The following is a 72089-nucleotide window of genomic DNA, read 5'->3' as shown; positions in this document are numbered from 1 at the left end:
TATCAGTGAAGACACTTGCTAGTTGGTCAGCGCATGCTCGCAGTATACGTCCTGGTAATCCGTCTGGCCCTGTGGTCTTGTGAATGTTGACCTATCTAAAGGTCTTACCCACATTGGCTGCAGAGAATGTGATCACACAGTCTTCCGGTACAGCTGGTGCTCTCGTGCATGTTTCAGTGTTATTTGCCTTGAAGCGAGCATAGAAGTAGTTTAGCTCGTCCGGTAGGCTTGTGTCACTGGGCAGCTCTCGGCTGTGCTTCCCATTGTAGTCTGTAATGGTTTGCAGGCCCTGCCACATCCGACGAGCATCAGAGCCGGTGTAGAACATCTCGATCTTAGTCCTGTATTGAGACATTGCCTGTTTGATGGTTCGTCGGAGGGCATAGCAGGATTTCTTATAAGCTTCCGGGTTAGAGTCCCGCTCCTTGAAAGCGGCGGCTCCAGCTTTTAGCTTAGTGAGGATGTAGCCTGTAATCTATGGCTTCTGGTTGGGGTATGTACGTACGGTCACTGTGGGGACGACGTCATCGAGGCACTTATTGATGAAGCCAATGACAGATGTGGTGTACTCCTCAATGCCATTGGAGGAATCCCGGAACATATTCCAGTCTGTGCTAGCAAAACAGTCCTGTAGCTTAGCATCCGCTTCATCTGACCACTTTTTTATTGATCTAGTCACTGGTGCTTCCCGCTTTAATTTTTGCTTGAAAAGAGGAGGATAGAATTATGATCAGATTTGCCAAATGGAGGGCGAGGTGGTGCTTTGTATGCATTTCTGTGTGTGGAGTAAAGGTGATCCAGAGTTCTTTTCCCTCTGGTTGCACATTTAACATGTTGATATAAATTAGGTAAAACTGATTCAAGTTTCCCTGCATTATAGTCCCTGGCTACTAGGAGCGCCGCCTCTGGGTGAGCGTTTTCTTCTTTGCTTATGGCGGAAAACAGCTCATTCAATGCTATCGCAGCTTATCATGAGAAACTCAACCTCAGGCGAGCAATAGCTCGAGACTTCCTTAGATATTGTGCACCAGCTGTTATTTACAAAAATACATAGACCGCCGCCCCTTGTCTTACCAGACGCCGCTGTTCTATCCTGCCGGTACACCGTATAACCAGCTATGTTGATAGTGTCGTCGTTCAGCCACGACTCCGTGAAGCATGAGATGTTACAGTTTTTAATGTCCTGTTGGTAGTTTAATCTTCCAAATAACTTGTCAATTTTATTGTCCAAATATTGCATGTTTGCGAGCAGAATTGAGGAGAGTGGGGGTCCATTCGATCGCCTCCTACTCCTCAGAAGGCAGCCCGCCCTCCGGCCTCTCTTTCTCCGCCTCCTCTTCACGCATATCACTGGGGTTGGGGCCTGTTCCCGAGGGAGCCGTATATCCTCCGCCTCGGGCGTGTCAGAGTCGTGGATGAAGAAAAAAGATTCTGCTAGTCCGTGGTGAGTAATCGAAGTCCTGATGTCTAGAAGTTATTTTCGGTCATAAGAGACGGTAGCGGCAACATTATGTACAAAAATAATAAAAAAATAAGTTACAAACAACGCAGATAAACAAACAAAAAACAATCGGTTGGGGCACGTAAATCGTCTGCCTTCTGCTCCAGTGCCATTTTATGAATCCTCAGTTAGCAGGCTCAGGCAAGCTAAAACCCACATGGTAGCAAAAACTAACTAGCAGAAATTGTTAACAAGTTAGAAATTATTTAAGCACACTTTTCTGTAGGCTACTATTTATTAGTTAACAAAAAATAATGTATGTCATATTAAATATATTCACCCCATCCAGTGTTGTAATCAAAACTTGGCTCAGACAGTGTAGTAGTGTGGGCTCAATAGCATCTCATTAGTGTGCAAGATCTTGAGAATCAGCTGTACATGTGATGGAAGAATGCACTGTGCATGCAGAGGGTTGCAATTCCATTGAATTGGGGATAGTTCAACCAAAATATGCCACAAGACCTATAATTACCTTCTGTGTATCCCACAAAAAAAACTAACTTATTTTGATGAATTTAAGCAAAATTACCCAAATTCCCAGGAACATTTCAGAAAAAATGCTGGAAGTTTACAGGAAAGTTTCCGAGCCTTTGCAACCCTTGTCATGTCCAACTGGATCATCAGGAGGGATTAGCCAATTGTGAAGAAAAAAATGGTCTACTTCAAAATGGAGATTGCCTCAGTGGCACCGCCCATGCTGTCACATACGCTTATAATGGCACAGATACAAAGATGAGTCCTCTATCTATCTCTATGAGTCACACATATGTGACTCACCACCTGCATTCAATCTTATGTAGCAAAATGTGAAATGGTGTTTTTTACATTGGATAAAAGTAGAGACTCAGAGCTACAAAATGGGAAAGTAATTCTGCTTTGAAAGTTGATGAACTTGTAAACTCACTTTTGAGAAAATCGCCTTGGAATGTTAAGGTATCTAGTGAAGAGTTCTTCTTTGTCTACACCCATTCAGCATCGTTCACACCCTCTTAAGCTTTAGCCCCTCCCATTTAATTTTGCTCTCGGAGCCACACTTGATACTCTGACCGATGATTTGTTTATCTCTGGATAACATGAAAACAGCCTAGCGAGCTCTGGTGGCAACAATTTCATTACGCTTTTTTGCAGACGTTTACTGACACCGGCCATATTCAACGGGTGTTGTACACACGTCACGTAACCTAACGAGCCAGCCATTTAACGTTAGCTAGTTAAACAATGAACAAAGTGCCAACAATGCCTAACATTGGCTTTAACTAGAAAAGCAAACAGCTCTGGGAAACAAATAAAAACGTCCGCTAGGGAGCCGCAAGATAACGTTAGCTAGCTAGTTAACAGTACACTTTAGCTTAAGACATATAGCTAGCTAGCTACAGTGAGGGGGAAAAAGTATTTGATCCCCTGCTGATTTTGTACGGTTGCCCACTGACAAAGAAATGATCAGTCTATAATTTTAATGGTAGGTTTATTTGAACAGTGAGAGACAGAATAACAACAACAAAAATCCAGAAAAACGCATGTCAAAAATGTTATAAATTGATTTGCATTTTCATAAAGTTAATTTACGAAAATCGCTATTTAGCAAGTTATCTGACTATCTAACATTAGCCAGCTAGCTAGTGTTAGGAGAATGAATTTGTAATTCATGTTTAATGTTTTAGCGACTCCTGAGAAAACCAGCAAACCAGGCTGTCGTCTTGTGAAACAGTGGATGTAAAGAATCTAGCTAGCTAAAGCATTTACTGCAAATTGAATGTACAATTGTGTAAGCTTGTCTTGCAATGCAGCTGAAGTAACATGAATGCACAAAGTAGATGTCCTAACGGACTTGCAAAAACTATAGTTTCTTAACAAGAAATTTGTGGAGTGGTTGAAAAACAAGTTTTAATGACTCCAACCTAAGTGTATGTAAACTTCCAACTTCAACTGTATATTTTCTCAATATAAAAAAAGTAAAATAAAAAGTAACACAATAAAATAACAATAATGAGGCTATGTACAGGGGGTACAGGATAGTCAAGGTAATTTGTACATGTAGGTAGGGGTAAAGTGACAATGCATGGATAATAAACAGCGAGTAGCAGCAATGTAAAAACAAAGGGGGGTAGGGTGTCAATGCAAATAGTCCAGGAGACCATTTGATAAATTGTTCAGCAGTCTTTTGACTCTGGGGTAGAAGCTGTTAAGGAGCCTTTTGGACCTAGATTTGGCGCTCCGGTACCGCTTGCCGTGCGGTAGCGGCGAGAACTGTCTATGATTGGGGTGATGGAGTCTTTTACAATTTTTTGGGGCCTTCCTCTGACACTGCCTAGTATATAGGTCCTGGATTGCAGATAGCTTGGCCCCAGTGATGTAATGGGCCGTACGCACTACCCTCTGTAACGCCTTACTGTCAAATGCCAAGCAGTTGCCATACCATGTAGTGATGCAACCGGTCAGGATGCTCTTGATGGTGCAGCTGTAGAATTTGTTGAGGATCTGGGGACCCATGCCAAATCTTTTCAGTCTCCTGAGTGGATAAGGCGCTGTCGTGCCCTCTTGTTGGTGATGTGGAGACAAAGGAACTTGAAAAACTTTTGACCCACTCCACTACAGCCCCTTCGATGTGAATGGGGGCATGTTCGGCCCTCCTTTTCCTGTAGTCCATGATCAGCTCCTTTGTCTTGCTCACGTTGAGGCACCACACTTCCAGGTCTCTGACCTCTTCCCTATAGGCTGTCTCATCATTGTCGGTAATCAGGCCTACCACTGTTGACTCACCAGCAAACTTAATGATGATGTTGGAGTCGTGCTTGGCCACACAGTGGGTGAACAGGGAGTACAGGAGTGGACTAAGCATGCACCCCTGACCCGTCAGGAAGTCCAGGATCCAGTTGCAGAGGGAGGTGTTTAGTCCCAGGGTCCTTAGCTTAGTGATGAGCTTTGTGGGCACAATGGTGTTGAACGCTGAGCTGTAGTCAATGAACAGCATTCTCACATAGGTGTTCTTTTTGTCCAGGTGGGAAAGAGCAGTGTGGAGTGTGATTGAGATTGTGTAATCTTTGGATCTGTTGGGGCGGTATGCGAATTGGATTCAGTCTAGGGTTTCCGGGATGATGGTGTTGATGTGAGCCATGACCAGCCTTTCAAAGCACTTCATGGCTACCGACGTGAGTGCTACAGGCGATAGTCATTTAGGCCGTTTACAGTACCTTCACTTACTTGGGCACAGGGACTATGGTGGTCTGTTTGAAGCATGTAGGTATTACACCGTCATCCCAGACACCCTGGATCCACTCCAATTCGCATAGTGCCTTGCAAAAAATATTCATCCCCCTTGGCATTTTTCCTATTTTGTTGCATTACAACCTGTAATTTAAATAGATTTTTATTTGAATTTCATGTAATGGACATACACAAAATAGTCCAATTTGGTGAAGTAAAATGAAAAACATGAATTGTTTCAAAAAAATCTAACAAATAAAAAATTGAAAAGTGGTGCGTGCATATGTATTCACCCCCTTTACTATGAAGCCCCTAAATAAGATCTGGTGCAACCAATTACCTTCAGAAGTCACATAATTAGTTAAATAAAATCCACCTGTGTGCAACCTAAGTGTCACATGATCTCAGTATATATATATATATATATATATATATATATATACACACCTGTTCTGAAAGGCCCCAGAATCTGCAACACCACTAAACAAGGGACACCACCAAGCAAGCAGCACCATGAAGACCAAGGAGCTCTCCAAACAGGTCAGGGACAAAGTTATGGAGAAATACAGATCAGGGTTGGATTAGGAGGGCATTAATCAGAGAGGCAACAAAGAGACCAAAGATAACCCTGAAGGAGCTGCGAAGCTCCACAGCGGAGATTGGAGTATCTGTCCATAGGACCACTTTAAGCCATGCACTCCACCAAGCTGGGCTTTAAGGAAGAGTGGCCAGAAAAAAGCCATTGCTTAAAGAAAAAAATAAGTAAACACGTTTGGTGTTCGCCAAAAGGCATGTGGGAGACTCCCCAAATATATGGAAGAAGGTACTCTGGTCAGATGAGACTAAAATTGAGCTTTTGGCCATCAAGGAAAACACTATGACTGGCGCAAACCCAACACCTCTCATCCCCCCGAGAACACCATCCCCACAATGAAGCATGGTGGTGGCAGCATTATGCTCTAGGGATGTTTTTCATCAGCAGGGACTGGGAAACTGGTCAGAATTGAAGGAATGATAGATGGCGCTAAATACAGGGAAATTCTTGAGGGAAACCTGTTTGTCTTCCAGAGATTTGAGACTGGGACGGAGGTTCACCTTCCAGCACAACAATGACCCTGAGCATACTGCTAAAGCAACACTCGAGTGGTTTAAGGGTAAACATTTAAATGTCTTGGAATAGCCTTGTCAAATCCCAGACCTCAATCCAATTGAGAATCTGTGGTGTAACTTAAAGATTGCTGTACACCAGCAGAACCTATCCAACTTGAAGGAGCTGGAGCAGTTTTGCCTTGAAGAATGAGCAAAAATCCCAGTGGCTAGATATGCTAAGCTTATAGAGACATACCCCAAGAGACTTGCAACTGTAATTGCTGAAAAAGGTGGCTCTACAAAGTATTGACTTTGGGGGGTGAATAGTTATGCACGTTTTTGTCTTATTTCTTGTTTGTTTCACAATAAAAAATATGTTGCATCTTCAAAGTGGTAGGTATGTTATGTAAATCAAATGATACAAACCCCCCCAAAAAAACAAATTTTTTTTATATTTTAATTTGAGGTTGTAAGGCAACAAAATAGGAAAAATGCCAAGGGGGGTGAATACTTTCGCAACCACTGTACCATCCCAACAGATCAACAGATTACGCAATCTCTATTGTCTTCCACACTGGGGTATTGCATGTCAAAATACATTTTCAATTTGTCAAGAAGTTATATGGTACTTTTTTGTTTTTACACTTACTGAGAATTTCAAAAATAATATTTCAATTATATCTTAAACAATGTGAAAAGTGGTTTGTTCTCTGCCCAATTGTTACGTGCCTCCTAAGAGAGGTAGGTGCAAGAGTCAGGAGTAGGAGAGCAAGGATTTCCAGAAGCATAAATGTTTATTAGAACGTCCCAAACACGACAACAACAGGTGGGGAAACACACTCAACGAAGTCGCCACACACAGGGAAATAAACGTAACACACGGAGGAGAAACCTCTACTCCTAAATACACTACAAACGGTACAACGCGACCGTGAGGAAAAAAAAACCCTGTGGCGCAAACACGCACCCCTATCGTAGCAACAACAGCAAAATAATCCCGCACAAAGAATAGCAGGCAGCAGGGGTTAATAAACCCTCCGAAATTAACTAATAGGACACAGGTGTAAAACAAAACAGACAGACACAAACGAAAAGGAAAAATGGATCGGTGGCAGCTAGTAGGCCGCGACGACGACCGCCGAGCACCGCCCGAACAGGGAGAGGAGCCACCTTCGGTGGAAGTCGTGACATCAATTCATTTTATGGATAAAGAATCTTCCATTAAAAATAAACAAAGCTAAATCAGGGTCCATATCATTTGGATCAAAATCAAACATAATATCCTTCAAATTAACATTATTAGTAGTTTATTTCAAAATAAAATCTTCTAACACACTCCAAAATCTTCTGACATAAGAACAGTCCCAAAATAAATTGTCAAGAGTCTCTGGGTTACAACCAAAAAAATACACATTTGTTATCAATAGCTATTTTGAATCTTTGTACAATAAAGGACTTTACAAGGTAAATTCTATGAAAGAGTTCGTATGATACTTTCACCTTATTATATATACAATATTTGCCAGACAAGACTTTGTTCCAGTTCACTTGTCCTAGGGCTGCATTACAGTATATTCTAGCAGAGGGAATAGTAACATTTTGACATAGTTTTCTTATATACATGCTATTACATTTATAGTTTAAAATGTCAATTCCTTCTAGCTGTATTGAGGCTACAAAATCCTCAACAGTTGCACTTGGAGTACTGTTATTTTCTCCTAAAAGAAGAATAGCACCTTCAGGGACAGCTCAAACAATTATTTGAAACTCCTCAGGAGTGACTGTAACATTGTGGGTTCTCATGAATTCTGAATAGTCATATCGTTGTCCATCATTACTCAATAATTGTTTAAATTAGGGATTATATTCCAAATGCAATCCTTATTTCTTAAATAGTTTTGTATCCATTTGATCTTAAAGATGGTATTAGAGGTTTTAAAATCCAGAGCATTCAACCCTCCCTCGCTTTGGGTGCTACATATTACTGCTTTTCTTAAATAAAGAGGTTTATTCCTCATATGAAGTTCAATAATTTAGTATCAACCATTTTAGTTACTGACAGAGGAACATTTAAGGCAATGGAGGTATAAACTAATCTGGACAGACCTTCAGATTTTGACAAACGTACACGTCCCGATAAAGAAAGAGCTCATAATAACCAGGAGTTAAATCTCTGTCCAATTTTCTCTACAAAAGGAGAACATATGTAATTGGCCCTTTCTTTCTGATCTTTGCAAACTTTAATAACAAGATATGTGATCACATCTTTTACACGGATATTACATATTACGTTTAAGTCACATATTTTCAATGCAAATGATTCACATTTCCTAATATTCAGAGATAAACCTGATACATGTGAGAAGGCATTAATACACTCAATAGCTTTCCTGACTTCATTATGATCTTTTTAAAAAATGGTGTTGTCATCAGCCAGTTGTGAACATTTTCTCTCTTTATCTAGTATCTGAACACCCCTAAAACTATCCTTATTGATATGAAGTGCTATAACTTGTGTGACCAATAAAAATAAGAAAGGAGAAATTGGGCATCCGTGTTTAATTCCGTGTCTAATATTGAATATTTGTGAAGTTCTATGGGATAACTTAACAGAGCTGTTTTTATTATTGTAGTGTCTTAATTACAGTTTGAAAATATTGATCAAAACCCAAAAATCGAAGTCTCGACAATGTTCAAGTATATCAAAAGCCTTGTAAAAGTTCACAAATAAAATGAAGCTATCTTCCATAATGTGCTCATTGTAGTCTATCAAGTCCAATACCAGTTGAATATTATTACATGTATGTCTGCCCTTCATAAAACCAGACTGGGTATCATCAATGATTTGGTCAATAACTTTTTAAAGTCTTTCTGCAAAGATGGGTGCAAGTAGCTTTCAATCATTGTTCATTCATGTGATTGGTCTCCAATTTTCTAAGTTCATAGGATTTTATTTTACCAGGTAAGTTGACTGAGAACACATTCTCATTTACAGCAACAACCTGGGGAATAGTTTCAGGGGATGAATGAGCCAATTGTAAGCTGGGGATGATTAGGTGGCCATGATGGTCAGATTGGGAATTTAGCCAGAACACCAGGGTTAAGTGCAATAGGATCTTTAATGACCTCAGAGAGTCAGGACACCCATTTAACATCCCATCCAAAATACACCCATTTAACACCCCAATCACAGCCCTGGGGAATTGGGATAGCTTTTTTTTTACCAGAGGAAAGAGTGCCTCCTACTTGCCCTGCAACACCACTTCCAGCAGCATCTGGTCTCCCATCCAGGGACTGACTAGGACCAACCCTACTTAGCTTCAGAAGCAAGCCAGCAGTGGGATGCAGGGTGGTAGGATCTTTGTTCAGTTTGGGGATTACAGAAATGAGGCCTTGTCTCATAGAAACAGGCAGCACCCCTAAATCAATTGCCTCCAGAAATGTTCCTCCTGAAAATATTTAGAGAATTCACAAATTATACCATCATTCCGTGGAGATTGTTCTCTTTTAACTTGTTGATAAAAAATGTTATTTCATCGATTAAAATAAATGAATCACAAGACTTTTGGAAGTCTTCATCTATGAATTTTGCATAGTCTTTGACAGAGTCTAGAAAGGCAGACATGTCACTAATAGGACAGGCATTACTGGTGTAAAGATTTCCCATCTATATTAAGCTCATGAATAGCAGTAAATTCTTTTTTTTTCTCTCAATTGTAAAAGTATTTTGTGTTTTTTTACCTTCCTCCAACCATCTCCTTCTTGATCTTACAAATGCCCCTTTTGCTCTCTCTTCATACATTCGGTCCATTTCCAGTTGTAAAGAAAATAACTGACCCTTTCCTTCTTCATCAAGGTCCTCCATAGAGATTAAAGAAAGTATTTTCTTAACAAGATTCTCTTCCCTCAATCTTTTAAATTCAGCAATTTCTTTACCTATCTTCATGGCTGTTGGTCTCATTGCTTATTGCATAACGTGATTTGATGGCATTTTATCTGTGGCCATGACCTTGAGCCTTCTTGGATGAGCATTTCTAATGTAAATCTATGGCAGTACCCAAGGGGGTTTGAACTGCCTAGCTCTCCCTGTAGATTCTGTGGTGATGTAGTGTCCCCATGAGTGACAGAACACTGAGCCAATCACGGCACAACTAGAGAAGATTACCAATGCCTACACTGTATTTTCCACTGGCTGCCCCTCCACCACAGAAGGCACAGAGCTAGGCTGAAACAGCATTTTGGAGCTGCCTTACTCAAAAAAGCAAAAAAGAGCCCATGTTTGTTCAATAACTCACTCTTCTTCTTTTTTTTACATTGTTTGCAAACAGGTGGGGCTCAAAACAGGTGGGGCATATCATACTAATTTGAGGGTCCCGTTTTTACGTTTACTATGTTATGTCTAGCCTATGAGACCAGGCTGCAAGAAGGGTTGAGATCGTAGGTACAGTAGGGTGGGGGGGAAGTATAGAGAAAAGGGCGAAAAAATTAGGGGGATTGGAAATTATGTGGACATTTAAATTGATAGAACCCACAATCTATCTGCAAAATTAAAGTTGATCTACAAGTACTGTGATTGTATTTATTTATTTTTTGTAGCCTGGCCTACAATGTTTCAGAATTTGCTGGGGGAAAAGTTGATGAATTCAAACGTGCTGCTGACAGATCCACGACAAATTGTCATTGTTTTATTTTCCAGAAACTGACACAGTCCTTTTCCAGATACAGCAAAAATCACTTCTAAAGATTAAAACATTCTGCCAACACAGTAAATAGGCTGGTAGTTTATGTAAAATATTTGACAGTAGGGGTAGGCTACAGTATTGCTGTGCGATAGGACCGCAATATAATTGCAAATTTAATCTCAGAGCCTATACCAAGGTAGCACATATATACTCAATAATCTATTTATAAACTAAATATTTAACAACAATTTGTATTATGCATGCCGTGGCCTAATGCCAATAGTTCTACATTATACCTCAAATAAAGGGCATTACTGTCACCATAAAAGGTAAATGGAAGGCGTTTTCCAGCCTGAGTTCTGATTTATAACGGGAAACGTGTATGTATGATGTGCGCTAAGTTTATAAATCTCTATATTTTTGTATTTGCGCAGACTATTCAGAAATGTGACAAGCAGAAATTTTGCGGGAAATTTACGCAAAGGTTATAAATGACGCCTATGGTCTGGCAAACACAACTGTACCTCCACCTCCTTTCACCGCAGTTGCGAACGGCAGACATCGGCGGATGTGGTAGATTGAGACCTAACCCATGCAAAAAACGCAGTCCCTGACGACAATTTTATTTATCATGGAACTTAGATCAACCTCGGGGGGTTGTATCAAGGAAATCAAAATAATTTGACATTTACAGTGGTCAATGCTAGAAAAGAAGGACATAGAGAGCTGTAGCAGCCTTTCCCAAAGAAGACTTTCCAAAATTACAAACAGTATCAGACCCACTCCACATAACAGCAGGAGATGAACAGATCTTATCAGTATGAGCTGAACTTTCTGAACTCTCCGTTAAGAAATATAATGGAATTTATGAGTGCATGTTCAAAACAGCACCTCACAGTTACAGGATGTGGCATTTCCTCTTTCCATACCTCTCGCTCTATTCAAGACCAAACACATCCTGTATCAGTTTGACACCCACACTCCAGCCTCCCACTCTTTTGCATGGCTGTCTCTCAACATCTGTATCTTATGTACAGTTGAAGTCGGAAGTTTACATACACCTTAGCCAAATACATTTAAACTCAGTTGTTCACAATTCCTGACATTTAATCCTAGTTAAAAATCACTGTCTTATGTTAGTTAGGATCACCACTTTATTTTAAGAATGTGAAATGTCAGAATAATAGTAGAGAGAGAGTGATTTATATCAGCTTTTATTTCTTTCATCACATTCCCAGTGGGTCAGAAGTTTACATACACTCAATTAGTATTTGGTAGCATTGCCTTTAAATTGTTTAACTTGGGTCAAACGTTTTGGGTAGCCTTCCTCAAGCTTCCCACAATAAGTTGGGTGAATTTTGTCCCATTCCTCCTAACAGAGCTGGTGTGACTTTATTATATTTTTTTATTTCACCTTTGACAAGTTCTCATTTACAACTGCGACTTGGCCAAGATAAAGCAAAGCAGTTAGTCACATACAACAACATAGAGTTACACATGGAATAAACAAACATACAGTCAATAATACAGTAGAAAAAGTCTATATACAGTGTGTGCAAATGAGGAAGGGTAAGGGACGTAAGGCGATAAATAGGCCATGGTGGCGAAGTAATTACAATATACCAATAAAACACTGGAGTAATAGATGTGCAGGAGATGAATGTGCTATGCGTGCTCTTCACCAAATGTAATGTTTCACCATTTCAAATGTTTCACCACTTCTTAACAGACATTGATGGGGGATTAAATTCATTTGGATGTTTTGGATGTTAATTCCACTTTGAAATCAATCTCTGAGCACACAGTTAATCACTCAGTAATCACTGCTTAATGGGTATGTGTGATGTCTCTGAGCTCCATGGTTGTGAGGTTTTAAACATCTCTATGCTTCTCTCTAAGACTACCTCTCTAAGACGACCACTTCCTCTTTTGTCCGTCCTCCTCAGCCTAAACAGTGGTATGGTTCCTGGTTAGCTAGCTGTGGCAGTGATCACTAACTCTAAAGTTCCACTCCACTCTGTCCGTCTCTTTCTGTCAGTCACGTCCAGGGTCTTCATGGCGACTCTCCTGTCCTGGGATTTGGTTTCTGTGGTCATCATGCTGTTCCTTGTCTACACAGGTAAACTACAGTACTATGTGTGTGTTTGTGAGTGTGTGTGTGTTTGTGAGTGTGTGTGTGTTTGTGAGTGTGTGTGTGTGTTTGTTTTGATGCGTTGATCGAAAATAGCCTGTATCGCACAGTAGCTGTCATGTATATTATGAACACCCTGGCCTAACCAAAATAAAGAACAAAAACCCCTCTCCATGGCCAGGGCGTTACACAGTAATAATGAATTCAGACCTTCTTGTTTAATATCTGATCACCTTGTTGTCTATCTGCCTACCTGCCTGTCTGTCTGTAAACATTGTCTTTGTTCTTTTCTCTCCCATAGAGTCAGTAACAAAAATTAAAACAAATAAATCAGCTTCTTTGGGAGAAGATGTTTATTTGGTGTGCAATGAATCCATGACGAACACAACTAATCAAGTCATCTGGAGAAAGGACACGGTTCTTATTCTCTCTCATTCCAAGGGGAAAAGAACTCACAGAAACTTCACCTCAGGCAGGATGAGTGCTGACTCTCTTACTCCTACAGAGCTTATTATATCTATTGTAGAGCTAACTGACACCGGGACCTACAACTGTACTGTCACAGATCGAAGGGGTGTTAAGACAATGGAGTGGAATTTGACTATCACAGATAACCTCATAGGTAATGATTGTGATTTTCTGTTGATACTGTAACATGTGGAGAAGAAACCGTATTCTGTAAGACTAGATATAAAGTAAAGTAGAATTGTGACATGACCAAAACTGCACAGGAATTGTGACATGAGCAAAACTGCCCAGGAAAATCATCATTGTTCATATCCTGGTGTTAGCAGTTTTGGTGTTGATATGGTTTTGGTGTTACTTTCTGTTACTCTGAATGGACTGAACACCAGCTGGTGTTGCTTTTTATGCTGGTGTAAAAACATATCAGGGTGTCAAATTGGCCAGTATTACCTAATGTAGATTTTTCTGTGTAATATTTGTCGTTTTGATTCAGGTGTTAAATTAACTCTGTAAGTCTTAAATTAACACTCATTGGTGTAAAAGAACCCCAGTGTTGGTGTTAATAACCGGTGTTAACCTCTATGGGCTAGTGGGACGCAAGCGTCCCACCCCTGGTACACCCTATCAACAGCAGGTGAAATACCAAATTTGAAAACAATTAAATGTCATAATTCAAATTTCTCCAACATACAACTATCTTACACCCTTTGAAAGATAAACATCTCCTTAATCTAACCACGTTGTCCCATTTCAAAAAGGCTTTACGGCGAAAGCATAAAGTTAGATTATGTTAGGACAGTACATTGAAAATAGCTGTGTGTAATGTTTTGTCAATGCAAAGACCGGCGTCACCAAAAGCAGAAAACCAGCTAAAATTATGCACTAACCTTTGACAATCTTCATCAGATGACACTCCTAGGACATTATGTTAGACAATACATGCATTTTTTGTTCTATCAAGTTAATATTTATATCCAAAAACAGCGTTTTACTATGGTGTTGATGTTGAGGAAATATTTTCTCTCCAATACCGCCAGTCAATCAGCACAACAAATTAAATAATTACTATTCGAAAACATTGGTAAAATATTATATTATCATTCAAAGAATTATAGATTAATATCTCGTGAACGCAACCACATTGCCAGATTTAAAAATAACTTTACTGGGAAATCACACTTTGCAATAATCTGAGTACTGCGCCCAGAAAAATAGGCTTTGCGATACAGACTAGGCGCCATCTTGGAGTCATCTAAAATCAAAAATACTATGTAAATAATCCCTTACCTTTGAATCCCAGGTCCATAACAAATGTAGTTTTGTTCGAAAAAGCTCATAATTTATGTCCAAAAAGCTCCGTGTTGTTAGCGCGTCCTGTAGGCTACTCAAAAACGTGAACGACGCCCGCCGGACTTGTCTTCATCAAAGAGGGAAAAAAAAATATTTACGTTTGTTCAAACATGTCAAACGTTGTATAGCATAAATCATTAGGGCCTTTTTCAATCAGAACTTTAATAATATTCAAGGCGGACGATTGCATTCTCTTTTAAAACGTATTGGAACGAGAGTACCCAAACATGCACTCGCGCGCCAGAGCAGTATCGGCCATCCGCTTATGACCAACGTTCCAAGTCTCTTGTCCGGTCAGTTTTCACAGTAGAAGTGTCACGCCCTGACCAGGTGAACTCTGCTATTTTGGTCAGGGTGTGGCATTTCTATGGTTTATTTTCTATGTTTTGGTTATAGCCTTTCTTTGTGTTTTATTTCTATGTTGGGCTCGGGGGTGATTTCCCAATCAGACAGCTGTCGCTTGTGAAGTCTGATTGGGAATCACATTTAAGTTCCTTTTCCCCCACGATGTTTGTGGGTTGTTGTCTCTTTGTTTTGAGCACGTTTTCTTGATTTTGTGTACATGTTTAATTCCAGTGTGTTCAATAAACATGTGTTCGCTCCCAGCTGCGTTTTGGTCCGCTTCTTCGTCAGCAGGCGACGATCGTTACAAGAAGACTCAAACCACTTTGTAAAGACTGGTGACATCTAGTGGATGGCGTAGGAAGTGCTCAATGATTAATACGTCCCTGTGTGTTTCAATGGCATAGGCTTCAACACATCAGATACACACTTCCTGTTAGAAATTGTCTCAGGGTTTTGACTGCCATATGATTTCTGTTATACTTACAGACACCATTCAAACAGTTTTAGAAAATTCAGAGTGTTTTCTATCCAAATCTGTTAATAATATGAAACACTTCTGAGTTAGTGTAGGAGGCAGTTAAAAATGGGCACATATTTTTTTCTAAATTCTCAATACTGCCCCCTATCCCCAACAGGTTTAAACCAAATGCACGAACATCATTATCATATTTTCCAGCATGCTCTATTGCAGTAAGATTTTTTTTCGAATCGTTTGTTTCCCTATCTATGTTTTTGCATGTATATTGATTGATTAATCTTATGCTTATATAAATAAGATACATTTTTCTAAGATAATCCAATCTGTTATATGGATTTATTGCTCCCCTTTACTGAAATGGTTGTTCCAGTTTAGATCCTGAAGGTAGTCTCATATCTTAGTCTTTTAAACCGAGCAGTCATTCTGAATGCAGGTTGCGGGTGAATACAATTCCAACGGTAGGCTATTTTTTAAAATGTAACCTTTATTTAACATGGCAAGCCAGTTAAGATCTCATTCTTAATTACAATGACAGCCTATGATGGCTATCCCCACTCCGGCTGGATTCCAATAGGAATTACACATCACTTTGCAAACCAGCATAATGTGACTTGCAGGTCTTTGTATTAGGGTAAAACTAGGCCCTCATAATAAGGTCTCATGAAGTACCTGTGGTATTGTGTTAAACAATTAGATTGTAATGATAACATTCACTTAGGATCTCACTTACTGAAGGCCACAGGACTGAAAATGGACGAATGCAACAACCATGTCTTGTCACTAACAAATACAGTCATGGGTGGTAACTCTACATTTCACATTGAAAGGCACTCTGGGAAATATGCAAATAAGGCTTTACACTAAGCAGTGTGTTAATTTAACACTGAAAAGTGTGGACTCTTATAGACACAGGACCAGTGTTAATTTAACACTGGAGAATTTGCTGTGAAGGTATCAGTGAACACCATAACAGTGTACCTTTAACACTGACCTTTAACACTGACCTCTAAAGTGTTAAATACAAGGTAGTAGGGAACACCATAACAGTGTACCTTTAACAAAGAGTTAGTGTAAAATTTACGTTGCAAAGTGTAAATTCAACACTTTCTGGTGGTTCTCATATAAACACTTCAAAAGTGTTAAATTGAACAGCCACAGTGTTCAATTTACCAATCAGATGTTTTTGTGTGGACATTATTGTGATAATTATTGCAAACAATTAATATTGAATGTTATTCCCCCAATTTAATATATTGTTGTAAAGCAAAGGAATATGACACTCATTTTAGATCTTTGAGACTTTTCTGATAATCCCAATTTTGTTTTGTCTGTTTGATTTAACACAGATAATGCTGAAAATGGCCTACAGATGTTGTTGGTCTTCACAATTCTGTCTGCTATTGGAGGAGTGGCTCTGTTCATTGGTATCTGCTGTATGGTCTGGCTGTGTAGGTGAGTAACTCAAAGAAGTGTATCTAAGGGCTCAATCTGATCATTGGTCGATCCACGTTACAGCACGTTTGACATTTAAAAGGTAATTTCCGATTGAGCCGACATATGCAGCATTTACTGTGATAGTGGGCTCCACTAATACTGAAAGAGTGCCTTTAAAAGGTGCAACGCCTACACAGCACGATTGGATTGAATCCCAGCCCTAATACATGTTATCTTGTTTCTGCAGGAAAATAAAAAAAGAACAGACAAGTCATTGTGAAAGGCGAGGAGAGGTCAGTAGCTGAAAGCACTTGATCATTTTTCTAAACGGAATGGCTGCTCAACCTGTGTTCATCCTGCCCCCAGGACACCATTTCACATCTTCTCAAACTCCTGTTTTTCATGTTTTCCTTACACACTTAAACCTTTACACATCCTACTTATGTTTATGTTGTTTTAAAAAAAGTCAAGTACGTAAGGAGTTTTAGAAAATGGGAAATGTCATCCTGGGGGCTGGATGAACACAAGTTTGCACAGCCTCTGCCTAAAACCAGGGATGTTGTCTTCTCTTAATCAGCTTATACATTCATTATTATTAAACATGTCCTTACCTGGGATGGGAACTCACAACCTCGTGGTTCATGGAATCCCAATCTTCCTGCTACACCACCATGTCTGTGTCAATAACTGATTTCACTTGTAGTCCTACACTTTGGACATCAAAGTAAATCTCAGCTTTGTTAAAAATACACTCAAGAAAAACAATTGTATTTATCATAGTGATTCATGAGTAACATTAAAACAGAATAATAGGAACCACCAACATTAGACAACTATACAGAAAACTTTAATATTGCAGAAATAAGTCAAAGAAATCAATGATGAGAGAATAGTCAGAATAACGGATAACTAAGGTCTCCATTCAATCTGTTATTGCTGAAACGTAACAGATTCTGCGATAGAAATCTAAAAGTAATATCCGATTGAGCTGACATATGCAGCATTTACCGTGAATGGAGTCTCCAGGAACACAGAAACATTGCCTTTAAAAGCTGCAATGCCTATGACCTTGATCGGATTAAATTCTGGCCTAAAATAGCAGTGCAGATGGCACTCTTTTGCTAAGTGCAGAGATGTATTATAGGTAATTAATGTGTAGAAGAATGCTACAGTCTTTGTGGTGCAGCAGAAAGATCAGTGTACTTCACATTCAGAGGTTATGAGTTCAAATCAAAGGTGGAGTCATATTTTAGCTGAACAGGAATAACTCATGAAATTACACATGAAAACATGTCATCACATGTGGAATGTCACGTGAAGTGTTCCAAAAACATGTTTTCACATTATTTCGCATGAAATGTCAAATATGAAGTGTTACAAAAACACATTTTCACATGTGAAATTTCACATTAACGTTCACGATAACATGAAACTACACAGTTGGCCATTGCTGTTAATTTTGAGATATTTTTTTCATTTTACAGTAAATTTCTACAGTAATAGGATACTGCATTAGTGTTTTAGCTGAACAGCAATAACACATGAAATTACACATGAAAACATGATCAAGTGTTTGAAAAACACGTTTTCATGTGAAATGTTGCGTGAAGTGTTCATAAAACAAATGTTTTCACATGATTTCACATCTGAAATGTCACGAAGTTTTCCAGAAACACGTTTTCACATGTGAAGTGTTACAAAAACACATGAAACATGAAATTTCACTTGAAATAATGTGATTTCTCACTTGTGAAATCATGTGATTTAATATGTAATAACATGAAACTACACAGTTAGTCATTGCTGTTAATTTTGTGATTTTTGTCATTTTACAGTACATTTACGGTAATAGGATACTATATTAGTTTTGCTATATATTTACTGTCAATTGCAATGCACTTGAGTAGGCTACTTTTTGGCCTGCAAATTATCTTGGCATGCCTCACTTGCATTTGCATTTAAACTTATATGATACTTTAGATGCGCTTATTATGTTATAGTAGGTTACCAGCTACTGAGTTAAAGTGAAAATAGTGGAAATAACCTTTTATGTATTTATACAGCTGAACTGCATTTTGTCAGTAAATATAGAAAAACAAATTATATTCAGGGAGTACACAGAAATTCTAATTCTAATTACAATTCATTTCAATAGCTGAAAGTTAGGAGTTAGAATTCGGTTTACTTTCTGAGTTGAATGAAACTTAAATGGAATTGACCTCAACATTGGTTAGCACACTTGGGACGCAACCGCACCTGGGATTTGAATCACAACCTTTGAGATATAAGCAACCAGAATTTCCAGCTTCACCACCAGGTCTGTGGCCAAAACAGAAATCGGCCACAGATTTATTGGCAAGAACACATTTCTGCACTTTGCTAAAAGCTGCCCGAAATCAAGTCAATAATTGTGTGATTATCTGACAAAACCAAACGAAAAAGTAGCAGTGCTCAGGGACACTTGACATTAAGGCCTAGATTCAATCAGGTGTAACTGCATTAGAGCTGTCAAATCGGTGAGCAGCTGCTCCTGTGGTCATTGTCACGAAGCCACACCCATCCTTTCACGCGTTAGAAGGTCAGGGGGCTGGAACATAATAATAAGTTATTTGTAGACTACAAATTGACTGCAAGAAGCCCAAACAGATATATTTTACTAAAACATAATAATTTTAAACCATGCTTACATGTGCATATAACCACATACAAGGCCTCAGAAAGTATTCACACCCCTTCACTTTTTCCACATTTTGTTGTGTTACAAAGTATCAAATCAAATCAAATTTTATTTGTCACATACACATGGTTAGCAGATGTTAATGCGAGTGTAGCTGTCACGTCTGATTTGGACTGGCGGATAGGCGGAATCAAATGCAGGAGACAGAGGTGCTGGAGGTGAGTGTCTTTTAATAAAAGGGACACACACAAACGCCGAAAAGCACAGGGCGCTATACAAAGTTCGCCTGGGAGAAACACTTTCCCATAAAACACAAAATATAATACAAAGGCAAGGAGCGCAGCCCGGTAAATCCTTCCCGTATAATTGTCGCTAACACAACGTGGACAATAAACAATCCCGCACAAAATCCCAACTGAAAACATACATTAAATAAGTCCCCACTAATGACATACACAAAACAGGTGCGGAACAGACAGACAAAACTAAACGACACAGAAACAACGATCGGTGGCAGCTAATAGGCCGGCGACGACGACCGCCGCCCGACCGAGGAGGGGCGCCACTCTCGTTGGATCCTGTGACAGTAGCGAAATGCTTGTGCTTCTAGTTCTGACCATGCAGTAATATCTAACAAGTAATCTAACCTAACAATTTCACAACAACTACCATATAAACACAAGTGTAAAGGAATGAATAAGAATATGTACATAAAAATATATGAATGAGCGATGGCTGAATGGCATAGGCAAGATGCAGTAGATGGTATAGAGTACAGTATATACATATGAGATGAGTAATGTAGGGTATGTAAACATTATATAAAGTGGCATTGTTTAAAGTGGCTAGTGATACATATATTGCATCAATTTGTCATTATTAAAGTGGCTAGAAATGAGTCAGTATGTTGGCAGCAGCCACTCAATGTTAGTGATGGCTGTTTAACAGTCTGATGGCCTTGAGATAGAAGCTGTTTTTCAGTCTCTCGGTCCCCGCTTTGATGCACCTGTACTGACCTCGCCTTCTGGATGATAGCGGAGTGAACAGTGGCTTGGGTGGTTGTTGTCTTTGATGATCTTTTTGGACTTCCTGTGACATCGGGTGGTGTAGGTGTCCTGGAGGGCAGGTAGTTTGCCCCCAGTGATGCGTTGTGCAGACCTCACTACCCTCTGGAGAACCTTACGGTTGTGGGCGGAGCAGTTGCCGTGTCAGGTGGCCCGACAGGATGCTCTCGATTGTGCATCTGTAAAAGTTTGTGCGTGTTTTTGGTGACAAGCCAAATTTCTTCAGCCTCCTGAGGTTGAAGAGGTGCTGTTGCGCTTTCTTCACCACGCTGTCTGTGTGTGGACCATTTGTCCGTGAGGTGTACGGCGAGGAACTTAAAACTTTCCATCTTCTCCACTACTGTCCCATCGATGTGGATAGGGGGCTGCTCCCTCTGCTGTTTCCTGAAGTCCACGATCATCTCCTTTGTTTTGTTGACATTGAGTGTGAGGTTATTTTCCTGACACCACACTCCGAGGGTCCTCACCTCCTCCCTGTAGGCCGTCTCGTCGTTGGTGGTAATCAAGCCTACCTCTGTAGTGTCGTCTGCAAACTTGATGATTGAGTTGGAGGCGTGCATGGCCATGCAGTCATGGGTGAACAGGGAGTACAGGAGAGGGCTGAGAACGCACCCTTGTGGGGCCCCAGTGTTGAGGATCAGCGGGGTGGAGATGTTGTTACCTACCCTCACCACCTGGGGCGGCCCGTCAGGAAGTCCAGAAGCCAGTTGCACAGGGCGGGGTCAAGACCCAGGGTCTCGAGCTTAATGATGAGTTTGGATGGTAATATGGTGTTAAATGCTGAGCTGTAGTCGATGAACAGCATTCTTACATAGGTATTCCTCTTGTCCAGATGGGTTAGGGCAGTGTGCAGTGTGATTGCGATTGCGTCGTCTGTGGACCTATTGGGGCGGTAAGCAAATTGGAGTGGGTCTAGGGTGTCAGGGAGGGTGGAGGTGATATGGTTGATGACGGAAGTGAGTGCTATGGGGCGATAGCCATTTAGCTCAGTTACCTTCGCTTTCTTAGGAACAGGAACAATGGTGGCCCTCTTGAAGCATGTGGGAACAGCAGACTGGGATAAGGATTGATTGAATATGTCCGTAAACACACCAGCCAGCTGGTCTGCGCATGCTCTGAGGATGCGGCTGGGGATGCCATCTGGGCCAGCAGCCTTGCGAGGGTTAACACGTTTAAATGTTTTACTCACATTGGCTGCAGTGAAGGAGAGCCCGCAGGTTTTGGTAGCGGGCCGTGTCAGTGGCACTGTGTTGTCCTCAAAGCGAGCAAAGAAGTTGTTTAGTTTGTCTGGGAGCAAGACATCGTGGTCTGTGACGGAGCTGGTTTTCCTTTTGTAGTCCGTGATTGTCTCTGAACCGTTGAATTGCAACTCTACTTTGTCTCTATACTTTATGCTTAGCTTGTTTAATTGCCTTGCGGAGGGAATAACTACACCGTTTGTATTCGGTCATGTTTCCAGTCACCTTGCCCTGATTAAAAGCAGTGGTTCACGCTTTCAGTTTTGCGCGAATGCTGCCATCAATCCACGGTTTCTGGTTGGGGAATGTTTTAATAGACGCTGTGGGTACAACATCACCGATGCACTTGCTAATAAATTCGCTCACTGAATCAGTGTATTCATCAATGTTATTGTCCAACGCTATGCGGAACATATCCCAGTCCACGATCTCGAAGCAATCTTGAAGCGTGGAATCCGATTGGTTGGGCCAGCGTTGAACAGACCTGAGCACGGGTGCTTCCTGTTTTAGTTTCTGTCTATAGGCTGGGAGCAACAAAATGGAGTCGTGGTCATATTTTCCGAAGGGAGGGCGTGGGAGGGCTTTATATGCATCGCGGAAGTTAGAATAACAATGGTCCAGGGTTTTGCCAGCCCGGGTCGCGCATTCGATATGCTGATAAAATTTAGGGAGCCTTGTTTTCAGATTAGCCTTGTTAAAATCCCCAGCTACAATAAATGTAGCCTCAGGATATGTGGTTTCCAGTTTACATAGTGTCAAATGAAGTTCTTTCAGGGCCCTCGATGTGTCTGATTGGGGCGGGATATACACAACTGTGATTATGATCGAAGAGAATTCTCTTGGTAGATAATGCGGTCGGCATTTGATTGTAAGGAATTCTAGGTCAGGTGAACAAAAGGACTTGAGTTCCTGTATGTTGTTATGATCACACCACGTCTCGTTAATCATAAGGCATGCACCCCCGCCATTCTTCTTACCAGAGAGATGTTTGTTTCTGTCTGCGTGATGCGTGAAGAAGCCAGGTGGCTGTACCGACTCTGATGATGTATCCCGAGTGAGCCATGTTTCCGTGAAACAAAGAACGTTACAATCTCTGATGTCTCTCTGGAAGGCAACCCTTGCTCGGATTTCATCTACCTTGTTGTCAAGAGACTGGACATTGGCGAGTAGTATGCTTGGGAGCGGTGCTTGATGTGCCCGTTTACGGAGCCTGACCAGAAGACCGCTCCGTCTGCCGGTTCTGCGGCGCCGTTGTTTTGGGTCGCCGGCTGGGATCCGATCCATTGTCCTGGGTGGTGGACTAAACAGAGGATCCGATTCGGGAAAGTCGTATTCCTGGTCGTAGTGTTGGTGAGTTGACGTTGCTCTTATATCCAATAGTTCCTCCAGACTGTATGTAATAAAACCTAATATTTCCTGGGGTAACAATGTAAGAAATAACACAGAAAAAAAAAAATACTGTATAGTTTCCTAGGAACGCGAAGTGAGGCGGCCATCTCTGTCAGCGCTGGGAGTTTATATGTAATTGTATTTTTCTCAACAATCTACACAAAATACACTAATGTCAAGGTGGAAGAAAAAATCTAACATTTCAACATAAAAATGTTTTATATACAGTACCAGTCAAATGTTTGGACACACCTACTCATTGCAGGGTTTTTCTTTATTTTTACTATTTTCTAAATTGTAGAATAATAGTGAAGACATCAAAACTATGAAATAGCACATATGGAATCATGTAGTTACCAAAAAGTGTTAAACAAATCATTTATTTTATATTTGAGATTCTTCAAAGTAGCCACCCTTTGCCTTGATGACAGCTTTGCACACTCCTGGCATTCTCTCAACCAGCTTCATGAGGTAGTCACCTGGAATGCATTTCAATTAACAGGTATACCTTGTTAAAAGTTAATTTGTGGAATTTATTTCCTTCTTAAAGCGTTTGAGCCAGTCAGTTGTGTTGTGACAAGGTAGGGGTGGTATACAGAAGATAGCTCTATTTGGTAAAAGACCAAGTCCATATTATGGCAAGAACAGCTCAAATAAGAAAAGAGAAACGACAGTCCATCATTACTTGAAGACATGAAGGTGAGTCAAACCGTAAAACATTTACAGTTTCTTCAAGTGCAGTCGCAAAAACCTTCAAGCGCTATGATGAAACTGGCTCTCATGAGGACCGCCACAGGAAAGGAAGACCCAGAGTTACCACTGCTGCAGGGGATAAGTTCATTAGATTTACCAGCCTCAGAAATTGCAGCCCAACTAAATGCTTCACAGAGTTCAAGTAACAGACACATATCAACATCCAACTGTTCAGAGAAGACTGTGTGAATCAGGCCTTCATGGTCGAATTGCTGCAAAGAAACCACTACTAAAGGACACCAATAATAAGAAGAGACTTGCTTGGGCCAAGAAACACAAGGAGCAGCATGGAGGAGGAGGTGTGATTGTGTGGAGGTAAATACATCATAAAGCTGGTTGAGAGAATGCCAAGAGTGTGCAAAGCTGTCATCAAGACAAAGGATAGCCACTTTGAAGAATCTCAAATATAAAATATTTGGGGATTTGTTTAACACTTTTTTGGTTATTACATGATTCCAGATGTGTTTTTTCATAGTTTTGATGTCTTCACTATTATTCTACAATGTAGAAAATAGTAAAAATAAAGAAAAACCCTTGTATGAGTAGATGTGTCAAAACTTTTGACTGGTACTGAATATCTTCAACCTCAATTCATGTTAGAATCAATTTGAGCAGCGATTACAGCTGTTAGTCTTTCTTGGTAAGTCTTTAAGAGCTTGCCCATTCTTCTTAAAAAAATGATTCAAGCTCTGTCAAATTGGTTGTTGATCATTGCCAGACAACCGCTTTCAGGTCTTGCCATAGATTTAAGTCAAAACTGTAACTTGGCCGCTCAGGAACATTCACTGTCTTCTTGGTTAGCAGTGTAGATTTGGCCTTGTATTGTAGGTTATTGTCCTTCTGAAATGTGTATTTCTCTGCAGTCACTGGACAGACACACTTCCTCTAGGATTTTGCATGTGCTTAGCTCTATGAGGACGGTGCCTTACTGGATGGCCGCTGTTTTGCGAGCTCAGACCCAAATTTGCTATATTTTGTTGTTTTGGTGTTTATCTTTATTTTCACTAAATGTATCTAATATCAATTCCTAGTAGTGGCGAAATTAAGACCAAGGTTAAACTGGCCACCTCTTCCCTCCATTCTATTGGCATAATAAGATGGATGACCTCTGATCGTGGATTTCCTACCAACAGGACTCTTGTAAATATTCTCAGCTTTTCTGCAACATGGCTATTGGACCAGATACACCCCATGGCTCTCCAACACCATGGATTCTCTATTCACCGAGCAGACAGGACAGTGGAGTCAGATAAATCGAGGGGGTGAGGGTTTTGCCTCTTAATTAACAACAAATGGTGTGCTGATTTGAGCACAGTGGAAGTCTTGACCCATTGTTCACATGTCTTGGAACACCTGGTGGTCAAATGCCGCAAAAACCAAGCAATGAGGTCGTAGGAATTGTCCATAGAGCTTTGAGACATGATCGTGTCGAGGCACAGATTTGGGAAAGGGTACCAAAACATTTTTGCAGTTTCAAAGGTCCCAAAGAACACAGTGGCCTCCATATAGAACAAGTTTGGAACCACAAAGACTCTTCCTAGAGCTGTCCGCTCGGTCAAACTTTGCAATCGGGGAGAAGGGCCTTGGTCAGGAAGGTGACCAAGAACCCAATGGTCACTCTGACAGAGCTCCAGAGTTCCTCTGTGGAGATGGGAGAACCTTCCAGAAGGACAACCATCTGAGCAGCACTCCACCAGGACAGGTCTCTGAATGTCTTTGAGTGGCCCAGCCAGAGCCTGGACTTGAACCTAATCAAACATCTCTTGAGAGACCTGAAAATAGCTCTGCAGCAATGCTCCCCATCCAACCTGCCAGGGCTTGAGAGGATCTGTAGAGAAGAATGGGAGAAACTCCCCAAATACAGGTGAGTAAAGCTCATAGCGTCATTCCCAAGAAGACTCGAGGCTGGAATTGGTGCCAAAGGTGCTTCAACAAAGTACTGAGTAAAGGGTCTGAATACTTATGTAAATATGTTATTTCAGTTTTTACTTTAAAATCTGTTTTTGCTTTGTCATTAGGAGGATATTGTGTGTAGATTGATGAGGGATTATTTATTTTTAATCCAATTTATAATAAGGCTGTAATGTACCAAATGTGGAAAAAGACAAGGGGTCTGAATACTTTCTGAATGCACTGTACATTCCATCTCAGGACAAGAAAAAGAGCAAGCTGGCACTCAACGAACTGTACGAGGCTATAAACAAGGAGGATAACTTACATCCAGAGGATGCTTTTCTTGTGGTTGCCGATTTAAATTCAGTGTCATTAATAAAACCCTATACTGAAGTGGGATAAATCAAGGTCACACAGACAAATCTACTTTGAAATCTACTTTGAAACAAAAGTATATACCTCAGACACATGGTTATGGGCCTAAAAAAGAAGACACCTGTACCATGTCAGATATAGAGATGAAATGTATAACATTTTAAGTATGCATCCCAATATTACACTTTATATACAGTACCAGACAAAGGTTTGGACACACCTACTCATACAATGTAGAATAATAATAAAGACATCAAAACGATTAAATAGCACATGAAATCATGTAGTAACCAAAAAAGTGTTAAACAAATCAAAATATATATTATATTTGAGATTCTTCAAAGTAGCCAACCTTTGCCTTCATGACAGCTTTGCACACGCTTTGCATTCTCTCAACAAGTTTCCCCGTGAATGCATTTCAAACAGTCATGAAGGAGAGATCCTCTGAACGCAGCTCACTCTCCAGATCCCAATCATGTGAATTCTAATCACCTGTTCACACACCTGTATGTCATTATCACACACTATTTAGTTCAGTTCTTTTCACCCCATCACTGTGAGGTATTGTTTGTTTTGTGACACACGTCTTTCAGAGTGCTGGTTTTCCCGTGATGTACTCCTTCAGTGTATGATAGTTTTTGCCTGCCTCACTAACGAGGCCTCTAGCCTTTACCCTGCCTGTACTGTTGCCCTTTTGGACCCCCTGTGTATGACCTTCTGCCTGCCCCTGGATCAAGCTACCTGCCTCCGCCTGTGGTCCTTTGCAATAAACCTGCTGCGCCCTGCGTTTGAAACCTCACCAAAAAAACAACAGATGGATTCAGCTGAGCTGCAGCTACGTCTGGCCCGACAAAAGGAACGAATCGATGCACTCTGCGACCTCCTTCGCCAGTCCATTCCTGCTTCCCCCATATCAGGTGCCACAGCCTCCTCTCGTTCATCTCCCCCCATATCCAGGCCTAATATGTCAAGGATTTCTCATGCAGTGTAACCTGTACATAGACCATCACCCCGCTGACTTCACCTCTGACAAAGACAGGGTGGACTTCATCATCTCCCTACATTTACATTTAAGTCATTTAGCAGACGCTCTTATCCAGAGCGACTTACTCACAGGCAAAGCTCTGGATTGGGTCACAGCCCTGTGGCCCGCTCAAAGTTCTGATCTGTCCTCTGAATCACGTTTCCACGCCCTCTTCAAGGAGGTGTTCGACCATTCAGTTTCAGGTCGTCACAACGGGGACCTGTTATGTGATTTGACGTCCGGATGAAAAGCGTGCCCAAAGTAAACTGCCTGCTACTCAGGCTCAGAAGCTAGGATATGCATATAATTGGTAGATTTGGATAGAAAACACTCTAAAGCTTCTAGAACTGTTAAAATAATGTCTGTGAGTATAGCAGAACTGAAATGGCAGCCAAAACCCCAAGGACAAACCATCCCCCCCCCCCAAAAAAAAATAATCCTACCACTGATTTCAATGGCTGTCACTTTTATAATAGGGCAAAATCGTGCCCGATTGCAGTTCCTAGGGCTTCCACTAGAAATAGTTTCAGGCTGGTTTTTGAAAAAAATTGCCAGAAATTGTAGTTTTTCTAGGTGGCTCCCATTTTGGCTGTAGTGTTTCCAAGAGTGTGAATGAGAGCGCGTTATTTTGTATTTTTCTCCAGTAAAGACAACAACGATTCTCCGTCTTAAATGTTATCGTTTATTTGCGTATTAGGGTACCTAAGGTTTGATTATAAACGTTGATTGACTTGTTTTGGGTAAGTTTATTGGTAACGTTTGCGATTCATTTTGTATGCATTTTGAAGGAGGGAAACCGAGTGGATTATTGACTGAAGCGCGCCAGCTAAACTGTGTTTTTATGGATATAAAGAAGGACTTTATCGAACAAAAGGACCATTTGTAATGTAACTGGGACCTTTTGGAGTGCCAACAGAAGAAGATCTTCAAAGATAAGGCATATATTATGTCGTTATTTCTGACTTTCGTGTCGCAACTCCCTGGTTGAAAATGATTTGTTATGCATTTGTGTGCTGGGCACTGTCCTCAGAAAATTGCATGGTTTGCTTTCGCCGTAAAGCCTTTTTGAAATCTGACATGGCGGCTAGATTAACAACAAGTTTAGCTTTATTTTGATGTATTGCACTTGTGATTTCTGAAAGTTTAATATTTATAGTCATTTATTTTGAATTTGGCGCTCTGCAATTTCGCTAGCGTCCCACTGATCCGCAAGAAGTTAACAGACCTAAACTAATACATCCGGATGTCCATATCCATTGGCAACCTGCTGGTGGACCGCAGACCTATACAGTCATCCATGGCCTGCAAGTCTTCCAAACCCTTCTCTCGTCCAACAAGGTCCAATAGCCCCGAACCCATGCAACTCGGTCACGCCCCTCTCATGCCTGCCAAGAGACACCGGAGGTTACGTGAATCTGTGCCTCTATTGTGGAGAGAGTAACCACCTACTCAATAGCTGTCTGATTCGCCCCCACGAAGGGGTGACCACAACCCCTCCACTTCCGCCCAGGTAAGCACCTCTACGTTTTTGAACATTACCAAAAGGCAGTTTGGGATCCCGGCTCTTCTTACTGCTAATGGGGTCACTCAGTTTGTGGAGGGACTTGGGAGCTGCAGGAAATTTCATTGACGAACAATTGGCACAACAGTTATGAGTCAAGCTAATCCCTGTTAATCCTTCCTTTAGGATTAATGCACTGGACGGACAACCTCTCGGAATTGGTCTTGTGACTTGCATGACTGAAAGTTTCACCCTTCAGATTGGCCTCCTTCACTCCGAGGTCAATCAGTTAATGGTGTTGTCTTCACCTAAAGAACCCCTCGTCCTCGGTCACCCCTGGCTAAGCCGTCACGACCCTGCCATCTCCTGGCGGCAAGGGGAACTGCTGTCATGGTCTCCCGCCTGTTTTAACCTGTTGGGGATAGGGGGCAGTATTTGCACGGCCGGATAAAAAACGTACCCAATTTAATCTGGTTATTACTACTGCCCAGAAACTAGAATATGCATATAATTATTGGCTTTGGATAGAAAACACCCTAAAGTTTCTAAAACAGTTTGAATGGTTTCTGTGAGTATAACAGAACTCATATGGCAGGCAAAAACCTGAGAAGATTCCTTACAGCAAGTGCCGTCTCTGACCATTTCTTGGGCTTCTACACTCTCTTTATTGAAAACTGAGGATCTCTGCTGTAACGTGACACTTCCTACGGCTCCCATAGGCTCTCAGAAGGCGGCAAACCGGTGAATGATGTCTTTGGAGCCCCTGGCTGAAAAACATTAGCGCATTTGGATAGTGGTCGATCAGAGGACAATGAGACTGAGGCGCGTGCACGAGGCGACACCATGTTTTTATTTTCTCTGTCTTTGAACGTAAACAGGGTTTCCCGGTCGGAATATTAACGCTTTTTTACAAGAAAAATCGCATAAAAATTGATTTTAAGCAGCGGTTGACATGCTTCGAAGTACGGTAATGGAATATTTAGACATTTTTGTCACGAAACGCGTCGGGCGCGTCACCCTTCGTCACCCTTCGGATAGTGTCTTGAACGCACGAACAAAACAGAGGATATTTGAACATAACTATGGATTATTTTGAACCAAACCAACATTTGTTATTGAAGTAGAAGTCCTGGGAGTGCATTCTGACGAAGAACAGCAAAGGTAATCAAATTTTTCTAATTGTAAATCGGAGTTTGGTGAGGGCCAAACTTGGCGGGGTTCAAAATAGCTAGCCATGATGGCCGGGCTATCTACTCAGAATATTGCAAAATGTGCTTTTGCCGAAAAGCTATTTTAAATTCGGACATAGCGATTGCATAAAGGAGTTCTGTATCTATAATTCTTAAAATAATTGTTATGTTTTTTGTGAACGTTTATCATGAGTAATTTAGTAAATTCACCGGAAGTGTTCGGTGGGAATGCTAGTTCTGAACGTCACATGCTAATGTAAAAAGCTGGTTTTTGATATAAATATGAACTTGATTGAACAAAACATGCATGTATTGTATAACATAATGTCCTAGGGGTGTCATCTGATGAAGATCATCAAAGGTTAGTGCTGCATTTAGCTGTGGTTTGGGTTTATGTGACATTATATGCTAGCTTGAAAAATGGGTGTCTGATTATTTCTGGCTGGGTACTCTACTGACATAATCTAATGTTTTGCTTTCGTTGTAAAGACTTTTTGAAATCGGACAGTGTGGTTAGATTAACGAGAGTCTTGTCTTTAAAATGGTGTAAAATAGTCATATGTTTAAGAAATTGAAGTAATAGCATTTCTAAGGTATTTGAATAACGCGCCACGGGATTCCACTGGCTGTTGAGTAGGTGGGACGATTTCGTCCCACATACCCTAGAGAGGTTAAAAACTGCTCCAGTTCATCCTGCCTCTGTCTTGTGTCATGGGACCCACACAGTGGGAAATCCAAGCAGACGCCCAGACGCCTATGCCATGACCCAGCACCTCCCGACACCCCTGCAGGCAAGACCTATGTCCCTGCGTCCGTCAGACCCCTACAGACAAGCAAGTTCTGGTGGTCATCCCTAACAGCCGACGTCCGAGATTACGTTTTTTCCTGTCCTGTCTGTGCTTGGGCAAAGAGCCCTCGCCAACTACCTACCGGTAAGCTCGAACCTTTACCTACACCACATAGACCATGGTCCCACATCGCCATGGATTTCCTCACAGATCTGCCAGGCTTCACGACTACTCTTCAGGCTTCACGACTTTTTCAGTTGTAGTGGACCGGTGCTCCAAGATGTGCCAACTAATCCCCCTTCTGCATCTACCCAATGCCATGGAAATGGCCAAGTGCATGTTCCAACAGGTGTTTCGTCCTTATGGGATCCCAGAAGACATTGTTTTGGATTAGGGACCCCAGTTCGTCTCCAGGGTGTGGCGAGCCTTCTGCAACCAACTGGGGGTCTCCATCAGCTTATCCTATGGATACCATCCCCAAACCAACGGGCAGACGGAACGCCTGAATCAGAAAATAGGGAAGTGCCTTTGCCAACACTGCACCCACCAACTACATGAGTGGAGTCGCTATCTAGTCTGGGCCGAATACGCACAGAACTCCATGCTGTATTCCTCACTCCATCTCACTCCTTTTCAGTGCGTCCTCGGATAACAACCCCCTGTGTTCCCATGGGAGACAGAGCCCGGAACTGTGCCTGCCGTCGACGAGTGGGTACGACGGAGCGAGCAGGTTTGGGAGACCGCACATCGGCACCTCCATCAAGCTTCCCTCTCCCTGGAAAAGGTTTGCTGACCAGCGTCGCTGACCTACTCTACTCTTCCACCCTGGGCAATGTGTGTGGCTCTCTACCCTGGGCATCCGGCTTCATGACCCCTGCAAAAAGTTCAGTGCTCGGTTCATTGGTCCCTTCAAAATAACACACCGCATCAATCCTGTCACCTACCGTCTCCAGTTGCCTCGCCATTACTGGATCTCCTCATCCTTCTATGTGTCTCTTCTCAAGCCTGTGAGGTACAGCCCTCTCCATCCTCCTGTGGCGCACCCCCTCCATTTTACGTCTGCAGTGCACCGGCTTATTCCGTCCGAGCCCTCCTTGACTCCAAGCACCTGGCTGGTTGCATCCACTATCTGGTGGATTGGGAGGTGTACGGACCGAAAGAACGGCCCTGGGTCCCCACCCAGGATGTCCTCGACCCAGCCATGATCCTGGCTTTCCACCGTAACCGTCCTGACCACCCAGCTCCACGCCCCGGGTGAAGGACCCCTGCTCAGCTTCCTAGGCCGTCAAGAGCCGCCCGTGGAGGGGAGGGGGGGTACTGTAATATCTGCTTCCAATTCACACCCTCAAACAGCTAGATCCCCTGAATGCATCTCACTCTCCAGATCCCAATCACCTGAATTCTAATCACCTGTTCACACACTTGTATGTCATTATCACACACTATTTAGTCCAGTTCTTTGCACCCCATCACTGTGAGGTATTGTTTGTGTTGTGACACACGTCTTTCAGAGCTCTGTTTATCCCGTGATTTTTCAATAGCTGGTTTAAAAAACAATGATTGATAGGCAGCTTAAACTTCTTGAATTCAACTATTATTGGGTTCAAATACACATTTAGATTTGTGAACAGTCATCCACAACCACCAAAATCCGTAAGGTGCAAATAGCTAAATGAGAGAGCAGTGTGATTCACATCAATGGACTACGTAGATATCAATAATAAGTGAGTAGGTGTGTAGATGATAAAGCAAGCATACAAGGCCCTCCCCAGTGATGGAAAAAGTACTCAATTGTCATACTTGAGTAAAAGTAAAGATTCCTTAATAGAAAATTACTCAAGTGAAAGTCACCCAGTAAAATACTACTCGAGTAAAAGTCTAAATGTATTTGCTTTTAAATATACTTAAGTACGGGACGGCAGTTAGTCTAGTGGTTAGAGCGTTGGACTAGTAAGTGAAAAATTGCAAGATCGAATCCCCGAGCTGACAAGGTAAAAATATGTTGTTCTGCCCCTGAACATGGCAGTTAACCCACTGTTCCTAGGCCATCATTGAAAATAAGAATTTGTTCTTTACTGACTTGCCTAGTAAAATCAAAAGTATCAAAAGTGAAAATCATTTCAAATTGCTTATATTAAGCGAACCAGATGTTTTTGCTATTTACCGATAGCCAGGGGCACACTCCAATACGCAGACATACAGTGGGGAGAACAAGTATTTGATACACTGCCGATTTTGCAGGTTTTCCTTCTTACAAAGCATGTAGAGGTCTGTAATTTATATCATAGGTACACTTCAACTGTGAGAGACGGAATCTAAAACAAAAATACAGAAAATCACATTGTATGATTTTTAAGTAATTAATTTGCATTTTATTGCATGAAATAAGTATTTGATCACCTTCCAACCAGTAAGAATTCCGGCTCTCACAGACCTGGGAGCCACTTAGAAAAACTACAATTTCTAGCTCATTTTTCCAAAAACAAGCCTGAAACTCTTTCTAAAGACTGTTGACCACTAGTGGAAGCCATAGGAACTGCAATATGGTATTTATTTTATATTTCCATAGAAAGGCATTGTAATCAGTGGTGAGCTAAAAAATTCTGGATGGATTGTCCTCAGGTGTTCGCCTGCCATATCAGTTCTGTTATACTCACAGACATTATTTTAACAGATTTAGAAACTTTAGTGTTTTCTATCCAATACTACCAATTATATGCATATCCTAGCTTCTGGGCCTGAGTAACAGGCAGTTTACTTTGGGCACCTCATTCATCCAAACTTCGGAATACTGCCCCCTACCCCGAAGAAGTTAAGAATATTTTTATTCTGTGTATTTGCATTCATCCTATAAGTTATTCTTGTGGAGTCACTACAATGTTGTTGTTCCATCCTCAGTTTTCTCCAATCATAGACAATGACAATGTCTGCTATCAGTATAATGCCAGGAGCTGCTTGTTGATTTGACAGCTCTAACGCAGTTCCACCTCCGACACCGCCAAAACAACTGCTATGCTAAGTCCGCACTCAATGAGCTGTATATAGCCATAAGCAAACAGAAAAACGCTCATCCAGAGGCGGCGCTCATAGTGGCTGGGGACTTTAATGCAGAGAAACTTAAATCCATTTGACCTCATTTCTACCAGCATGTTAAATGTGCAACCAGAGGAAAAAACTCTAGGCCACCTTTACTCCACACACAGAGATGTGTACAAAGCTCTCCCTTGCCCTCCATTTGGCAAATCTGGCAATAATTCTATCCTCCTGACTCCTGCTTACAAGCAAAAACTAAAGCAGGAAGCACCAGTGACTCGGTCAATAAAGAAGTGTGCAGATGACGCAGATGCTAACTGTTTTGCTAGCACATACTGGAATATGTTCTGGGATTATTCCAGAAGCATTGAGGAGTACACCACATCATTCACTGGCTTAATAAGTGCATCGATGATGTTGTCTCCACAGTAAGCGTACGTACATACCACAACCAGAAGCCATGGATTACAGGCAACATCCGCACTGAGCTAAAGGATAGAGAAGCCACTTTCAAGGAGCGGGACTCTAACCCGGATGTTTATAAGAAATCCAACTATGCCCTCAGATGAACCATCAAACAGGCAACGCGTCAATACAGGACTAAGATTGAATCGTACTACACTGGCTCCTACACTCGTCGGATGTGGCACGGCTTGCAAACTATTACAGACTTCAAAGGGAAGCACAGCCGTGAGTTGCCCAGTGACACAAGCCTACCAGACGAGCTAAATTAGTTCTTTGCTTGCTTTGAGGCAAGCAAAACTGAAGCATGCATGAGAGCATCAGCTTTTCCAGACGACTGTGTGATCATGCTCTCCGTAGCCGATGTGAGAAAGAGCTTAAAACAGGTCAACATTAACAAGGCCGCAGGGCCAGACGGATAACCAGGACGTGTACTCCGAGCATGCACTGACCAACTGGCAAGTGTCTTCACTGACATTTTCAACCTGTCCCTGACTGAGTCTGTAATACCAACATGTTTCAAGAAGACCACCATAGTCCCTGTGCCCAAGAACACTAAGGTAACCTTCCTAAATTACTACAGACCCGCAGCACTCATGTCTGCAGCCATGAAGTGCTTTGAAAAGCTGGTCATGGCTCACATCAACACCATTATCCCAGAAATTCTAGACCCACTCCAATTTGCATACCACCCAAAAGATCCACAGATGAGGCAATCTTTATTGCACTCCACACTGCCCTTTCCCACCTGGACAAAAGGAACACCTATGTGAGAATGCTATTTATTGACTACAGCTCAGCGTTAAACACCATAGTGCCCTCAAAGCTCATCACTAAGCTAAGGACCTGGGACTAAACACCTCCCTCTTCAACTGGATCCTGGACTTCCTGACAGGCAGCCCCCAGGTGATAAGGGTAGGTAACAACACATCTGCCAAGCTGATCCTCAACACAGGGTCCCCTCAGGGGTGCGTGCTCAGTCCCCTCCTGTACTCCCTGTTCACCCATGACTGCATGGCCAGGCATGACTCCAACACCATCATTAAGTTTGCAGACGACACAACAGTGGTAGGCCTGATCACCAACAACGATGAGACAGCGTATAGGGAGAAGGTCAGAGACATGGCTGTGTGGTGCCAGGGCAACAACCTATCCCTCAATGTGATCAAGACTAAGGAGATGATTGTGGACTATAGGAAAAGGAGGACAGAGCACGCCCCCATTCTCATCGACGGGGCTGTAGTGGAGCAGGTTGAGAGCTTCAAGTTCCTTGGCGTCCACATCACCAACAAACTAACATGGTCCAAACACACCAAGACAGTTGTGAAGAGGGCATTACAAAACCTATTCCCCCTCAGGAGACTGAAAAGATTTGGCATGGGTCCTCAGATCCTCAAAAGATTCTACAGCTGCACTGGTTGCATCACTGCCTGGTATGGAAACTGCTCGGCCTCCAATCGCAAGGCACTACAGAGGGTAGTGTGTGCGGCTCAGTACATCACCAGGGCCAAGATTCCTGCCATCCAGGACCTCTATACCAGGCAGTGTCAGAGGAAGGCCCTAAAAATTATCAAAGACTCCAGACACCTAGTCATAGACTGTTCTCTCTGCTACCGAACGCCAAGCGGTACCAGAGCACCAAGTCTAGGTCCAAAAGGCTTCTGAACACTTCTACCCCCAAGCCATAAGACTCCTGAACAGTTAATCAAATGGCTACCCAGACTTTCCATTGCCCCTCTCCCCCACCCCCTCTTTTACGCTGCTGCTACTCTCTGGTTATTATCCATGCATAGTCAGTTTACCTCTACCTACATGTACATATTACCTCAATTACCTCGACTAACCTGTGCCCCCGCGCATTGTCTCTGTACCGGTACCCCCTGTATATAGCCTCGCTACTTTTATTTTACTGCTGCTCTTTAACTATTTGTATTTTTTATTATACATTTTTATTTAACACTTTTTTTTTTTTAAACTGCATTTTTGGTTAAGGGCTTGTAAGTAAGTATTTCCGTGTAAGTTCTACCTGCACCTGTTGTATTCGGCGCACGTGACAAATACAATTTGATTTGTCCGCTAAAATCTAGCCCTAAGTGTGCATAAATGCTGTCGGGATTTGAACTTGCAACCTTTTGGCCTGGAGTGTATTAATGTTTCAGCAGTGCCTTCAGATGGTTACTTTCATAGCAGCCACATAACAACAGCAGTCTTTGGATTTTATATGGCGGTTGGCAACCAACTTTAAGGTGCATTACCACCACCAACTGGACTTGAGTATGGACCTCAGTTCATCTTTCAATCACTCACATGGGTATATGCTCCTAAATACCAGTGAGGAGATGGGAGAGGCGGGACTTGCAGTGCGTCAAGCGTCACAAATAAAACCAAGTTCTATTTTAGTGCCTGGCTACGCAGACGCTCGCGATCAGCATGGGTGCAATGACTGAATAACATTTATGTGTAAATGTATTTTGCAACGCTCGCGCACCTGGTGCTCGAGCACGCGACAGACGCGGTGTGGTCAGTATGTTAGTAAACCCGCTTCAATCATGCAGTACAGTGTACAGGCAGAAAGCAGTTACACTGGCGGGTCCCGGTGGCAATAAATTAATAAAACCAAAAGCTTACATTGACTTGGAAGAGTTCCAGTGCTGGATAGCCATAGCCAGCTAGCTAACATAGCATCCCTGTCTGTTTGAGCCGGGGTGTTTGATAAGGCTAAGCTAGCAAGCTGCATTCGCTAGCTAAGTAACTGAAAGTGAAAGTGAAAAAATACATCAAAACATAGCTAGCTCTCTCTCTCTCTCAATTTTGCTCTTGCTTCTCCTTCATTTTTTAAGAAATGTATTTGTTCATAACTGTTCAACTATAGTCTTTCTATCCCTTTGAGTCAACTACTCACCACATTTTATGCACTGCAGTGTTAGCTAGTACTAGATTCATTCTCTAATCCTTTGACAACATGTGGACAACATGTCAGTTCATGCTGCAAGAGCTCTGATAGGTTGGAGGACGTCCTTCGGAAGTTGTCATAATTACTGTGCAAGTCTAAGGGGATGAGAACCATGAGCCTCCTAGGTTTTGTATTCAAGTCAATGTAACCAGAGTTAGATGGAAACTAGCCTTCCTCCGGCTACACAATGATGCTACCCCGAAGAGTGCTGTTAAGGCTACTGTGGACCTTCATTGCAAAACAATGTTTTAATCAACTGTTTGGTGACATGTGAATATACACTATATGACCAATAGTATGTGGACACCTGCTCATCGAACATCTCATTCCAAAATCCTGGGTATTAATGTCAAGTTGGTCCCCCCTTTGCTGCTATAACAGCCTCCACTCATCTGGGAAGGCTTTCCACTAGATGTTGGGACATTGTTGCAGGGACTTGCTTCCATTCAGGCACAAGAGCATTAATAAGGTCGTGCAATGATGTTGTGCGATTAGGCCTGGCTTGCAGTCGCCGTTTCAATTCATCCCAAAGATGTTCGATGGGGTTGAGGTCAGGGCTTTGTGCAGGCCAGTCAAGTTCTTCCACGTCGATCTCGACAAACCATTTCTGTATGCACCTCGCTTTGTGCACAGGGGCATTGTCATGCTGACACAGGAAAGGGCCTTCCCCAAACTGTTGCCACAAAGCTGGAAGCACTGAATCGTCTAGAATATCATTGTATGCTGTAGCTTTAAGAGTTCCCTTCACTGGAACTAAGGGGCCTAGCCCGAACCATGAAAAACATTCCCATACCATTTTTCCTCCTCCACCAAACTGTACATTTTGCACTATGCATTAGGGCAGGTATCGTTCTCCTAGCATCCGCCAAACCCAGATAAGTCCGTTGGACTGCTAGATGGTGAAGAGTGATTTATCACTCCAGAGAACACGTTTCCACTGCTCCAAAGTCCAAAAGCGGCAAGCTTTACAGCACTCCAGCCGACGCTTGGCATTGCACATGGTAATCTAAGGCTTGTGTGCGGCTATTCCCATCTCACAAAGTTCATGTGCTGACGTTACTTCCAGAGGCAGTTAGATGTTTCCAATAAGTCTATGGCCCTTATCTCTTTTACTTTCACAGATCTGGTGGTGGAGCTGCACAGTAGCAGGACATTATAGATTGCTATTGACCAAGAAGTTAAATCCTAATTGTCATCACAGTACAAGATTTTATAGTAATTTAAATCAGAATACAGTAGCATACTGTTAATTTAAAGAAATAACACCTTCATGTTTTTGTATATATTTACTTTATTTTTACTGGAATTTTAGGCAAAGCGTAGAAATGTATTGTTGCCAATAAATATATACTCTATCACCATTATGTCCACAGACCTGGTGGCACAGCTGGAACTTCAGGTAGTTAGCAACCAAGAAGTTGTTAGTTCAAATCCTGGTTGAGTCCCAAGTAAACATTATACAGCAGCATACTGTCCTTCAGTATTAACACCTTAGTTTAGCTGTAAAAATAGTATCTAACTCATGGGATCATATGTTGAAATTTGGCCTCCTGTTTTGTCATGTTGTTTATTTCACATGAGATCATGTTCTCACATGTGCTAAGATGTTGTCATGTGTAGTTTTGTTATCACATGTTGCTTCACATGTCGTCACGTTTCTTCACGTTGTAACATTAACTTCTGTTTTTGTCTTACATCTTTTAACTCCCTCCTTTCATCCCCTCTTTTCACCTCTCATTGATCTCTTATCTTCATTTTTCTCTCCTTCACTCCTCTCTTCTGCTCACCTCTCTTCTCACCAGGAGAGCAATGCCCCATCTCAAGGTCACGCTGCCCGAAGAGCACAACGCCAGCGGAGTCAGTACTTCGAAAGATTCAACTCAGTCTACGGACATTACTGAACACATCAGAAGCAATCAGAAGTTGAATCAATAACAAATCACTCCCCACCCGTTTTGGTAAAAATCTGAGGGATTGGGCTGGAGAAATGTAACCACTCTCAAATTCCTGGACAGAGCTATGGATGCAAGGACTGATTATATAACAATTATAGTTTTCACCATGTTTTGAGGTACCATGTTTGTTTACATTTAGTTTGTTTGCAAACATTGGAGTAAAATATTCTTATATATCGAGTTCTGATAGGGTAAAACAGCTGAACTAATAAGTTCATGAGGCATTTATAAGTTATATTCTTCAAGAATTAATGGGTATATATCACAAATGTATAAATTGACAAAGCTACTGCAGATTTCCCCTTTAAAGTGAATTCACCTATACCTCATAAAGACCTTATTTATGTAAATAAATTAGGAATGTGTGTAAACCTACTCTCTCCTCTGGCTATGGAATTACACTCAAATGTACAGTAAGAGAAAAACAATTAAACTAAAAACATTGCCTTCTTATTAGGTAATATACTTTCATACATTAAAGGAGCAATATGCAGAAATCACTGCCATTTCCTGGTTGCAAAAATTCTAATTGTTTGCCTAATTTCAGTTTATGTGACAAAACGTGCAGTAATTGTATAGAAAATCATTGCACCATCTAAACCGCTGTGAAATATACTTTCTACAAACAAAATTGTATTGTATTTTCAGCTGTTTGAAGCTGGTGTACAAAACCAAAAGTAAAATATGCAAAAACGAAACTTAAGAACGGGAAGCATAGAAATAGCACACACAACAGATATACTGCTTCTTAGACTTGCTTTCAATGAGAATGACAGATCTATACTAACACAATATGTAACTGAAACATGCAACAATTTCTAAGATTTTACTGAGATACAGTTCATATAAGGAAATCAGTCAATTCAATAGGCCCTAATCTATGGATTTCACATGACTGGAAATACAGATATGCATCTGTTGGTCACAACTACCTTAAAGATACCCCAAACATGCTCAATGGGTGACAAGCCTGGTGAGTATGAAGGCCATGGAAGAACTGGGACATTTTCAGCATCCAGGAATTGTGTACATACAGATCCTTGCGACATGGGGCTGTGCTTTATCATGCAGAAACATGAGGTGATGGCAGCAGATGAATCGCACTACAATGGGCCTCATGATCTCGTCACGGTATCTCTGTGCATGCAAATTGCCATCGATTAAATGTGATTGTGTTCATTGTCCGTAGCTTATGCCTGCCCATACCATAACCCCACCGCCACCATGGGACACTGTTCACAATGTTGACATCTGCACACTGCTTGCCCACATGACGACGTACATGCGGTCTTCCATCTACCCGGTAGAGTTGAAACCGGGTTTCATCCGTGAAGAGCACACTTCTCCAGCTGCCCGGTAGAGTTGAAACCGTATTCATCCGTGAAGAGCACACTTCTCCAGTGTGCCAGTGTCCATCAAAGGTTAGCATTTGCCCACTGAAATTGGTTACGACACTGAACTGCAGTCAGGTCAAGACCCCGGTGAGGACAACAAACACGCAGATGAGCTTCCCTGAGACGTTTTCTGACAGTTTGTGCAGAAATTCTTTGATTGTGCAAACCCAGTTTCATCAGCTGTCCAGTTGGCTGCCCTCAGATGTTCCCGCAGGTGAAGGTGCCAGATGTTGAGGTCCTGGGTTGTCATGGTTACACGTGGTCTGCGGTTGTGAGGCCAGTTGGACATACAATACTGCAAAATTCTCTAAAATGACATTGGTAAAAGATTTTACATTAAATTATCTGGCAACAGCTTTGGTGTATGTTCAATGCAGTTAGCATGCCAATTGCATGCTCCCTCAAAAGTTGAGACATTTGTGGCATTATGTTATGGGACAAAACTGCACATTTTAGAGAGGCCTTTTATTGTCCCCAGGACAAGGTGCACCTGTGTAATGATCATGCTGTTTAATCAGCTTCTTTAAATGCCACACCTGTTAGATGGATGGATTATCTTGGCAAAGGAGAAATGCTCACTAATTGGGATGTAAACAAATTTGTGCTAACACTTTACATGTTGCGTTTATATTTTTGTTCAGTATAGACCTCACATTTCTATGTGAATTTGATCAGGTTGCCCAAAAGTTACATATTGCAGCTTTAAAACATTGTCACACTTATTTTTATATGTGCATGGCAAGAAAGTGTAGAACAGTGTTGCAGACAGTGCCACCCTGTGTTATATTGTGTTGTAGGGTTAATGATGAAATGCAAACAGTCATTCATCTCTCACCACAACATGTCCAAGATGTATTCTAGCCTTGTAAACAATGGGTATGGTTGATGCATTGGTTTAAAACTCTCAAATCAAATCACATAAAATTTTATTTGTCACATGCGCCGAATACAAAAGGTGTAGACCTTACAGTGAAATGCTTACTTACAAGTCTTTAACCAACAAAGCAGTTTTACGAAAAATACCCCGAAAAATGACAACAAAAAAATAAACAAAAGTAGCAAATAAATAAAGAGCAGCAGTAAAATAACAGTAGCGAGGCTATATACAGGGGGTACCGGTACAGAGTCAATGAGCGGGGGCACAGTTAGTCGAAGTAATTGAGGTAATATGTACATAGAGTAGGTAGATGGAGTTATTAAAGTGACTATGCATAGATAATAAACAGAGAGTAGCAGCAGTGTAAAATAGGGGGGAGAGGGGGGGCAATGCAAATAGTCTGGGTAGCCATTTGATTAGATGTTCAGGAGTCTTATGGTTTGAGTGTAGAAGCTGTTTAGAAGCCTCTTGGACCTAGACTTGGCGCGCCGGTACCGCTTGCCGTGCTGTAGCAGAGAGTATAGTCTATGACTAGGGTGGCTGAAGTCTTTGACCATTTTTAGGGCCTTCCTCTGACACCGCCTGGTATAGAGGTCCTGGATGGCAGAGAGCTTGGCCCCAGTGATGTACTGGGCCGTACACACTACCCTCTGTAGTGCCTTGCAGTCGGAGGCCGAGCAGTTGCCATAACAGGCAGTGATGCAACCAGTCAGGATGCTCTCAATAGTACAGCTGTAGAATCTTTTGAGGATTTGAGGACCCATGCCAAATCTTTTCAGTCTCTTGAAGGGGAATAGGTTTTGTCGTGCCCTCTTCCCGACTGTCTTGGTGTGCTTGGACCATGTTAGTTTGTTGGTGATGTGGACGTGAAGGAACATGACGCTCTCAACCTGCTCCATTACAGCCCCATCGATGAGAATGGGGGCTGCTTGGTCCTCCTTTTCCTGTAGTCCACAATCATCTCCTTTGTCTTGATCATGTTGAGGGAGAGATTGTTGCCCTGGCACCACACGGCCAGGTCTCTGACTTCCTCCCTATAGGCTGTCTCGTCGTTGCTGGTGATCAGGCCTACCACTGTTGTGTCATCGGCAAACTTAATGATTGTGTTGGAGTCGTGCCTGGCCATGCAGTCAGGGAGAACAGGGAGTACAGGAGGGAACTGAGTACGTACCCCTGAGGGGCCCCCGTGTTGAGGATCAGCGTGGCAGATGTGTTGTTACCCACCCTTACGACCTGGGGTCGGCCCGTCAGGAAGTGCAGGATCCAGTTGCAGAGGGAGGTGTTTAGTCCCAGGGTTCTTAACTTAGTGATGAGTTTCGAGGGCACTATGGTGTTGAACGCTGAGCTGTAGTCAATGAATAGCATTCTCACGTAGGTGTTCCTTTTGTCCAGGTGGGAAAGGGCGTGGAGTGCAACAGAGATTGCATCATCTGTGGATCAGTTGGGGCGGTATGCAAATTGGAGTGAGTCTAGGGTTTCTGGGATAATGGTGTTGATGTGAGCTATGACCAGCCTTTCAAAGCACTTCAAGGGCTACAAACGTGAGTACTACAGGTCGGTAGTCATTTAGGCAGGTAACATTAGTGTTCTTGGGCACAGGGACTATGGTGGTCTGCTTAAAACATGTTGGTATTACAGACCTGGACAGGGAGAGGTTGAAAATGTAATTGAAGCCACTTGCCAGTTGGTTAGTGCATGTTCTGAGTACACGTCCTGCTAATCCTGCGGCCTTGTGAATGTTAACCTTTTTAAAGGTCTTACTCACATCGGCTACGGAGAGCGTGATCACACAGTCGTCAAGAACAGCTTATGTTCTCATGCATGTTTCAATGTCACTTGCCTCGAAGCGAGCATAGAAGTAAATTAGCTTGTCTGGTAGGCTTGTGTCACTGGGCAGTTCACGGCTGTGCTTCCCATTGTAGTCTGTAATAGTTTGCAAGCCCTGCCACATCCGACAAGTGTCGGAGCCGGTGTAGTACATTTCGATCTTAGTCCTGTTTAGAGGCTTTGCCTGTTTGATGGTTCGTCGGAGGGCATAGTGGGTTTTCTCATAAGCTTCCGGGTTAGAGTCCCGCTCCTTGAAAGCGGCAGCTCTAGCCTTTAGCTTAGTGAGGATGTAGCCTGGAATCTATGGCTTCTGGTTGTGGTATGTACGTACGGTCACTGTGGGGACGACATCATTGATCCACTTATTGATGAAGCCAGTTACTGATGTGGTGTACTCCTCAATGCCATCGGAAGAATCCCGGAACACATTTCAGTCTGTGCTAGCAAAACAGTCCTACAGTTTAGCATCTGCTTCATCTGACCACTTTTTTATAGACCGAGTCACTGGTGCTTCGTGCTTTAGTTTTTGCTTGTACGCAGGAATCAGGAGGATAGAATTATGGTCAGATCATTTGTTTATTTTTTTCATCAAGCCTACCAGCGTTTTTTTGCTGTGCTCCTTTCTGTCTCTAGTTCCTGTTTTCTAGCTTTCCTGGTTTTTACAATTCTGCCTGCCCTGACCCTGAGCCTGCCTGTCGTTCTGTACCTTGCCACACCACCCTGGATTGCTGACCTCTGCCTGCCCTGACCTGGAGCCCGCCTGCTGTTCTGTACCTTTTGGACTCTGCTCTGGACTACTGACCTCTGCCTGCCCTTGACCTGTCATTTGCCTGCCCCCCGTTTGAGTAATACACTTTTGCTTCTTCGAAACTGTCTGCATCTGGGTATTCTCCTGAGCCTTGACAAATATAGATGAAAACTCTCTTGGTAGATAGTGTGGTCTTCAGCTTATCAGGAGATACTCTACCTCAGGTGAGCAAAACCTTGAGACTTCCTTAGATATCGTGAACCAGATGTTGTTTACAAATATACATAGACCCACACCCCTTGTCTTACCAGTTTCAAAACAAATGCAATCACTTTTCACCCGGTGAAATCTCCACCCCCTCCCCGGGCACCTGGGCCAGCTTAATTTAATCCCCTCATTGGGACTTAAAATCGGTGCACAGCTGCTGTTCAGATGTATAACTTCTTTTTTTCTGAAAATCTGCAATCAAAATAAACCTATCCCAGCGACCATATTATTTTTTGAAGCCCAATTGATTCCGAATTCGGACATTTAAAATATATTGTTAAACTCAGACCTTTTGGTGTAAGGACTGGGGTGTCAAACTCAGTTCCTGGAGGGGCGAGTGTCTGTTGGTTTATTTGTTTGGAACTCTTCTCACCTGGTTTTCTAGGTCTTAATTTAACACAAATTCAAAGGAAATAACCCAATAGACACGGGGCTCTCCAGAAGTTTAGTTTGCACCCCTGAACAAAGCTGTTGGTCTGATTGTAACAGGGAGTCCCAGCCTGGCTAGCCATCAAATTTGCTTTAGTAGGATATTATGCAGTTATACTGTAGATAGAATTATGGTAGACTGATGATATGCAGACATAATAAATCACCAGGTAGTAGGGTGGATATACTCAGAATGTCACCTTGGGGAACATCACATTAAGGACAAACAACTCCTTATCCAGGTTTGCCATTCTGGGGTGTACACCACCCACCACCCAAGATGGCTCTAGGTCCGGTGGGCCCTGTCTGGTGTGCCCTGACCATGACCTATGAATGTGGACACAGAGAATGTAGTTGCAGAGCATAAATACAGTCATTACAGAACACCATTACAGGAACCTTCCAGAGGCCTATAAATAATTTGATAACAATTGTAACTTTATATCATTCACACTATGCAAATAGATACTTGATAAGAATAGGCTATCCAATATCATGGCTTAAGCTAAATTTTTATTGCGTAAGTATTTTAATATAGGCCTATGTTTCGAAGTTCTCTGTTGTGGGCATCTCTGGCATGGTCTTCCAGCAGTTTTCCACCAAGATCTTGACTGTTGTTCTTGCCTTCCTCTCCCTTGTCACTACCTTAGTGTGGGCAAGGCACTGCTTTTTCTGAGTTGGCAGAGACAGGCAGTTGACAGCTGAGGTGGTTGACCTCTTCTTCCAGTGGGGTAGTCTCCAATTGGCATTGATAGATCATTTGTCCAATGTGCAGACTTTAAAGGGGCAATCAGCAGTTGTTACATCCATTTTTGGACTTATAAATGAATGATATGTATCCACTGATTCTTGAAGAATATAAGTTATAAATGCTTCATGACCTTAGTTCAACTGTTGTACCTCAATAGAACCCTGTCACGACTTCCGCCGAAGTCGGTCCCTCTCCTTTTTCGGGCAGTGTTCGGTGGTCGACGTCACCGACCTTCCAGCCATCACTGATCCATTTTTCATTTTCCATTGGTTTTGTCTTGTCTTCCTTCACACCTGGTTCCAATCCCATCAATTACATGTTGTGTATTTAATCCTCTGTTTCCCCTCATGTCCTTGTCGGAGATTGTTTATTGTAAGTGTTTGTGTACGTCTGTACTGGTGTGCGTTGGGTTATGTTTACCCATTGATTTTTATGATTATGTTTTCCGGTGGGTTTTTTGTAATAAACTGCGCCGTTGGAAACACAGTTATTTCTCTCCTGCGTCTGACTTCTCTGCCGCCAGTTAAACACCCCTTGCAAACCCAAAATATAAGCTTGTTTTACTCCAACGTTTGTCAACAAAGAACATCTCAACAAACACTATATACGGTGCCTTCGGAAAGTATACAGACCCCTTGACATTTTCCACATTTTGTTACATTACAGGCTTATTCTAAAATAGATTTGTTTTAAACCTCAGCAATCTACACACAATACCCCATCCTGACAAAGTGAAAACAGGTTTTTATACATTTTTGCAAATATATTAAATATAAAAAAACAGAAATACATTTACATTTACATTTACGTCATTTAGCAGACGCTCTTATCCAGAGCGACTTACAAATTGGTGCATTCACCTTATGGTATCCAGTGGAACAACCACTTTACATTAGTACATCTCTATATATTTTTTGGGGTGGGGGGTTAGAAGGATTACTTTATCCTATCCCAGGTATTCCTTAAAGAGGTGGGGTTTCAGGTGTCTCCGGAAGGTGGTGATTGACTCCGCTGTCCTGGCGTCGTGAGGGAGCTTGTTCCACCATTGAGGTGCCAGAGCACTGGGCTGAGCAGGAACTGTGCTTCCGCAGAGGTAGGGAGGCGAGCAGGCCAGAGGTGGATGAACGCAGTGCCCTTCTTTGGGTGTAGGGACTGATCAGAGCCTGAAGGTACGGAGGTGCCGTTCCCCTCACAGCTCTGTAGGCAAGCACCATGGTCTTGTAGCAGATGCAAGCTTCAACTGGAAGCCAGTGGAGTGTGCGGAGGAGCGGGGTGACGTGAGAGAACTTGGGAAGGTTGAACACAAGACTGGCTGCGGCGTTCTGGATGAGTTGTAGGGGTTTAATGGCACAGGCAGGGAGCCCCGCCAGCAGTGAGTTGCAGTAATCCAGACAGGAGATGACAAGTGCCTGGATTAGGACCTGCGCCGCTTCCTGTGTAAGGCAGGGTCGTACTCTGCAAATGTTTTAGAGCATGAACCTACAGGATCGGGTCACCGCCTTGATGTTAGCGGAGAACGACAGGGTGTTGTTCAGGGTCACGCCAAGGCTCTTAGCACTCTGGGAGGAGGACACAATGGAGTTGTCAACCGTGATGGCGAGATCATGGAATGGGCAGTCCTTCCCCGGGAGGAAGAGCAGCTCCGTCTTTCCGAGGTTCAGCTTGAGGTGGTGATCCGTCATCCACACTGATATGTCTGCTAGACATGAAGAGATGCGATTCACCACCTGGTTATCAGAAGGGGGAATGGAGAAGATTTATTGTGTGTCATCTGCGTAGCAATGATAGGAGAGACCATGTGAGGATATGACAGAGCCAAGTGACTTGGTGTATAGCGAGAATAGGAGAGGGCCTAGAACTGAGCCCTGGGGGACACCAGTGGTGAGAGCACGTGGTGCGGAGATGGATTCTCGCCACGCCACCTGGTAGGAGCAACCTGTCAGGTAGGACGCAATCCAAGAGTGAGCCGCGCCGGGGATGCCCAACTCGGAGAGGGTGGAGAGGAGGATCTGATGGTTCACAGTATAGGTCTAGAAGGATGAGAGCAGAGGAGAGAGAGTTAGCTTAGCAGTGCGGAGAGCCTCCGTGACACAGAGAAGAGCAGTCTCAGTTGAATGACCAGTCTTGAAACCGGACTGATTTGGATCAAGAAGGTCATTCTGAGAGAGATAGCAAGAGAGCTGGCCAAGGACGGCACGATCAAGAGTTTTGGAGAGAAAAGAAAGAAAGGATACTGGTCTGTAGTTGTTGACATCAGAGGGATGGAGTGTAGGTTTTTTGAGAAGGGGTGCAACTCTCGCTCTCTTGAAGACGGAAGGGACGTAGCCAGCGGTCAAGGATGAGTGGATGAACGAGGTGAGGTAGGGGAGACGGTCTCCGGAAATGGTCTGGAGAAGAGAGGAGGGGATAGGGTCAAGCGGGCAGGTTGTTGGGCGGCCGGCCGTCACAAGTCGCAAGATTTCATCTGGAGAGAGAGGGGAGAAAGAGGTCAAAGCATAGGGTAGGGCAACGTGAGCAGGACCAGCGTTGTCGTTTGACTTAACAAACGAGGATTGAATGTCGTCAACCTTCTTTTCAAAATGGTTGACAAAGTCATCCGCAGAGAGGGAGGAGGAGGGGGAGGAGGATTCAGGAGGGAGGAGAAGGTGGCAAAGAGCTTCCTAGGGTTAGAGGCAGATGCTTGGAATTTAGAGTGGTAGAAAGTGGCTTTAGCAGCAGAAACAGAGGAAGAAAATGTAGAGAGGAGGGAGTGAAAAGATGCCAGGTCCGCAGGGAGGCTAGTTTTCCTCCATTTCCACTCGGCTGCCCGGAGCCCTGTTCTGTGAGCTCGCAATGAGTCGTCAAGCCACGGAGCAGGAGAGGAGGACCGAGCCGGAGGAGAGGAGGATTGAGGAAGCAGAATCAGGAGATTGGATGGAGAAGGATTGAGCAGAGGGAAGAGATGATAGGATGGAAGAGGAGAGAGTAGCAGGAGAGAGAGAGCGAAGGTTGCGACGGCACAATACCATCTGAGTAGGGGCAGAGTGAGTAGTGTTGGAGGAGAGCGGAGGGAAAAGGATACAAGGTAGTGGTCGGAGACTTGGAGGGGAGTTGCAGTGAGATTAGTAGAAGAACAGAATCTAGTAAAGATGAGGTCAAGCGTATTGCCTGCCTTGTGAGTAGGGGGGGACGGTGAGAGGGTGAGGTCAAAAGAGGAGAGGAGTGGAAAGAAGGAGGCAGAGAGAAATGAGTCAAAGGTAGACGTAGGGAGGTTAAAGTCACCCAGAACTGTGAGGGGTGAGCCATGCTCAGGAAAGGAACTTATCAAGGCGTCAAGCTCATTGATGAACTCTCCAAGGGAACCTGGAGGGCGATAAATGATAAGGATGTTAAGCTTGAATGGGCTAGTGACGGTGACAGCATGGAATTCAAATGAGGAGATAGACAGATGGGTCAGGGGAGAAAGAGAGAATGTCCACTTGGGAGAGATGAGGATTCCAGTGCCACCACCCCGCTGACCAGATGCTCTCGGGGTATGCGAGAACACGTGGTCAGACGAGGAGAGAGCAGTAGGAGTAGCAGTGTTTTCTGTGGTAATCCATGTTTCCGTCAGCGCCAAGAAGTCGAGGGACTGGAGGGTAGCATAGGCTGAGATGAACTCTGCCTTGTTGGCCGCAGACCGGCAGTTCCAGAGGCTGCCGGAGACCTGGAACTCCACGTGGGTCGTGCGCGCTGGGACCACCACGTTAGAGTGGCAGCGGCCACACGATGTGAGGCGGTTGTGTGGCCTGTGTAGAGAGGAGAGAACAGGGATAGACAGACACATAGTTGACAGGCTACAGGAGAGGCTACGCTAATGCAAAGGAGATTGGAATGAAAATTAACTAAACAACTGGGAGAGCGAGAGCGCAGGGCCTCCCTCACTAACGATTCACTGAAACACTCATATAACTTTTCCAACTTCCACTTTAGAGATATAATTGATGTAAACTACAGTGGTTCAATGTTTCCAGGAATAGGCTCAAACTTAGTTTATTCAGCTAGATAACTTGGTACAGTATTCTTCCGTGAAACCCACCCAGTGCACCGTGTCCTATGACGCCGTAGCTAACTAGCATGCTAGCATCCAATAACACACGGTTAGCACCAATAAACAATGTTAGCACCAATACTTGGTTACAACAAACTACCAGTGGATCATACGTGTCCGTGTCTAGTTCCTTTCATAATGCAGAAGTGATTAAACATTGACTAGCTAACACAAAGTCAGTCCTGTTAGCTACACATGTGGACTACACAACTCAAAAGTTCAGAAAGTTAAGCTTACATTGCAAAAATCTTATTGACTAAAAATGATATAGTACTGCTAGCTGCTAGAGTTGGCTAGCTAGCAATGGCTGCATTTACCTTTATCTTTATCTTACCTTTCTCTTTGATACAAAGACAACTATGTAGCTAGCTAACATCACACTAATCAAAACATTCCGTTGTAATATATTTAGTTTCTACAGTACTGCTAGTTGGTAAAGTTGGCTAGCTAGCAGTGGCTGTGGTGTTGTGGTGTTGACGCTGTTTGGAAAACGGCGCGAACGAACGAATACAGCTGGCTAGCTAACCTTGTTAGTTTCTCAAAGCTATACCTTTATCCTTGATACAAAGACAGCAAAGACAACTATGTAGCTAGCTAGCTAGCTAATCAAATCAAACCGTTCCGTTGTAATGTAATGAAATGTAATATTACTCGCGGAGCGAAGTACAGCACGACTACTCACTCCAGCATCCGGTATTCAAACCCTTTGCTAAGAGACTCGAAATTGAGCTCAGGTGCATCCTGTTTCCATTGATCATCCTTGAGATGTTTCTACAACTTGATTGGAGTGTGGTAAATTCAATTGATTTGACATGATTTGGAAATGCACACCTGTCTATATAAGGTCCCACAGTTGACAGGGCATGTCAGAGCAAAAACCAAGCCATGAGGTCGAAGGAATTGTCAGTAGAGCTCCGAGACAGGATTGTGTCGAGGCACAGATCTGGGGAAGGATACCAAAAACATTTTGCAGCATTGAAGGTACCCAAGAACAGTGGCCTCCATCATTCTTAAATGGAAGAAGTTTAGAACCACCAAGACTCTTCCTAGAGCTGGCCGCCCAGCCAAACTGAGCAATCGGGGGAGAAGAACCCGATGGTCACTTTGACAGAGCTCCAGTTCCTCTGTAGAGATGGGAGAACCTTCCAGAAGGACAACCATCTCTGCAGCACTCCACCAATCAGGCCTGTATGGTAGAGTAGCCAGACGGAAGCCACACCTCAGTAAAAGGCACATGACTGCCGGTTTGGAGTTTGCCAAAAGGCACCTAAAGACTCTCAGACCATGAGAAACAAGATTCTCTGGTCTGATGAAACCAAGATTGAACTCTTTGGCCTGAATGCCAAGCGTCACGTCTGAAGAAAACCTGGCACCATCCCTACGATGAAGCATGGTGGTTACAGCATCATACTGTGGGGATGTTTTTCAGCGGCAGGGACTAGGAGACTAGTCAGGATCGAGGGAAAGATGAACAGAGCAAATTACAGATAGATCCTTGATAAAAACCTGATCCAGAGAGCTCAGGACCTCAGACTGGGGCAAAGGTTCACCTTCCAACAGGACAACGACCCTAAACACACAGCCAAGACAATGCAGGAGTGGCTTCGGGACAAGTCTCTGAATGTCCTTGAGTGGCCCAGCCAGAGCCTGGACTTGAACCCGATCTAACATTTCTGGAGAGACCTGAAAATAGCTGTGTAGCAACGCTCCCCATCCAACCTGAGAGAGCTTGAGAGGATCTGCAGAGAAGAATGGGAGAAACTCCCCAAATACAGGTGTGCAAAGCTTGTAGCGTCATACCCAAGAAGACTCGAGGCTGTAATCGCTGACAAAGGTGCTTCAGCAAAGTACAGAGTAAAAGGTCTGAATACCTATGTAAATATGACATGACTAAAAACCTGTTTTTGATTTGTCATTATAGGGTATTGTGTGTGATTGATGAGGGGGGAAAAAACAATTTAATAAATTGTAGAATAAGGCCGTAACCTAACCAAATGTGGAAAAAGTCATTGGGTCTGAATACTTACCGAAGGCACTATAGCCTCAAAACATGGCTAAAACTATAATGTTGATATCATGGATGGTCAGTCCTTGCATCCGTAGCTCTGTCATATGAATTTGAGAGTGATTACATTTCTCCAGGCCCATCCCACAGCTTTTCACCATATCAGCGGTGTGGAGACCGCTTTGTTATTGTTTCTACTGCCGATTGCCATTTAAGACATGTTTTGGAATGATGGGAACATAAATGTCATTAATTGTGTGGCATTAATATAATAACTGTAATACATTTGTATGCATGCCATGCTAGACATGACAATATTTCAGAGTTAGCATTTACTATTAGGTAATTTACCAATTACCTGTCATGATACTGGTACATGCTGTTTTATATGGAAGGACATGCATACACTATTGGAATAAAAGTGTAGACATCATGTAATTTTGTTGACATTAGGACCATGCAGACCATTCAGACACCTCTGAGCGGTCGGGTAGGCTGTTTGGCAGTGTCAACCGGCTGGACTTAGGACCGCCCGGACACCACAGAGCGTGCAAACTGTGTGTGTTGTGCTTTTCCCCAAGTTGTAAAAGCAAGCAGATCAGAAACTGACTACTCTTTATTTGACTGATGGAGCTGGCAAGGTAAATTATGTTTGATCTAGGGTGTAATCGTTTTGCTATGACCGTAGGGTATATTTGGTGGAACCTTCCAACAGGAATCTGTTCCAAAAAAGTCATAACAACAAGATTGCCAAAAAACAACACATTCAAAGTTGTATAGCTGCACAATAAGATACCAGTAGGGAGTAGGCTTTTTAATTATGTTTTTCACTGATCATGTATATTCCGAAAAATGTCTGTCCTCATTCTGGTAGCCTACAAGCAATTCTCGTTCGTTGGTTTAGTTATTATTTCTGCCGTGTTGCCACTCGCCAGCGAACTCTATTGTGCCTCAATTAGGCTATCACTATGCTTGAAAATGAGTTAAAGTCACTACTAATTACTGCTAGATCCAATATTTTATTAGCTAGCTAGGTGGCTTGTACACAATTGTTACCGATGATACCAGCCTCTTCGTACTACAGAAACATACATTGCATATTTGGCTAAGTTCTCTCTTTTAATCCTGTTGACCAAATATAGCAGGTCACTTGAGTCTGTGAGTTCAATTTAATATACAGTACCAGTCAAAAGATTGGACACACCTACTCATTCAAGGGTTTTTCTTTATCTTTACTGTTTTCTACATTGTAGAATAATAGTGAAGACATTAAAACTATGAAATAGTACATATGGAATCATATGATTCCAAAAAAGTGTTAAACAAATCAAAATATATTTTATATTTGAGATTCTTGAAAGTAGCCACCCTTTGCCTTGATGACAGCTTTGCACACTCTTAGCATTCTCTCAACCAGCTTCATGAGGTAGTCACCTGGAATGCATTTCAATTAACAGGTGTGCCTTGTTAAAAGTTAATTTCTTTCCTTCTTAATGTGTTCGAGCCAATCAGTTGTGTTGTGACAAGGTAGGGTTGGTATACAGAAGATATCCCTATTTGGTAAAAGTCCATATTATGGCAAGAACAGCTCAAATAAGCAAAGAGAAACGACAGTCAATCATTACTTTAAGACATCAGTCAATACAGAAAATGTCAAGAACTGAAAGTTTCTTCAAGTGCTGTCACAAAAACCATCAAGTGCTATATTTTGTTACATTTTGGGTTATCCTGTTTCCATCCCGCACAGTAGGTGGCGGAATGCACATTAAATTGTGCGATCGCCAATATACTATAGAAGAACTGTGCCCAACCCTCTATGGACACAGTTGACTGGTAAGGTTTATTTGTTATAGCCTCACATTTTCCACAGTATATACAAAAATAGATATATTGCATGCAAAGATAGATTTAACATACACATGCCATACACATCAAGTATCATTGTCCCTTCTGCAGACTCCTTAAAACCCATCGGCCAGCACTTTTACATCAATCAATCAATCAATCAATCAATCAATCAATCAAAGTTTATTTGTCACATGCTCCGAATTCAACAGGTGTTGTAGACCTTACAGTGAAATGCTTACTTACAGGCTCTAACCAATAGTGCAAAAAAGGTATTAGGTGAACAATAGCTAAGTAAAGAAATAAAACAACAGTAAAAAGACAGGCTATATACAGTAGTGAGGCTATAAAAGTAGCGAGGCAACATACAGACACCGGTTAGTCAGGCTGATTGAGGTAGTATGTACATGTAGATATGGTTAAAGTGACTATGCATATATGATGAACAGAGAGTAGCAGTAGCGTAAAAGAGGGGTTGGCGGGTGGTGGGTGGCGGGTGGCGGGACACAATGCAGATAGCCCGGTTAGCCAATGTGCGGGAGCATTGGTTGGTCGGCCCAAATGAGGTAGTATGTACATGAATGTATAGTTAAAGTGACTATCCATATATGATAAACAGAGAGTAGCAGCAGCGTAAAAAGAGGGGTTGGGGGAGGGGTTGGGGGGCCACACAATGCAAATAGTCCGAGTAGCCATTTGATTACCTGTTCAGGAATCTTATGGGTTGGGGGTAAAAACTGTTGAGAATCCTTTTTGTCCTAGACTTGGCACTCCGGTACCGCTTGCCATGCAGTAGTAGAGAGAACAGTCTATGACTGGGGTGGCTGGGGTCTTTGACAATTTTTAGGGCCTCCCTCTGACACCGCCTGGTGTAGAGGATGGCAGGCAGCTTAGCCCCAGTGATGTACTGGGCCGTACGCAGTATCCTCTGTAGTGCCTTGCGGTAAGAAGCCAAGCAATTGCCGTACCAGGCAGTGATGCAATCCGTCAGGATGCTCTCGATGTTGCAGCTGTAGAACCTTTTGAGGATCTCAGGACCCATGCCAAATCTTTTAGTTTCCTGAGAGGGAATAGGCTTTGTCGTGCCCTCTTCACAACTGTCTTGGTGTGTTTGGACCATTCTAGTTTGTTGTTGATGTGGTCACCAAGGAACTTGAAACTCTCAATCTGCTCCACTGCAGCCCCGTCGATGAGAATGGGGGCATGCTCGGTCCTCCTTTTCCTGTAGTCCACAATCATCTCCTTAGTCTTGGTTACGTTGAGGGATAGGTTGTTATTCTGGCACCACCCGGCCAGGTCTCTGACCTCCTCCCTATAGGCTGTCTCGTCGTTGTCGGTGATCAGGCCTACCACCGTTGTGTCGTCTGCAAACTTAATGATGGTGTTGGAGTTGTGCTTGGCCATGCAGTCGTGGGTGAACAGGGAGTACAGGAGGGGACTGAGCACGCACCCCTGGGGAGCTCCAGTGTTGAGGATCAGCATGGCAGATGTGTTGTTAGGAAGTCCAGGATACAGTTGCAGAGGGAGGTGTTTAGTCCCAGGATCCTTAGCTTAGTGATGAGCTTTGAGGGTACTATGGTGTTGAACGCTGAGCTGTAGTCAATGAATAGCATTCTCACATAAGTGTTCCTTTTGTCCAGGTGGGAAAGGGCAGTGTGGAGTGCAATAGAGACTGCATCATCTGTGGATCTGTTTGGGCGGTATGCAAATTGGAGTGGGTCTAGGGTTTCTGGGATAATGGTGTTGATGTGAGCCATTACCAACGTTTCAAAGCACTTCATGGCTACGGACGTGAGTGCTACGGGTCTGTAGTCATTTAGGCAGGTTGCCTTTGTGTTCATGGGCACACGGACTATGGTGGTCTGCTTGAAACATGTTGGTATTACAGACTCAATCAGGGACATGTTGAAAGTGTCAGTGAAGACACTTGCCAGTTGGTCAGCACATGCCCAGAGCACACGTCCTGGTAATCCATCTGGCCCTGCAGCCTTGTGTATGTTGACCTGTTTAAAAGTCTTACTCACGTCGGCTACGGAGAGCGTGATCACACAGTCATCCGAATGCATGCCTCAGTGTTGCTTGCCTCGAAGCGAGCATAGAAGTGATTTAGCTCATCTGGTAGGCTCGTGTCACTGGGCAGCTCGCGGCTGTGCTTCCCTTTGTAGTCTGTAATAGTTTGCAAGCCCTGCCACATAAGACGAGCGTCGGAGCTGGTGTAGTATGATTCAATCTTAGCCCTGTATTGACGCTTTACCTGTTTGATGGTTCGTCGAAGGGCTTAGCAGGATTTCTTGTAAGCTTCCGGGTTAGAGTCCCACACCTTGAAAGCGGCAGCTCTACCCTTTAGCTCAGTGCGAATGTTGCCTGTAATCCATGGCTTCTGGTTGGGGCATGTATGTACAGTCACTGTGGGGTCGACGTCCTCGATGCACTTATTGATAAAGCCAGTGACTGATGTGGTGTACTCCTCAATGCCATCGGAAGAATCCCGGAACATGTTCCAGTCTGTGATAGCAAAACAGTTCTACAGTTTAGCATCTGCTTCATCTGACCACGTTTTTATAGACCGAGTCACTGGTGCTTCCTGCTTAAATTTTTGCTTGTAAGCAGGAAACAGGAGGATAGAGTTGTGGTCAGATTTACCAAATGGAGGGTGAGGGAGAGCTTTGTACACGTCTCTGTGTGTGGAGTACAGGTGATCTACAATTTTTTTACCTCTGGTTGCACATTTAACATGTTGATAGAAATTTGGTAGAACTGATTTAAATTTCCCTGCATTAAAGTCTCCGGCAACTTAATTGGAAGTGAAAGTATGTTACCCCACAGTCTAAAACAGTAGTGTAATGAAAGCATTTCACCTACTTAGATTGTTACAGGTTTTGGTTTTTCCATTTGTTTTGAGTTTGGACTTTAGCACGTATGGTGCACCAATTGGTGTCACCTTGTTAGTAAGTATGTGTTACACCAGTGCTGGCTTGTCCATCTTGTTAGTTGAAAGGTATTTTGCCTGTGCTGGCGAAGTGATATTTAAGAGTGGCTGGCTCAGTGATCCAGTTGTCTTGAGAGATGTGGAGGGTCAACACCGTTTAGTTGGCTTTCCCTATTTGATTTCTAGAAAAACATTCCTTTGTCTGATCTTCCCTGTTTTTAGGTTTCCCAAACTTTTTGGTTTTCTTCCTGTCTTTAAGTTTGATGTGTGTTTTTCTTTTGTTTGCCTCTTAGTGGGTACATTTCGTGGGTGCTCATGGTGGGTTTCTGGTTCCAGTTGTTGCTAGTCAACTTTCAGTGGACAGCCCATGAGTGTTTTTCAGAACCTCTCGTAAAACCCCCCCTGTTTCACTTTGGTTGTTGTCAGTGACTCTTTGTTAGTTCCCCCTTCTGTTCTGTTTGAGCAACTTTTTTGGTTTTCTTGCTGGAGAACGTAACAGATTTTAGAGCTTCACATCCCTGAAATGTCATTTCTTGAATAAGAAAATCATGTGGTAAATGAGGTTAGTGGGAGACTGGAGGGAGTGTTGAAAGGGTCTGCCGGAGGTACAAGAGGAATTCAAATAGGATTGCTCTGTAATTCCAAGTCCATTCCCGCATTTGAATTGATTCTAGATCATCCACTTTTGACAAAATGCTGGAAAAATGTCTTATTGCAGGCAGTCAGTCATCCATGCTAGATCAAATGATAGAGTGAAGATCACGTTATAGGTGGAGAGTGTCCTGAATATAGAATTGTGAAGGGGTTAAAGGTCCAATTAGTTTTTTTTTAAAAAGGCCATAATGGCGAAAGTAACATATGTAGGTGAAATACCCTGTAATTGGCTAGAATGACTGATTGCATTATCAGACAAACATGTAGGCATGCATTATCATAATAGTATTCTTTATTATGGCAATATGCAGAAACATTGAAGCTTGATGTTTTCTGCTACTGTCACGTCCTGACCAGCAGAGGGAGTAATTGTATTCGTTTTGGTCAGGGCGTGGCAGAGGGTTTGTGTTGTGTATGCATTTCCATGGTCTGTCTAGTTTAGGTTTCTATGTTTAGGATTGGGTGTTGGACTCTCAATTGGAGGCAGGTGTTTCTAGTTGCCTCTGATTGAGAGTCCTATATAGAGGTGTGTGTTTGGTTTGGTTATTTTGCGGGTAGTTGTATTTGCACTGCTTGTAGTTATAGCCTGCAAAGCTGTTAGCTGTCGTTTATTGTTTTTCCGTGTTCACTATAATAAATATAATTATGAGCACGCAACCCGCTGCGCCTTGGTCTCTACATTACGACAGCTACCTTGGTGGTCTGCAGCACCACCAAAGACCATTCTCAGATGATGTAGTAGACCATATCAGAAAACATTTAGTTACTTTTGTCATTTATTATGCTTTAAGTCAAGCATATACAAAAGCTATTTCTCCAATTTGGTCAAAGTAGGTCATTGGCTAACCACAACTTTTCATACAGTGTCAAAGATGCTCACGAACAACAAGCACTAACTTGAGGATCTGACAGTGTGAGGCAGAGACATTGAAACTAATGACTGAAAAATTAACCGGATCTTTTCTGTGTATGTACTGGTCTTAAAGCGTAACTGTATACAAACATACTATTAATGCATCCAGTCTCTGTTTATGGGTGATACTTTCCATTATGCCCATTTTTCCCCATTGTTACCTTTGACCCCTTGGAAATGGGCTTACATTTCAATATTCAGTATAACATCCTGCTGAACTTTGTTCTCATATCATTGTTTATCTAGCATGACTGTTTTTCCCCAGCACTTGTCCCATGTTGGCTGGCCTACTACGCAGTTAAATGGAAAGGTTCTACATGATGTAGGCATGAAATGTGAATTGGGATGAGGGGAAATGTCAATCCCTGACAATTGAAATGTCTCATTTATTCTACATATCATTCACTATGCATGTTCATGTAGACATACTTTGGATAAGTATAATATGTGAGTGAAATATTTCATTTTAAGTCATTCTTATGGTAACATGACTATACATGAGTATAGAGGACGGTATCATGACTATATATTATTATAAGATAATTTGGTAGGATGTCTAAGGAATCACATGTTATTCATTATAACATGTGATTCCATCAAACTCTAATTTATCCTGAAGGACACTGTGGTTGCTAATTTCTGTATTACCAAATGAGGAGAGACAAACTTCACACACCAGTCAGAGTTATACTTAAACTACATCTTTAATTATAAGAGCGTTGCATTAGCACTTGACTTTCAACGATTCTCCATTTCTAATGAACCGTTGAGAGTGTCAACACAATGGCTACTGAGATCTTTTATAGCAAAGATCCACCCCCCTTTGACATGACAAACCACAGATATTTAGGAACTGTTCACAAAGAAAGACTTTTACTTGAGAGAGGAGTATCCATAGCCAGATAGCATTCGCTATAACTTATCATTCAGTTTGGTCCCTATGATGAGGTTCTAATCTCGTTCCTGGTACTTCATAGTACAAAAACACCAACTCATCCAATGGCATATATCAATTGTCAATTCTAGATACTCCCATCTCAAGCAAACCCCCTCTTGACCCCACTCCTGGACAAGCTTACTGAGGGGAGTGAGCCTCTAGGTCATACACTATCCCAGGATAAGTGCAAGATCTGAGAGAGGACATAGAATGGTTCCAGACACTGCCATACACCTCCCCCCAATAGAAAAGGAGGGAGTGAAGTGCACACAGACATTGTGGAGACAAGTAATTGGTTCCCCATTAATCACACCATCCCTTCACAAGGTTTAAGAATAGGTAAAGGCACATTCACATATGAAGACAATGTTCCATTCTGTCCTCTCCCTTTCTGATATTCTGCATAGCTCCAGGGACATGTGAAAGACAAGCCTGACCTCTCCCCTCTCTGGGCCCCAAGTGACTGAGCCCTAGCTAAGGGAAAAGTACAACTGCCAACACCAAAGTCCAAAGGGATACATTCTAATGACAAGTATCTCACATAAGCATATTATGCAAATAAAACATCTTAATTATCTATGTTACCCAACTAATTCTGATTAATCTGCCACAACACACATGCACTATTCCCCACAAATGTAAAAGCATTAGATTGGCGTATGCATGGCCTAAAAGGAGTTTGCACCATATTACCTGTTCATGCAGAGAACAGGTGCACTTTGGGAGAACTGAGATGTTTGGTATGAATTACTGAGCAACTCGTTCCTCCCTCCTTAAAGTCATCGCTGCTTAGACAGGATTGGGCAGGTGAAGCCAAGGGCTCCATTACATGTCTTTTACCTGTCTAGTAATTTCTAATAAGTGATTACTTCTAGGGAGGGAGAAAGGAGGGATGTATGTAAAGATTGAGCGAGCCACTTTCAGTTGCACAACCCAATCCTGTTATTTGCATATAAGACTTTTGACCTCTGACCTGTATACTGTCTGTAACCATTCCACAGATATCTTGTACAGTGGAAACACTTGAGCCTCTGCCTCATCCACATTAGCAACAAATGCATCACTCCTACTCCAGGTAAATTCCTGAGATATTATATAATTTTTTTATTGCATTTTAACTAGGCAAGTAAATTAAGAACAAATTCTTATTTACAATGACTGCCTACCAAGACGCGAACACTTGTTTTTCACAAGGGCTATTAGCAGGACAATAGACACGATGTGGTCCCAAAAACACCTCTCTGACATAGGGTCCAGCATATCTCTTGATGATGTCATTGAACGTCTCGCCAGCTTTGATCCATGCCTGGGCCTGGGGTATGCAAAGTTATTTTTGTCAGACGAATCATTGGGTTGAAACTACAGAACAGTCAAAACAAGAGAACACACATGGTTAATGTTCTGGAAAAATACAAATTATTTTATATTATGTACATCTCCAGTCAGAACCAAAACCTGCCCAAACTTGTTCAGTGCAGCAGCACATTTTACTGCCTATTGGTTATATCTTGATATTGTAATAGTAATTACTCTTTCTTTGCTGTTCTGTGTTCTATACCCTCAGCTACTACAAATTTTTTATTTTTTGCAGGGCCAGTAAAACCCAACAGTTACATCCCTGAAGTTGGCATCCAGCGTAGGAATGCCAAGGATCATCCCTTGTGTAGCCAGTGACCCAAGTAATCTTGGCCTTCTCCCTGTGTAACGGCCATCTGAAAGAGTAGACCAAGGCACAGCGTGGTGAGTGTTCATATTAAGGATTTAATAATAAGAAACTCTTCAAACAAAAACAAGAAAATGAACACCAGCCAACAGTTCTGTCAGGTCACAAAATGTACAAAACAGAAAATAACTACCCACAAACCCCAAAGGAAAACAGGCTGCCTAAGTATGACTCCCAATCAGCGACAACCATGTACAGCTGTCCCTGATTGAGAGCCATACCAGGCCAAAACAAAGAAATACAAAGCATAGAAAAAAGGACATAGAATGCCCACCCAAATCACACCCTGACCAAACCTAAATAGAGACATAAAAAAGGCTCTCTCAGGTCAGGGCGTGACACCCTAACATTACACCACCACCCATCCAGGAGCTGGTTCAGGCACATGTCAGCCGAGGGCTATGTATGAGTGATATGATAGTGTTTTTAAAAAGTACGGTCAAACGGAGTGTTTGAGATGTATCTTTTCCTACCTCTCCCTAGGATCTGAACAGCTACAATGACTGGAAACCCCATGTCCATACACACTGAATACCAATAGCTAACTATTAGTTCCTATAGTTTCTTGTAAATAACAATTACAAATAACCATTATGTTATTGTACAGTCCCATCTACTCAATGAAATATACAAAATGTTCTTATTAATAGCAATTGTAAATAACCTCATGTTATTGATAATGTTTTATGCAGTCGCCTCTACTCAAACCACCTATAAATATACCTTATGAATACTTTGTCACTTATATATGTTGTCTTATGTCTAAATAAATGTAGTTAGTCTTATTTGTTCTATGATTGTTTCATATAAACATTTTGAACTATTTGTGGAAAAACAAAAGTACACTTACACTATATTCAACCTTTGTCTAACATCAGTTGTTTTTATTAAACAGTGCTTTAGCTAACACATATACAAAAATAACCAAACAAAACAATTCAAAATACATGGACAATTCTTTAGGCCAGTCTGCCAGGAGTGAATCCTTTATACTGGCCATTAGGGTCAGGGAAAGTGTCTCTGATGCGCAGTAGCTTGGAATAACAATTCTGTGGTCCTGCCGAAAGCGTGCCATGCTGCCAACAGATTAACTGCTGAGCTAATAGAGAGCTAATAGATCATTACTATCAACCCTGATGTTTCCAGCCTCCAGACAGTAAGTGTATGTGCAGTGTTGTACTGATGCAGGTATTTGGCCCCCCACCACAGCACTTCTCCATGTCAGTTGGCATTTCTCGACACCTGCCACAGGTGCACCAAAAAGGGCCTCCTTCTGCACCTCCACCACCTCCCTGGATGAGATGGACCACATCAAACTGCTTCTGGTGTCCTCTCCAGCATCATCAAGACACCATGCCTCTTTCTCTCGGACAGCTGTTCATGATACATCTAAAGTGAATTAAAAAAAGAGCTATATTTCCTGGTTGACATGAGAACCAGAGATGACAATCTGTTCTAGATTCTGTTTAGACTAATCAGACATGGTGTAATGTGGCTTACAAACCTTCACCTGTGCAAGTCTATCTTGAGGATGATGATTAAGTCTCTCCCTGTCAGCCATGGATATTTCCCAGATTCTGCCTCTGCCCCTTCTACCTCTCCCCCTGTTCCCTCTCCTGGCCCTGTTTGATCCTCTTGCCCTGCCCTCTATATGGGCCCGTCTTTACACTGGGCCTCAGTAGTCCTCCACGGACCCTTGGACCTCTGCCCCTATGTGTGCCATGTTCAGGCAGCAGATTCTCCCAAAAGCAATCATTTCAAGAATCAGGATCACCTTTTATCTGCCAAGTACATTTTACCTGTGTCAGAAATTTGACCTGGTGAAATGGTGCTGCCAGCAATTGACAGAAAATATACTCTATGTAAGAATAGCAATTAGATGGTAATCTTATTTGCTGTAAATATTTCATAGACCTAGCTATGACTGATAGCTAACTTAGCTACAACTATTGATACATTCATATGGTCATTAGATATTATCTATATTACCTCGACGTGATCTGACATTTCTGATAACGTTAGCTCTTTGGATTTTTATGTTGTGGAAGGAAGACAAACATGACAAATGAGCTAACATGAATATACTCAATGTTTTGCAAATACATGAAATGAAAACAAGGATTTTTGATTTCGACGAGTTTAAGGTTAGCTAACAGTTATTTTGCTAGCTAGCTAGCAAGCTAACTAATTTAGCCAGCAAGCTACTAGTAGCTGCCTTGTGTAGCCAACAACAGGCAGAACACAGCTAAACACTACAGAACATGCAGAACAGGTTGGCAGAAACAAGCTATTTTCCAAAACAGAACAAAGTATAATATAAAGGATGATGGCAAATAAAAAATGGTACAATATAACGGATGATGGCTAATTACATAAAATAATTGAATGTTTTATTCCAAAAAGTACTCTTACCAGTATCTTTGGCTATAATCCGACTGGATTGACTGCAAGGCTAACTAGCACTATGGCAGTGACAGTTGAGTAGTAAACATCACTCAGCACATGAGCAAGATTACATTTTCGCTACACGAGCTCAATGTCATGTCGCCTGGCTGAGAAATCAGCTGCAAAATGTAAACAAACCTGAAGGGGGAAATGGAAAAAAGCTCTGGTATTTCCAATGCTGTGGCGTCAAGGCACTGAACAAGTAAAATTAAGACTTCAAATCTCTTATTTTAGAGATATAAACCAAAATTAAAAATGCTATATTTTATATTGTACTAAGTGAGTCTGGCTTTAAAGCAGGTAGTGACTTCCATCTTCAGGTTTTTCAATTTTCCGATTTTTTTAACTGTCCACGACCAACAAATACTTATTTTCTTGAACAAACTGTCTTTGTCACATTCATGTCCAAATCATCTCTTGCATAAATTGTCAGTGAATGATTTCACCTAGAATTTAATGGCAGTGGCTAGTTAAACAAAACCATTAGCAATCGTGGATTGGACTATTGTGTGGAATTGATATAATGTCCATGTCACGGCCGTCATATAGAGGAGACCAAGGCACAGCGTGTTGAGTGCTCATCTTTGTAATTTTAATGAAATTAAACACTTATACAAATAAACAAACAATGACAGTTCTGTCAGGTAAATACAAACTAAACCGAAAGCAACTACCCACGAACACAAAGGGAAAAACAGGCTGCCTAAGTATGTCTTCCAATCAGAGACAACGATAGACAGCTGCCTCTGATTGGAAACCATACCCGGCCAAAACATAGAAAACAAAAATATAGAATGCCCATCCACCTATCACACCCTGACCTAACTAAACAGAGAAAACACAGCTCTCCTAGGTCAGAGCGTGACAGTCCAGACTTCTAAAGTAACTAATTACAACTAGATGGTCATTTTACATGAAGTAAAACTGTGGGACTTGCTTTAGCTCTTAAAGTATTTTTGTGGTAGTGGAGGAAGTGTTCTGATTTAAAAAGCAGAGAAGTAGATAAAGATTTAATACGCTCTAAGTTTGTCAAACTTTTTTGGAAAGTAGTCAATATCAGTTATTTGTAAAAATGGACAGAAAATGTAGTTGCTGCAGTTACTAAAATGGCTGTATCATTTGATTGGTAGAAGTTATTTCTGTTCTGGTTTCAGATATGAATAGCAGAGATGTCGACTAAGTTTTCATGCACTCTCAGTTATTGTCTAAGATGTTGGGAAAGTGGTGAAAAGTAGCAATTTTACAGTACATAGAGTGTTGGAAGTCATGGGATCTTTAGAAGAAATGTTGAAGAAATCACATTATTAGATGAAGAGGAACAAAGAGGGCAAGCACAATAGTTTAAAAAGTATAAACGATATCAAAAAGTTGTATACAAGCAACGTATTCCAGACTGGTCTGTACAATTTAAAGTTTGAATGACATTTCCCGCTTAAACTGTGTACTAAAAATTGCATGCTAAAGTATGACAAAGATTTAGAATGGGACTTTTGCTGTGGCAAGTCCCACCAACTACTCTCGGTACTGTATTTGAGTAGCTTTTACCAATTAGAAATATTTATTTATAGTCTGGAAACTTTGATAATGCAATTTAATTTGTATAGCTTTATCAATTGCTTTGTATGTTTAATTTCTTTTCAAATGTTAATAGTTAATTGGTCAAAGCATGAGGGTTTTTTGGACACACAGAAAGTAAAATGAACTTAGTTCCTACAGTGCATTTGTTACTTCTCCCTTACATTTTATGTATGGAAAAGATAATGTGTGACATTTCAGGTAACCATAGAAAAATGTGTTTCTAATCAAGGTCAATGTTAGATTGTTTAAATAACTTTATTACTTTTACTCCGAGTATTAAAATAGCTACTTTTTACTTGTACTTTATTTTTACACCAGTCATTTTACCACTTAAGTAAAATGTCATTAAAATAACTGTAGTTTTACCTTAAGATATTTCAGTACTCTTTGCACCCCGATAATGTCAAATAATATTGCAATACTCGACTGTATAGACAGTTACTATGGTTGAGCTGTAGGAGCAGGCATAATTGAAGGACAGTGGAGTTCAGTAGACTTATGTTATGTTTTGTTGGGGTTTCTTTTGTTGTAGGTTGTCTGACTGTTGAAATTGAAGTCCAGGTGTCACATGGAATGACGCTGGAGAGACGAAGCATGTACGGGGAGTAAAACATTTACTAAATAACGGACATGGCACGAGACAGGAACAGTGTCAAAAATACTGGAAACAAAGACAAATAAATGCAGAAGTAGGGAACAGAGCTGGGGAATTGACAAATATAGGGAAGGAAATAAACAGGTGATAGGTGAGTCCAATATCACTGATGCGCGTGACGAGGGAAGGCAGCTGTGCATAATGGATAGCAGGAGTGCGTGATGCAGGGCAGCCTGGCGCCCTCAAGCGCCGGGGGGGAAGAGTGGGAGCAGAAGAGACAGTACCCTCCTCCTCTTGGGGCGCCACTCGGCGTCCCACCTGGGCGAACCGGCCGAGACATGGGCACTGGGCAAGCCCGTTGGGACGTGGGAACCCAACGAATTGGCAGGAGCGTGAGAGCCTGGTGAGCCGGCTGAGGCATGGAAGCCAGACAATCCGGCTGAGGCAAGACGCTTGTCGATCTCGCTGCAGCGAGGGAGGCGTGATGCAGGACAACCTGACGCCCTCGAGCGCCAGGGGGGGAAGAGCGGGAGCAGACGTGACAGTACCCCCCCCCCCCTCCCTTGGGGCACCACCCGGCATCCCACCTGGACGAACCGTTCAAGACATGGGCGCTGGGCAAGCCGGTTGGGGCGTGGAAGCACGACAAACCGGCAGGAGCGTGAGAGCCTGGCGAGCCGGCTGAGGCATGAGAGCCTGGCGAGCCGGCTGAGGCATGAGAGCCTGGCGAGCCGGCTGAGGCATGGGAGCCTGACGAGCCGGATGAGGCAAGACGCCTGTCGATCCCGCTGCAGAGAGGGAGCCCGATGATCCGGTGGAGCATGACGTGGGATGGGAAGCCGCCGAGCCAACCGAGGCAAGGAAACCTCTCGAGCCAGCCAGGACGTGGAAGCCCGACGGGCTGGCTTAGGCACCCCCTGTTCCATCGGCAGTGGAATCCACCCCGACATCACCTAAAAACATGTTTTTTTAAAGAACTCCTGGACCGGCTGGGCGAACAAGAACTGATGATCCGGCTGAGGCCCGACGTGGGATGGACGCCATCTGAGCCAACCAGGGCAAGGAAACCTCTCGAGCCAGCTAGGGCGTGGAAGCCCGACGAGCTGGCTAGGCACCCCCAGGTCCATCAGTGGTGACCCAGAGCCGATGCCACCAATCCAACCGGAACGCCAGTACTCCCCGATGCTTCGTATAATGGCTTCTGCATTCTGTCACATGGAATGACGCTAGAGAGATGAAGCAGGTACGGGGTGTAAAACATTTAATAAATAACGGACATGGCACGAGACAGGAACAGCGTCAAAAATACGGGAAACAAAGCCAAAAGACAAATAAATGCAGAAGCGGGGAACAGAGCTGGGGTACTGACAAATATAGGGAAGGAAATAAACAGGTGATGAGTAAGTCCAGGTGAGTCCAATATCGCTGATGCGCGTGACGAGGGGAGGCAGGTGTGCGTAATAAATAGCAGGAGTGCGTGATGCAGGGCAGCCTGGTGCCCTCAAGCGCCGGGGGGTGAGCAGACGTGACACAAGGTCAAATTCCCATTTGCCTGTCAAGCCCACCATAATGATATAAAGTAATTGACTCTTGATGAATCTAAAGTATTGGAAGACAGTGCTAAATGTCTTGGGTATGATTATGATAAGTTATACTATCCTGACTGTATTAGTCCTCTTACCATCTCAACCATATGGTTTAAACATTCAGTACGTCAAACTGTTTACATTTTTCCAACCCTGATGAAAACTTGTGATTGCACCTAGGCTAATTGTTATTGGCTTCTGTAACTCAAATTACATAGTAAATATATTTTCTGTTAAGTTCAACCATGTTTACTCTTTAAAGCCTATGGTGAATGCCTCATTGACACAAAGTCCATGTGCTTACACTTGTTTTTTATTTTTTTTATTTTTTTATTTCACCTTTATTTAACCAGGTAGGCAAGTTGAGAACAAGTTCTCATTTACAATTGCGACCTGGCCAAGATAAAGCAAAGCAGTTCGACAACATACAAAAACACAGAGTTACACATGGAGTAAAACAACATACAATCAATGATGCAGTAGAAAAAAAATAAGACTATATACAATGTGAGCAAATGATGTGAGATAAGGGAGGTAAAGGCAAAAAAAATGCCATGGTGGCAAAGTAAATAAAGTATGGCAAGAAAAACACTGGAATGGTAGATTTGTAGTTTGAAGAAAGTTAAAAGTTAAAATATAAATAATATGGTGCAAAGGAGCAAAATAAATAAAATAAATAAATACAGTAGGGGAAGAGGTAGTAGTTTGGGCTAAATTAAAGATGGGCTATGTACAGGTGCAGAGATCTGTGAGCTGCTCTGACAGCTGGTGCTTAAAGCTACTGAGGGAGATAAGTGTTTCCAGTTTTAGAGATTTTTGTAGTTCGTTCCAGTCATTGGCAGCTGAGAACTGGAAGGAGAGACGACCAAAGGAGGAGTTGGCTTTAGGGGTGACCAGAGAGATATACCTGCTGGAGCGCGTGCTACAGGTGGGTGCTGCTATGGTGACCAGTGAGCGGAGATAAGGGGGGACTTTACCTAGCAGGGTCTTGTAGATGACCTGGAGCCAATGTGTTTGGCGACGATTATGAAGTGAAGGCCAGCCAACGAGAGCATACAGGTCGCAGTGGTGGGTTGTATATGGGGCTTTGGTGACAAAACGGATGGCACTGTGATAGACTGCATCCAGCTTGTTGAGTAGGGTATTGGAGGCTATTTTGTAAATGACATCGCCGAAGTCGAGGATTGGTAGGATGGTCAGTTTTACGAGGGTATGTTTGGCAGCATGAGTGAAGGATGCTTTGTTGCGAAATAGGAAGCCAATTCTAGATTTCACTTTGGATTGGAGATGATTGATGTGAGTCTGGAAGGAGAGTTTACAGTCTAACCAGACACCTAGGTATTTGTAGTTGTCCACAAATTCTAAGTTAGAACCGTCCAGAGAAGTTATGCTGGATGGGCGGGCAGGTGCAGGCAGCGATCGGTTGAAGAGCATGCATTTAGTTTTACTTGTGTTTAGGAGCAGTTGGAGACCACGGAAGGAGAGTTGAATGGCATTGAAGCTCGTCTGGAGGGTTGTTAACACAGTGTCCAAAGAAGGGCCAGAAGTATACAGAATGGTGTCGTCTGCGTAGAGGTGGATCAGAGATTCACCAGCAGCAAGAGCGACATCATTTATGTATACAGAGAAAAGAGTTGGCCCAAGAATTGAACCCTGTGGTACCCCCATAGAGACTGCCAGAGGTCCAGACAGTAGGCCCTCCGATTTGACACACTGAACTCTGTCAGAGAAGTAGTTGGTGAACCAGGCGACGCAATCGTTTGAGAAACCAAGGCTACTAAGTCTGCCGATGAGGATGTGGTGATTAACAGAGTCAAAAGCTTTGGCCAGGTCAATGAATACGGCAGCACAGTATTGTTTCTTATCGATGGCGGTTACGATGTCGTTTAGGACCTTGAGCGTGGCTGAGGTGCACCCATGACCAGCTCTGAAACCAGATTGCATAGCGGAGAGGGTGCGGTGGGATTCGAAATAGTCGGTAATCTGTTGGTTGACTTGGCTTTCGAAGACCTTAGAAAGGCAGGGTAGGATGGATATAGGTCTGTAGCAATTTGGGTCAAGAGTGTCACCTCCTTTGAAGAGGGGGATGACAGCAGCTGCTTTCCAATCTATGGGAATCTCAGACGACACGAAAGAGAGGTTGAACAGGCTAGTAATAGGGGTTGCAATAATTTCGGCAGATAATTTTAGAAAGAAAGGGTCCAGATTGTCAAGCCCAGCTGATTTGTAGGGGTCCAGATTTTGCAGCTCTTTCAGAACATCAGCTGAATGGATTTGGGAGAAGGAGAAATGGGGGAGGCTTGGGCGAGTAGCTGTGGGGGGTGCAGTGCTGTTGAATGCAGTAGGGGTAGTTAGGTGGAAAGCATGGCCAGCCGTAGAAAAGTGCTTATTGAAATTCTCAATTATAGTGGGCTTATCGGTGGTGACAGAGTTTCCTATCCTCAGTGCAGTGGGCAGTTGGGAGGAGGTGTTCTTATTCTCCATGGACTTTACAATGTCCCAGAACTTTTTAGAGTTGGAGTTGCACGAAGCAAATTTCTGTTTGAAAAAGCTAGCCTTGGCGTTTCTAACTGCCTGTGTGTATTGGTTTCTAACTTCCCTAAAAAGTTGCATATCGCGGGGGCAGTTCGATGCTAATGCAGAACGCCACAGGATATTTTTGTGTTGGTTAAGGGCAGTCAGGTCTGGGGAGAACCAAGGGCTATATCTGTTCCTGGTTCTAAATTTCTTGAAAGGGGCATGCTTATTTAAGATGGAGAGGAAGGCATTATTAAAAAATAACCAGGCATCCTCTACTGACGGGATGAGGTCAATATCCTTCCAGGATACCAGGGCCAGGTTGATTAGAAAGGCTTGCTCGTTGAAATGTTTCAGGGAGCGTTTGACAGTGATGAGTGGAGGTCGTTTGACCGCTGACCCATTACGGGTGCAGGCAATGAGGCAGTGATCGCTGAGATCTTGGTTGAAAACAGCAGAGGTGTAATTAGAGGGCACATTGGTTAGGATGATATCTATGAGGGTGCCAGTGTTTGCGGCTTTGGGGTTGTACCTGGTGGGTTCATTAATAATTTGTGTGAGATTGAGGGCATCAAGCTTGGATTGTAGAATGGCTGGGGTGTTAAGCATGTCCCAGTTTAGGTCGCCTAGTAGCACGAGCTCTGAAGATAGATGGGGGGCAATCAGTTCACATATGGTGTCCAGAGCACAGCTAGGGGCCGAGGGGGGTCTATAGCAGGCGGCAACGGTGAGAGACTTGTTTTTGGAGAGGTGGATTTTTAAAAGTAGAAGTTCAAATTGTTTGGGTACAGACCTGGATAGCAGGACAGAACTCTGCAAGCTATCTCTGCAGTAGATTGCAACACCGCCCCCTTTGGTTGTTCTATCTTGTCTGAAAACGTTGTAGTTAGGGATGAAGATTTCACAGTTTTTGGTGGACTTCCTAAGCCAAGATTCAGACACAGCTAGGACATCCGGGTTGGCAGAGTGTGCTAAAGCAGTGAATAAAACAAACTTAGGGAGGAGGCTTCTAATGTTAACATGCATGAAACCAAGGCTATTACGGTTACAGAAGTCATCAAAAGAGAGCGCCTGGGGAGTAGGTGTGGAGCCAGGCACTGCAGGGCCTGGATTCACCTCTACATCCCCAGCGGAGCAGAGAAGAATAAGTATGAGGGTACGGCTAAAAGCTATAAGAATTGGTCGTCTGTGACGTCCAGAATAGAGAGAAAAAGGAGCAGGTATCTGGGGGCGATAAAATAGCTTCAAGGTATAATGTACAGACAAAGGTATGGTGGGATGTGAGTACAGAGGAGGTAAACCTAGGCATTTAGTGATTATGAGAGAGATATTGTCTCTAGAAACATCATTGAAACCAGAAGATGTCATAGCATGTGTGGGTGGAGGAACTGAGAGGTTGGATAAGGTATAATGAGCAGGGCTAGAGGCTCTACAGTGAAATAAGCCAATAAACACTAACCAGAACAGCAATGGACAAGGCAAATTGACATTAAGGAGAGGCATGCTTAGCCGAGTGATCAGAGGGTCCAGTGAGATTCAGACAGCTAGCCGGGCCATAGGTAGCAAGCTGGTGGAAGATGGGAGGGAGGTCTGTTTTTAGCCGCCTCGTGCGTTTCCGTCAGTGGGTTAGTGGGGTTCCGTGTGGAAGGGGGAACCTGTCCAAGTTGGCAAAATAGTTAGTTATAGTGGCCCAAGAAAAGTGTCCGACAGACCTATTCAGATCGCAGCCGAAAAGACAGCTAACGATTAGCTGCCCGCAGATGGGCGATCAGGTTACGTCGCGACGGAGGGGCCAGTTGGACAACTCCCTCGGGCAGATAACGTCGGTGATCCAGTCGTGAAGACCCAATGGGGCTCCGCATCGGCAGTAAAACGGGTCAGGATAGGTGAGTTGTAGCCCAGGAGACACTTCAGCTGGCTAGCTCAGGAATAGCCCACGAGTGGCTGACGGAACTCTTCAGCTGGCTAGCTAGCTAGCTCCGTAATAGTGTGTGTTAATTCCGTGACCGACGTTGCCAATAGTCACTCAGGTAGCAGCTAGTTAGCTGCAAGATCCAGGTGTAAATGTCCAGAGCCTGCGGTAGAAATCGAGGAAAGGAGAGAGAATAGGTCCGATATGCTCTGGTCTGAGTCGCGCTGTACAAAAACTGGCGATAGCTTTTCGAGCTAATGGATAGCTGAGGACAGCTAATCGTAGCTAGCTGAACTTCAACGTTAGCCAGTGAAAATGGCTAACCTCTGGCTAGCTTCTGTCGTGGAATTCAGATGAGGTAAATAATACTTTCTTTTTTTTTTAATTGATGAGGCGGGTTGCAGGAGAGTGCTTTGAGGTTGAGTATTTAGAATTAAAAAAAAAATAATTTAAATGTAAAAAGATAAGTGAAGAAAAAAATATGTAAATATATATATATATATACACGGGACACGACAGGACGTCTGAACTGCTACGCCATCTTGGATTGGGATATTGAATAAAGTGCAAAACTCGTAATTAAATAAAGGGATGTAAAGAAACTATTATAGGCAATGTTTAACTAGGCCTAGTCATATTTCTATCGCAAAGGTGAAGGTTTTAAATGACATTTGAGAATGTCCACTGCCCATGCTAGTTACTGTCCTTGTCACTTCATGCAGCTCACTTCACCCATCCCCTAAAGGCGTCAGAGAAATGCACGTCGGACCAGGCAGCTGAGGTATTTGTAGTGTAGCATCATGGGATAATGTTGCAAATGTCTATTTTGGACCCAGTGTATCAGCTGTTTTGTTAACAGACGTTTTGAGCCTCTGCCAATACTGTACAGCTACTGTAGTGTGGAGAGTTAATGTGAGATGGAAATGTATCTACCGTAACTACTTAGGTTGAGTGTAGCATAGGCATGGTCAGGGGTGGACTGGGACAAAAATTCAGCCCTGGAATTTTGGCCACACCAGACCTTATCATTTTTGTGTGTGTACAGCATGACGCTGCCACCCCCATGCTTCACCGTAGGGATGATTCGAGGTTTCCTTCAGACTTGTTGCTTGGC

At 42.7% G+C, this 72089-nt stretch overlaps 1 protein-coding gene and 1 long non-coding RNA gene across 3 annotated transcripts; one reads left to right on the top strand and one right to left on the bottom strand.

Moving 5' to 3' along the window:
- The first annotated feature begins 12334 nt into the window (after positions 1 to 12334).
- LOC115155812 (uncharacterized) lies at positions 12335 to 39605 on the top strand. 2 transcript variants are annotated; one of them, XM_029702777.1, is made up of 5 exons: positions 12335 to 12595; positions 12909 to 13229; positions 16592 to 16697; positions 16927 to 16972; positions 38822 to 39605. In XM_029702777.1, exons 1-5 carry the CDS (start codon positions 12532 to 12534, stop codon positions 38918 to 38920), a joined length of 636 nt encoding a protein of 211 aa, XP_029558637.1. In that variant the 5' UTR covers positions 12335 to 12531; the 3' UTR covers positions 38921 to 39605. The 2 variants fall into 2 exon arrangements, with proteins under 2 accessions (XP_029558637.1, XP_029558639.1); XM_029702779.1 differs by lacking the exon at positions 12909 to 13229.
- A 21593-nt stretch (positions 39606 to 61198) lies between these two features.
- Positions 61199 to 62923, bottom strand: LOC115155354 (uncharacterized). Its single transcript, XR_003868034.1, has 2 exons — positions 62755 to 62923; positions 61199 to 61731 (listed from the first exon to the last, which is right to left on the bottom strand). It is a non-coding gene; the product is annotated as an uncharacterized LOC115155354 (long non-coding RNA).
- Between the last annotated feature and the right edge of the window lie 9166 nt (positions 62924 to 72089).

The sequence above is a fragment of the Salmo trutta genome, chromosome 20, assembly GCF_901001165.1.
Source record: "Salmo trutta chromosome 20, fSalTru1.1, whole genome shotgun sequence".
NCBI lineage: Eukaryota > Metazoa > Chordata > Actinopteri > Salmoniformes > Salmonidae > Salmo > Salmo trutta.
This window is presented reverse-complemented; position numbering and strand designations above follow the sequence as displayed.

Coding starts and splice junctions, on each gene's coding strand:
- LOC115155812 (XM_029702777.1), top strand. CDS start 12,532: ATGGCGACTCTCCTGTCCTGGGATTTGGTTTCTGTGGTCATCATGCTG. Junction 16,698..16,926: donor TGTATGGTCTGGCTGTGTAG/GTGAGTAACTCA, acceptor TTGTTTCTGCAG/GAAAATAAAAAAAGAACAGA. Junction 16,973..38,821: donor ATTGTGAAAGGCGAGGAGAG/GTCAGTAGCTGA, acceptor TCTTCTCACCAG/GAGAGCAATGCCCCATCTCA.